The sequence below is a fragment of the Hirundo rustica genome, chromosome 2 (assembly GCF_015227805.2).
Source record: "Hirundo rustica isolate bHirRus1 chromosome 2, bHirRus1.pri.v3, whole genome shotgun sequence".
NCBI classification, from domain to species: Eukaryota; Metazoa; Chordata; class Aves; order Passeriformes; family Hirundinidae; genus Hirundo; species Hirundo rustica.
The window spans coordinates 25102760-25174848 of NC_053451.1; the positions used below are offsets into that span (position 1 = coordinate 25102760).

The 72089-nt window shown below is 44.3% G+C and overlaps 1 long non-coding RNA gene across 1 annotated transcript; it reads right to left on the reverse strand.

The window, feature by feature from the left end:
- Nucleotides 1-13115: 13115 nt before the first annotated feature.
- On the reverse strand, nucleotides 13116-38735 carry LOC120749054 (uncharacterized). The gene is made up of 3 exons (XR_005699508.2): nucleotides 38332-38735; nucleotides 15799-16030; nucleotides 13116-15193 (listed from the first exon to the last, which is right to left on the reverse strand). It is a non-coding gene; the product is annotated as an uncharacterized LOC120749054 (long non-coding RNA).
- Between the last annotated feature and the right edge of the window lie 33354 nt (nucleotides 38736-72089).

Below are 72089 nucleotides of genomic sequence, written 5' to 3' on the forward strand. Positions count from 1 at the left end.
CAACATCTACTACAAGTGACTACTGGCCACCTAAAGCTTACGGACTAGTACAAGCACATTCTACAAGATGGCCTCTGGACTGAAGTTTGCTGTGTTAAAAAAAATATTAAAAAATGCTACCAGTTTCTCTGACCTTCAAGCAACTACCCTATAAACCAGTTTTATTTATAGAAAATTATGCATGGATCATCTCTATCTTTCTATTGAGATGCTAATGCCTGTTTAAACCTATCTTATGTTATTAGATTTTATTCCTTGTTCCTGCACAATATAAAGTACTTTTCTACTGATTTTGCTGCATCTACACTAAGGAAAGTTGTACTGAGGTAACTATTCCAATATGTTCTAGGATAGATTGAAAGATTTCTGGTTGAAGCCTCTGGTAAAGCCATTAATTTTGTGGAGAAGGGAAAAGAATTGAGAAAATGTTACATTTTTTGCTTAGAACAGTACTTTTGTGTGTGCGGGTGTGTTTGTGTTATTCAAATAATAAAAAAATCGGCAGCAACAAACATCCTGCCTAACCTTTTCTCAGCCTTCCCTTTAAACAATGGTATAAATGCTGTCCTTCAGTGGCCCACACAGTCAAATATACAGCTAAACCAGCTTTTCATTCTCTTGGCCAGGATCCCCAGTCAGTGCTGCTGGGTACCACCCTCCATGGGGTGGCATGCCCATCTCGGAGAAGGAGCATCCTTGGCTGCCTGGTACAGGTGGCAGCACTCTCCTGTCAATCTCCAGTCTTTTGAAGTGACCTGCATCTCTCAGATTCCTGTTCCAGAAAATCAAGTGGCAGTAACTTAAACCATTTCCAGGCTTGGCTACAAAAATCTGTTTGCTGTTCACAGCTTGGCCCAGAGCAACAAGTGCGTGATGTTCTTCCCTTAGGTATTTATCCTGCATCTCTGCTTTTAGGTGATGCACAAAGTTCTTCAGCTGAGTCATGATCCTATCCTGGGACCTTACTTCTGACAGAGATGGGATGTAGCTTTGCTGCTCCACACAAAGGGCTTCTAGAAACTCCATCCAGAGTTTCCTTGGAAACAGCGTATGACAAACATAATGCTCCATGGCACTTGACCATTCATCTCCATGGTGGTTATAAAAATCCCATCAGAAAAAGCCTTCAAGCTTTCCTACCCCATTAAAAAAAAAGAATCCAGATACTCAATCCTTCGATTCAACAGTAAAACAAACAATAAAAATTCTCATTAGACTAATTGGACCAATACTGTTGAAAACCATGATGGGCCTAAATCTAAATTCCAGTTCCAAACCCAGGAAGATGAGATCTGAGGAGATAACCATTGTGCCTCTGGGGGTTGTCTACTCGGTAATTGCTATCAATTATGGAAAAGTGGTTTTCAACCTTTTTGGTTTTGTGGCACTTAAAAATTTCTTGCATGCTTCACAATGAAGGTGTGGACCCTAACAGTGTGAGACTAAGCTTCCTGATATAAGCTTTTCTTAACTTCACCTGGTCTCACTTGGATCCACACAGCACAGGTTGGAGAACATAGCAGTACCCTTCTACAAGAGAATTATGGCACAGCTCATCAATAAATGGGGTCTATTTTCCAGCTACAGCCCCTACTGTGATTAAGGCTATTTTTCATTTCCTTAACATCTTGAGTCAGGCATGGAAAAAGTATTTGTTAGGAAGCCATTAGACAAAACAGTGATTCACAGAAAGAAGTGGGTTTTTTCTCCTCATCTTTTGTTTGTCATTAACACTCTTCTCAGTAACTACCACGATGGCGACTCTGGGCCACGTGACAGAAGGTAATGAAAGAGAAGAAGAGAGTGGAAAGTTATTGCACTAGAACAAACTCTGTTATATTGCAGATTATATTACAAGTGAAAGGCAGACGACTGCATTGGCTAAGACTCTGGTGATGCTGTGGGAGCCTTTCTCACTCCTAAGCTGTTCATTAACATGGAGAGATTTTGATTTAATAACTGTGATCAAAATCCCACTGAATACTCTGGCCATTACGTACCCAAACTGAAGATGCTCACCAAGGTTTATGATCTTTGAATAAATTTAAGTATTCATTAAAAGGACAAGCTAGTGTAACAGTTACATAAGGAAAGCATCCAAATGACACTGTTGTCCGAAAAAGCCCTGACCTTTCAGAAAGCAGCTGGTATTGCTGTGCCAACAAAAAGAGCAGCTAAAGATGTTTAAGAGAATCCAAGTGTAATACATTAAGTAGAGACCATGCTTAATGAACAATAAGGCAAATCATTGTAAGAGAGTCTTCATTCTGCCTGGAGGGCTCCTGTAAACACAAGGACAGCATGAAAAGGTATCTGAATGCCGTGGCTTCATCTGTTTAAATAAATAACAGTGTCAGTAAGCATTTCCAGGCACCTGCACCTCACAACCTGCATTTTTCAACTGTTAGAGCAGTTCCTGGCATGCTTTGGTTCCAGCCCAAGTTCCAGTCTCCTAAATAGTTCTAGGGCACATGGTGGGAACCTGCAAGGTGGTCCAGGGACCATTCCCAGTTGGCAGTTTGAATCTGTATCCCTATTTTAGAGATTAGAAAAGCTTAATATTATGGAAATTTTCTATTCCATGCCAGCTGGGATCAGAGAGAGGTCATGGCATACTAACTATATATTGAGTGCTTGGCAAAGTTCCTCGAGCTGGATTTGTAGAAAAATCATGGAAAATAGGGCAGGAAAAGAACTGAAAGGATAATCATTGTGGGCCCATCTTATGTGGCAGAACCTCTTTTTGTTATATAGATTTTATACTGTAGCAGCTGACACGAGTTCTGGCAAAGATACGCTGTAGAACTGAACAAACAAGGTAAAGATGCATGTCAACGGAGAACAGAGTGACAAGCCAGACGTTCCTTGGAATTTATAAGAAAATCCAAGGCCTCCATTGCCGCTCAAGGCCTTTATTCAGTATTTCCAAAGCAAATGCAAATTGATCACACATAGGCTGGCAATAGTGGCATACAGACAAAAGAGAAACTGTGAGGCACTGTCAAAGCAAGAGTGATGTTCAAAGGGCAGAGGGTAGCCCGTTTGTGGAATATGATGGAACTCCTGCCCTTGGACAGTGTATCCATTTGAACTGAGGCAAAGTCAAGGGCAGTGTGAGCCAAATTTTCAGAGGAACTTGGCATCCAGCTATGCTTCAAAATGAGCAGGTAATTCTTTCGAAGATGCTGATCCCTATTCAAGTTTTAACACTAAGAATGAGCTGCACAATACTGACTAGGCAGATCTGAGGGTATGTCCTAAGCTGAAGAAGCCAAGCACTTGAAAAACCTGAAATGCCAAATCTCCAATTTACAAGGTGCACATAACAAGACTTTTCTATATATTGGCACTGAAAAATCGCAAGTACAAATTAAATGAAAGTTAGGAATGACCTGTGATGTCACACACATGAGGCTGATACCATTAGCCTTTTAGCAATGCCTGATGGAAATTAATTGTTGTCTGTTATCCAGACATTTTATGTTGTTTATGAACACTGTTTATGAACCAAAGAGTTATCCAGACATTTTATGTTGTTTATGATATGCTGTTTATGAATCAAAGAGTTTTTTGCAAGAGGAATGCCACTATGGCCTTGCTGCCCAAGACACACTGAAGCTGGAGTCACAAAGTAAGACCTCTATACATGAGATCTTATGCCCATAATGCATCAAACAGTTTGCTGCAGCTGCTCTTTTCTGACTTCTAAAGCAAGATATCTTATGACAACAGAAAACATTTTGGGAACGAGGTCCTTGTCAGCATTCTATCAGCAAAATATTGCAGACTTATTAGCTGGTATAATACTGATGACTGGTTTTCCTGCCTGCCATGGCACACATGGGGCAATTTACCCTAAATAAGAGGAGTAAGAGTACTCAGCCTGTGCCAACAAATGCACAACTAGCAATGGAAAGCTGTAAAAAGTCACTTCTAAATTAGCCATATTTCTTCAGGCAAAAGGTAATTGCTTTAGTGATGTTAAGCCTTTCTTTCAGTGCACAGGCATGCTGAGCATCGATGAGGGCTGCTCATGCATTGGATCCAAGTAGTAGGTCCCAAAAATGTTGCTAGACACTTTTTAAGAGGGATTATGTGACACTCATCTTCAAGTGACCGGGATGAAATCAATGGCTGAAGGCCATCTTAGTTATCCTAACATGGAGCACTAAAGGTCCAGCTCTGGATGTGGATAATTGTGCACATTTCTAATTATAAAGAGATAAAATCTAAGGTTCAGCAATCAATATATGTTATTAAGAATATTAAATCCTAGTAAATAAACTATAGGCTTAAATTAATTCCAGTGTAGCCCTATTGACAAGCATCATTCAAAGAGATATCCTCCAGCAATTGCCTGCCGATTGGAGACTGGGTGATTTCTTGTGCCACTCCACTACTCCACAAAATAATGCAATATCAAATGGGACAAACCCAACTGCTTCTAGTGATACAAATATTTCTGCCAGGATTAAACACCAAATAGCTTCTACCACAAACCTGTTGAAAATCCAGTGTACTTCCTGGTTATGAGGGGTTTTTGTGCCACGGGGACACTGTCCAGCAAATGGCCACAGAAAACACTCCACTGAGAATTAGTATAAACACACAGAGATGCTCTAAACTACGCGGACAAAGAAAAGCATTGCAACATTGTGTTACCTGGAAGATTTCAGTTTCTACAACTCTGGCATAATCTCAAGGAACACCCAGTTCCTTGAAATTGGAGTAACCCAAGTATGCTCAACTATTACTTGCAAGACTTAGCTGAGGAAAGCACCTTCAGCTAAGATTGGTTGAGGTCAGCTAGTTCTTCTGGTGTAGGCAGAAAGACAAAAATTGCTGCATCAACCCAGTCATTTTGGATTGACAACAAAGGACCTCAGCCCAGAGAATAACCACAATTTTCCTTACTGTTTCCTGCACATAAAACAAGCCAGGCATGCTACAAAATCCAGCATGTGCTGGTACAAGGTGAACTTACTCCAAAGTAGTCAGAGGCTATGTGCTATCCTAAGAGGAAGAGGCCATTTCAGGCTCTTTGTGACAGCTTTCTTGTTCCATGCAAGCGCATTTAATTAAACTGGAAACCAAAAGATAGGCCTGACTTTGTAGGCAGGATGGTAGCAAAGACTTGAAAGCAAAAGCATTATGTTCCCCATTGTGCAAGATACAAGGGGAGGAAAAAAAACATTCTTTCACTCTATCAAACATAATAAAAGGCTGAGTTAAGAAGCACAGAAAAAAATGTCTGGTTAATTTAAGGTGAAATCAGAAAAGAAAAAATACAAGGGCCATCCTGGTTCTCAGAGTGTCATCACTCTTTCTGGTTTTAGATGGTACACTAGATACTCAGCAACTCTGAAATTGAGATCCAAAAATTGAATGGGGCCACATTGTTCCTTCTCACCACATTAGAAGTTCCATATTGAATCTCAAATAATCTGCAATTACAGTGCAGTTTCTTCAGAGAACAACAGTGTATTGCATAAAGTCTCATGGGCGCACGTGAGACTAAGTAGCAAATGCATTTAGAGATTACAGGGTTATCCATGAATCTTGTTGCCTTTTTCTGTTTTTCTCTTCAATCAACATGCCAGAAAGATAGTGACATTAATAAAGAGGGCTCTGACCATTTCTTTCACTGGGGTGCTTCATCAGAGGGTCAGTGCAAAGGCAAGACCACACCAGGACTCTGCCATACTTGGTGGCCAGGCTGGTACAGGCAGAGGGAACATGGACCTGGGAATACATGGAACTGACCGGATGTTTTGAAAGCTTCTCTCTGTCTTCATCCACATTTCCCTTCCTCTACACAATCCAGCCAGTAGGCCCAGACAGAAAACAGCAGTGGGTCTTCCTGGACGCAATGATCTTAAAGGTCTTTTCCAGCCTAACTGATTGATTCTGTGATTCTAGTCCTTCTGTGGGTGAAGATATATGCTGAACTGTGTGAAAAATGGAAGAAAATAATTCTCTGCTCAAAGGAGAAGAAGGTTTCTTGGTGAATTAGCAGTTACTGTAATCCTGAAGAGCTTATACTCCACCTTCCCAGTGCTGGATTTCTAAGGAGCCCAGACAAATATGTTTCATATGGAAGGAGTTCCCTCAACTGATAGAAACAACCTCATACACCAGTACTCCATTATTTCCTATATCCAGCTTCAAAACAATACCACAGCCTATTCTTTCAATTTTTTTTTTTTTTCTGATTTGTGGAGTGGTTAAATGATCCTTCAATTACATTTTGGTCAACTTTCTATAACAATACCTTTGTTTTGAGCATAATTTAAAGAAGAGTGGAAGGCATTTAAAAAAAAAAAAAGAATAGGTAAAGAGGTTCTGACAGGAGAATTGATTGATGGTGTGTATGCCTTATCTTTCACAGCTTATGTAATATATATATGAGAAATAGTTAGTTTGATAGTTAAAGAAACTAAATGCCTGTCGAGAATAAAATACATCAGGGACACAGAACAATTCCTCATCTGGTTTGGCTATCATTCACTTTCCAGCCTACTGGCTGTATCCCAGGAGAATTCATAATAGATCAGAGGCAATGATCTTGTCTCCCCAGGCCCCCACTGTTTCCTCCCTCCTTCCCCATTTCCTCCTTATTTCCTGCTGTCACCATCATCTGCATCCCATCCTACCAGCTCCCTGCCCAGGACCATGTAAAAGGAGCATGCAAAAGCTACAAAGCTCTGGGGAAAGTGCGTGGTGTCGCCCCAAGATGGGGATGAAGGAGAAGGCACCAGCCCATGCAGCAAGCGTGGGCACAGAGCCATCCTCACATGCTGTGCTACAGAGAGCAGCAGGGGACATGAGGGAGGCAGAAACTGTCTCTCCAGAGACTGGAGAAAAACAGTCATGGATTCAAAGCAAAAATGAGGCCTGAACAACGCAATAATCTCTGAATGGACATTTTCCACCCAGCCCACGCTGTTCCCCTAAATTTTCCCTCTCAGTATCTCACCTCCCCACCAACGAAAAAAGACAAGCTTCTGCTGAAAGGAAGACAACGGGCCAGGACTATCCCAAACCCTTCTACAGGGTTTATACCATATACTGTAGTACCATAGATATCCCATAACACTCTCTTGTAAAAGCATTTGCTCAAAACAAAGCCAATAATAAAAATATTTGTTACAGGTAGGCCTGTACATACAGTGTCTGATGCATCATTGATTTAGTTCCTTAGAAACTTCCAAGACGTGATTTATGGGAGTGAAGTATTGTATTGAACACAGGAGTTATTGCATTGGGTTACCCCCCCATCCTCTTCAATTTTGTTCCCCTCTGCAAAAGCTCAGCTACTGTTTGAGACACAGTAAAGAAACAGAAGTAAAGTTGGTTCCTTTCAAACTCAAGGGAGGCTCTGTGGTCTCAAATGGGCAGCAAGAACACGACATTTGGCAGGACTATGGGCTTCAACACCAGATATATGCCATCAATACAGCCAAGAAAAATACAGATAAATTTACCACGACACAAAACTATGAAGTAGAAGTCCATAGCTGCACCTCAAGAATTATGTTAGATCTAGTGGGAATATACTTTGAAGGTTTTGTCAGCACTGAGACTGCTCTGTAGAAACACTGCTGTTCTCCCTGAGTTCCTGAGAGACACACAGCTCTAGTTTTTTCAGCAAAGAGCAGGGACACCTGTATGCCAAATAATCAGCAGCAGGAGGGCCTCAATTGGTAAGACACAATGGATCAGTAGGTGGCAAAACACACAGATCAGTTCTAAGAACCCTTACAGGGACAGTTACAAGAAAAGGTTCTGAACCTAGAGCTGGGGAAGAAGCTCAGCTTGGATGAACTGTGTGTCAGGATATTGGTTCTGTGAATTGGCACAGAAGAAATGTGTGAGACTGGAGGAAAACCAAGAGATTAATAAACAGTCAGAAGACAAAAATGGAAATAGCTGGGCAAGAGAACCAGTACAAGGTAAGGAGGGTAACATAAGCAACAGATACAGCTAGATTTTGTCCTGCTTACCAAGGAGTCTAGAGCTTAGATGGTAAATCCAACAGGGGCTACTACAGTGTTACAGCATCTGCTCCATCCGGTTGGTATCAGTTTTTACACTGCCCGACCTACTGAAAAAGCCTCTTCCTTGTCTGCTTCTACTTCTTCCCTCTCCACCCTTTGGGGAACCTCTACTCCATTGGAGGGGAAGGGTGGATACATGCTCCCTTCTCCAGGAAAGTGCTGGAGCAGACAGCAGATGCCACAAGATGTGTCCCTTGGGATCTTGCAGGCTATAGCTGAGTGAGGAGGGATGCAAGGGGCCTAGAGGACCACAGCCAAAGGGGTGCTGCATCCTGGTGGATAAATTCACCCAGAAGCAGGTTTCAGCCCCACAGTGAGATCATGAGGGATGGTGCAAGTACAGAGAAAACCCACCCTAAGCTGCATACCCCACTGACACTAAATATCATAATCATGTCAGGATATATCAGTATGTGGGGGGAGGTGTCAGCACCACAAAAGAGTCAAATGGCAGTGCCATCAGGGCAGAGAACACTCTCCTGGGAATTACCTGGTCCTGTGCCATTGTTTTCATTAGACGGATCACATAGAAGCGGCTCTTTCACCTGACTGCAGCCTCCCAGAGCCTCCTTTCCAATACTCAGTGATGTTTCCAGTCCTTTCCTGAGGCACACAGCCTGGCAGGAAGAGTTGAAGTGAACTACTCCAGTTTTCTTTATTATTCTCTAGGACATGGGGGAATCCATGCCTTCTTACCAAAACCTCAAGGCTGCTGCAGGAGCAGTATACAAGGATTGAAGCCCGAAGATAAAGTTTCCTTATCACACTCCTAAGCACAAACCCAACAGGCATTTAGGTGAGATTTTCAAGCCAGCCTACTTTTTATTTCATGAGTCTCTTTCCAACATCAGTTCATTCTCACTCCCCTTGCCACAAAGCTGTGAGGACCATTTATTGCTGATAGTAACTGCAAGCTCCATGACAAAATCAGTCTCTCCATAGGAATGGAGAGCTTCATAATTATAAATCTAAGCACAGGCAGGAAAGGGAAAAAGCAAGAAAATCCCATGATCTCATAGTTGCAACTGACCTTGGCAAGAGTTACAACCCAAAATGCACTCAAAGCACTACGTGTCTATCAAAGCCTAATAAAACAAGCAGGAAATGGGAGGTCTCCTGACAGTTCAGCATGTGTATCTAACAGGGCCGTACCCTGAAGAGATAATCTCTGTTGCTGGTCACCTGAGTTTCAGGCATCCACAGGTGAAATCCATAACAAAGCCCTCATTGCATCATCTCCAAGGAGAGGTTTTCCATTAGCTCTTTTCAGGAAATGTAGCAAACTGTTTCACTGAAAGGAACCTCTTAAACACATTTACATAAGTAAGCTTCCAGTTACAAAAAGCAGCCTCAGTCAATCCACCGGGGTTTCCCATCACCCCCTAAACTTAACAGCATGTGGTTGAAGAGCAGTGAAGTAAGCATCTCCTTCACTAATTGCTCCTCCAAAGTGACTTTATGCAAGGGGTGGTTGCAAGAGGCTTCTCCTGCTCAGGTTCAGGGAATTTGAGGCTGTCCTATGGGCCAGCTTTCCTAAGGAGGTTCATTACACCAACTCCTACTACATTATTTATCATTTGTTTGCTCAGCTCTTTTAATTGCTTTTTTACAAGCATTACACTGCCTGCAGTCCTCTCGGAGAGGCATATGCCTGTCCTGTAGTGCCGGGCTCCACCCTGCTCTGTGTCTTCCCTCAGGGAGGTGAAGGCAGCTCTTTGGGGCAGAGATGAACAAATTCAGATGCCATGAGAAAATGGTACAATACATGGCAGTGTGTCTATCAGCAGACCTACTCTTTTTTGCACGTTGGCATGTGTTGCTCTTAATTCACCCTCCCCCAGCTTCCTTAGACTCTTTCTGCATTGAAGAAGTCCAAGGATAGATAAGAATTAGTCTAACAGCCAGTGTTTAAGACCCCATGTTCTATGAGCCATCAACATCTAGCACTTGGCTTATCACTAGAATTCAGCTCTTAAAATTGCAATTATGAAGAAGAGTAATTTTAAGTCATTATCGTAGGCTTTCTAAAACGCATTTGTTTCCTTCAACCCCCGTCCTCCTTCTCTCAGTGTCTATGAAATTGAATTTATTGGGAGAGCCTGTCTTTGTAGGCAGGAAGAAATAACACCCATACAATGCGCTGCCTTCTTTCTACTCATCAAATGATTGCTCCAGTGCACTTCTTTTTATTCTTTTCTTTTCAACAGTGAAGCAGGCAGGATTGAGGGTGAAAATCTTTTCCTAGTGTTCCTCTGGGCTGATGGGGCTCCAATGCGCCTCAGCAGCCGGGCTTTTCCTAAACCATGCTGCTGAAAAGTGCATACCACACTGTAATGCAGTCGCTATATATAGTCTGTAAAGAGCTTTTGGAAACCAGGAGGAAAAGAGCTATTTGATGTACAATAAATTATTAATTGTTATTAGTTACTATCTTGACAGGTTTCTGTTGCTCGGCTACCCTCCACCCCCAGTTTGGGGGAAGGGCAGCTTCCCTCCCTTCTCAATTCTCTCCATGACCCCCTTGCTCCAGGCCCACTTTGGGACTGAGTATATCAGCATCTTTCTTCCCCTTACTGACTGAGAATAGACTGGATCTCAGTCTTCCTTCAATTTCCCCAAACACACAGCGTTGGAAATAACAGAGCAGTAGTGCCTCAGAGCACTCAGCACTATAAGCTGCATTCTGCCTTCACATTTAAAGCAGGATTACACACCGCTACCCGCTTGTGTTGGTCCCAGTACCTCATGTCTGAGAGCAGAGTAGTAGTCTGAGCCATTCACCCACAGCATTTCATCCCTTCTTGCATTTATAATATGCCTGGAAAAGCACAGATTCCTTTTCAGGATATGTTTGAGCTTACGTGCCTCTCATGTTGCAAACAGCCCTGCATGAGACTGCTGTGTGCCTGCCAGCTTTATCCTGTATGGAAGGGCTTTGTATGGGGAACACAGGTGTGGCACAGGTGAGAGAAGGCAGGGAGGCAGTGCAGCTCCTGCCAGGGTAGAGCAGAGCACAGCTCAAGGTCACCCATCCTCTCTGCCTGTATAACGGGATTCTGGAAACCTCTCATCTGCTTGTGAGGTTACAGCTCTAAAACATACTTTCCATTGAAATCCTCTGAGATGAGCTTAAACCCAGAACACCTCCCTTGACTCAGCTCTCTCTCTGATAAGCGCATGCCCTGCAAAACACAAAGCAACCTTCAGGGGAGGACGAAGCACCTGGGATGTTAAAGCTGCCACTGTGCGACTGCGGTGTAACCATAACCCAAGCTCTGTGCTGAGCCATTACATTCTTGGCCTCATGAGCATGTGTCCTGAGTCACTCCAGCTCCCAAATGAAAACAGAGAAAAATACTCACTTGCCCTTGTCCTCAAAATTATCAAACTCTTCAAATCCTCCATAGAAAACCAGAAATGATATCTTCTCCACCGGTAGAGGAAGAACATTATTTTTAACATTAAATCTTCAAAATATCACACAAGAGAAGCACAATATAGGGCAAATGTGGTTTGTCTCTCTCACAGAGCTCTCCGGCTCTGTTTTCGCCCTGGCTACCTCGAGGGACAAACCACAGTTGGAAGGATTTTTCCTCAGGGTCCCAAAGCCCAGCAGCGGCCAAGAACCTTTCCCTTAAAGACAGAGAGCGAGTCCCTGTTGATGGCAAAGGAAGGTCTGCACTTGATCCAAGTGTGAAATCAGGGCTTTATTCAGTCTTTCTTCTGTGGTTGTGGTCCTGCCCCAGCCTGGGTCAGAAGCCCCTTCCCACTGCACAAACCAAAAAGCCAGACCACACGTGGCTTCAGCTTATATCCTGGGAAGGGGCTAAAGGCAGGGACAAGCCACCACCCATCAGGGATAAGGCGGGAGTGGAACAGGGTTTGATTGCATTCCAGGAAGGGGGACTGGGGAGATTGGCAGGGACAAGCTTTGGGATAGTACATTTTCCAGGAGAACAGGGAGGGTACAGGACAAACCACTATAAAACCCAATATAAAAATGAAATACAATATGAAACCAAATAACATACAGCAACAGGCAAGGCTCTGTAAGTAAGCAGCTTGGAGCCACAAGTCTTTCAGGCAGCAAAGAGGCATGGCACAGGCTACCCTGAGCATGAACAGCAGCTCCATCTAGCACATGCCCCAGATCACTGTGTCTATTTGCTCATCTCATCGTTTGAGACAGACATGCTACTCAATTTACAGGGAAGCAAGAGGACTCTTGCCTTTACCACACTGTGAAAAATACACCCCATTGTCAGCCATGAGTGCAACTGCACTACTGTGAATATGATTTATCTGCCAGGGCTGATGAAGACGAACGAGCTTTGGTGGGATTTGAAGAGCCAGGATAAAAACCTGCCCGGGTGAGTCAGGGAGGGGAGGACACAACCACTTATACCATCCCTACTCTCACATGCAACTCTACACGTGGCAACTGTGCGCACAGGAGCAATGAAGATTGCAAGGGAGGTGGATGTGCACATGAAGCATATGAAAGTTTCTCCATGTCTGCTGTTGTGTACAAAGCACTTAACAGAGGGTTTAGAAGAGCTTTAGAAAAGCTTTTATAGATGGATGACCTGATTTGGACAGTTAATTCCAGACTTCAAGTCAAGAACAAGTAACTAGAAATACCTTCACCTACCACTGGAATCATGAAGATTAAATGCAAGAGAGGGTGTGTTCCTCTTTTGTAGAGGAAAAGATGCGAGAGAATAACAAAGGCAGAGGACCAGCATTTTTGCACCCCTATTCCAGAAGAACTATGGGGAATATTTTTCATTCCATTCTGGAGAAATAACCCGTCTCCCCAGAGTACATGTCTATAGTTCTTGCTTCTGCGAAGAGCGCGCCAGAGTATAAAGAAGAAATTCAGAAGTAGAAACGAAATAGATTTATTCTTTTTTTAAAGTAGCAAACTTAAAACATTGCAAAAGGTTACAATGATTTAGAACACCCAGTCTGAGCGGCCACGCTTGGCTGTTCCCCGAGTACGTGTGAGGTGACTCAGCACACAGGGCTCTTGCAGTGGCCAGAAAAAATTGTGCTGCTTGCAGCCTCTTGCATTTCTCTGCTGCCTTTATGAGGGGAGCACGAGAAAATTACCTTCTTGCCATCTGGGGACATGGCACAGAGCAGTTCCCACTTCTCTGTCATAGCAAAGGCAAGTGCAATGTGGACAGAGTGGCTGCTGCCCTGTCTCCTGTGAGAGATGACATGTCAGCCACAAAGCTCGTTCTTCTTAGTTAATTTTCTGAAAATCATTTATGAGCAGACTAACACTTTTAAAGTTTGCTGGTGTGAATGGCTTGAGTTGAGAGCCTCAAAGACTGTCTAGTCCCTTGTATGCCAATACCCTGCTTATACGGTTGTATGTATGCAGCTACCTGTAATAGATTGCTATGTTAGCCCCTCTGGGCTTTGCCATTTCAACTATGTTATTATTGTCAAGCTGTGGGTGTGCACAGCCTCCCCCCCTTGGACAGGCTCTGTGGTATCCCTATCAGCAAAATCTAATTGGCTACCAGCATTCTGTTATCTCTATGAAGTAGCTGTCACAAAGGTGACACCAGAGCATCGACACGACTGATTGGATGGCATTGTGAAAAGCAGTTACCTGGCACATAGTCTGCTTTAGCAGGAGATAAACTAAATTGCAGAAGATCATCTTCTTCGTACACACACATCACAGAGATAGGAAGAAGGTACTCACTCAGTCACTCTAATATCAAAATTGCCACAGAGGAAGAGAGCAAAGCCCAGAGTGCCTCTAGACAGCCAGAAGCTAGGCTATACACCTGCACTGAAAAGATCCCCTGTCATCCTTTTGCATCAGCTGCAGAACTTGGAGAAACTGGAATTATTAAGAACAGGGTAGGTTGTTAGTAACGTTATAATAAGGGGATGGAAAACAAAGCGTTGTTATGACAGGAACTGGGTTAAACCAACTAAATCCTTCATTGATTTGTTGGCCCAGAAAATTCCACATTAGGCCAGGAGGAAAAAAAAGTCATAGTTACATACACACCAGAGGAGCAAAGTAGCAAAGGTACAATTGCATTAGATGGATGCCATTATATGTGGTTTACAACAGAAAACGAAGCTTTTCCTAAAAATACAGAATAATTGTGAGAGCCATTTAGATGAGATAGATGTATGACTGTCCAGTCTCATGACATACTCTGTAGAGCAAGGATATTTACTCAAGTATCATTGAGCTTAAGCTAGGCATAATAGTTTCAAAAGGCACAAAGTCAGGGATCACTTAAGCAAAGCAGAACTCACATTGCCTTTCCCCTGTGGATTAATTCTGGCATATAGTTCTCTTTGGTTGCTCCAATCAAATAAATAATCTGAGAATAATTTGATATTGTATTCAAGTTGACAGTTTTGAATGAGCAGGCACATAAAGAAAACTTCAGCTGGAGCTGTGGTTGTCAGTGCATTTAGGAGTGTGATATGCAGTTCTGTTGTTATTGAGAAAAGGTGCAAGGGAACATCAAACAACTTGAATGGAAACAAAGAATAGACTCTTTAGGACAAATGCAATCCTCAGTGACTCTTCTCTAAGCCAAGAGGAGCTGACAATGAGGTACAAGATGGGAAATGCATAAGAGGTACACAAGAAGACTTTCCAGGAACTGTATTTACCGTTCATCATGGTGCTTTCACCATAGCCAGTCAACATCACTTTTTAGGATTTTAAAAAAAACCACTCTCCAACCTCTTGATCCTTAAATTCCAATTATCAGTAGTATTGAAAACTGTTTTCATTGCCAGTGCTACCCTGACTACAAAAATATGACAATGGTAACATGCTTTCATCATAGTTCATGCTGTCTGCAACTGCATTTATGATCTGTGAATCAGAGGACTAGAAAAAATGTAGTCACTTAAATAAAGCCTACTCTCTTGTCAATCCAGGCACCAGCCACTTTGAAGTGGCTGAATGTGGATCTGAATCCTGCTTGAGGAGTAATAAAATATGAAGCAGGTGAAGGAGAAGAACAACTTCTGATCTACCACTAAGAGACAGCAGACCCCACTGGGGGAGAAGCAGAGCTTAAGTTTTTTAAAAATACCACCCAGAGATCCTACAGCTTCCCATCCTGAATCATCCTTTATCACCCCTGCAAAAGAAACAATGAAGATTTTCTGTAACAGAGATCCTGCACCTCTGGGTGAGTCACGATATTCAGGGCAGAACAGTGAATTTCCTTTCACATCTCAGTTTTTTAATTGTGTCTAAATTTCTCAATAAGCATCTTTGTTTTCCTGAAATTCAGCATGACTAGATCACCAGTCAGCAGAAAATGCTTCTGAGGGAAAATTATATGTCACTTGGAAAGCATTGTCTAGCAATGGAAAAAAATAATTTAAAAATTTTTCTAGTTTCTTCAGCACCATCAAAGGTTTCTCTGTTAAGAAGTAAACATTTTGTATCTGTAAAGTCTCTATTTGCTTTATTCATTGTTTTCCCTTCAGAAAGATCTATATGCAGGATTCATTCCTAAAAGGACAGCAAGGCCCTTTTCTACATTAAGAAAACGTGCTCTGTATTGATGTAATTGGATTGATGCCAGCTTCTTTAACATAGGCAGTGCTTCAGCTGGCCTTGAAAAAACACTGAATCTCTCCAACAGGGTAAGTTTGCTGGAGGTCATGTGGAATATGAAATCTCAAGAAGCTCAAACTTTTATGCTAGTTCTTCAATATAGCAGGAATATTAACTCACCTTGTATTTTCTTGTGCATGCCAGATGATATTCCAGGACTACAGACAGAGGTGAAGGATTTGCTGCACCATGCCTGTGTGATGGCTTCTTCCAGATGGAGGGCAGTGGGAAAGGGAGAACTGGGGAATTGATGGTGGTTTCTCCAAGTTCCCCATCAATGTCAGATTCAAACCATTTGATGTCATTTGAAGTGAAGCAGTCTGTTGTCATTTTTCTCCTGTTTATATTGCCCCTGCAAGCAGACAAAATAAAGGAAGTTAAATTAAAGTTCTGGAGGGTTTCTCTTCCCTCCTTTTTTGTGCTGCTGTCATTCTATTTGACTGGTTTTCTTCTTCTTGACTGCTCAGGAACTGTCACCTTGTATAGCATCCAGGAGGTCTCTAGCAATTCAGTGACAAAAAATAATATAATGGGGGAAAAAGTCACAGAAAAGGCTGATGAAAGAAGTGGTGAAGCCAACATTAAAAAAAAGGCAACAAAAAAATCAACAACAAGAGGGAAGCAATGGGTCTGGAATGGTTGCAACAGTTTCTGTGCTCTGGAAATATCAGTAATGAAGAAATAGAGGCAATAAATTGCTTTGAAACCCTCTATGACCCTTTCCCTATTCTCTGTCACTCTGGAGATGAACTGTGCGCATTGGAAGTTTCTTTCTCTATCCCCCCTTCACCACCCTCTTCCTTTTTCCTGTGATTTAACAGATACAGTAACCTTTGTGCTTTCTATTGTACACTCAGGAAATAAAGTTTTACTCAGTTTAGCCACATTGTGAGTGGCAAGGCAGCCATCAACTCAGGCGGACTTAAGAGTGGAGCAGCTTAGAAAATCCAGATCAGGCAGGTTCTACACTCCATCATGAGTGGAAGAACTGCTCCACTGTCCTTTTCCTGCCCCAGCTCCTACCCTCTCACCTGACAATAACCTGCAGCTACATAAAGTGATCCAAACCCAAAAACACAGGTGCTGTATCTCCCCCTATCAGGTTTAGGCAGAATGACTTAACTCCTCAGAGCTTGAAGAAATGGTCCTAGATACATATACATAGCTGTACACAACTTTCCGGAAGCACCTAGAGTCCCAGAGGAGAGATGAGACAGATGAGGTCAATCACATTAGAGCCCCGGCATTACATGTTAAGGCAGTTTTTGCCTTAAACAGGATACTGAAAATCACAGAGGAGAGTTCTCCGTGTTTCGATAAGGCTGATGTGTACAAGGACTTCCACAGTGATCAATAAAAGTGCCCATAATTCTGTGGCTCTATCACTAACAAAAACATTGTGAAATACAGAAGTGTCAGTTATAGGGCATCTCTGAATTAAAGTCCTGAGCCTTCATAGAGGCAAACTGAGGTGAAAACTAGATAAAATGAGGCACGGAGTTCATCGGACAAGAACTTTCAGTTCACTGTGTGGCCAGTGGAAGAGCAGCTCTCCTGTCTCCCCCATAAATCCTTTCAGGTCACCAGCTCATGAGCATATCAGAAGAGCCAGACAGGCAAGTCCCTCCTTCCCGAGGTCTGCCAGCCATGGCCTTTCTGTGTGATAAGAAGGTGTGAATGCCCTTGCAATGATTTGATCTGCCTTTGAGAAGCTGGCATTCCTCTCAGTCTAGATTCCCTTCAGGGAGCCATTCACTGGGCTCCTCGTGTGAGCACAGGGCCTGCATCTGAACCTTATAGCTCCAGCATGGAGAGAGCTGAGCTCCCTGGCCTGAGAGATGCCCACTATATGAGAATTCCTGACTTAGTGGGCATTTTTGTGTTGGGTAGGTAGAGCGCTGGTAAAGAATGGGAGAAGTGCTGTTTCTGGGCACTTTCACCCTGGCCATAAATCTTGTTGCACAGATCAAGTCAAAGAGGTAATAAATCTCTTCAGGCTTGTAAGACACAATGCCAGATCCAGCCCTTGGAAAAAGGAAGCACAATTCCATTGACTGCCAACACGTGTTTGCATGAGACTTCATCTCATTTCTTTTCACTACCCCCAATACCAATGGCTTGTCTGCTTTAACTCTCACTGAAGTAAATGTTGCTCTGAAAAAAGAGAGGGGCAGGCTAGTGATGGCCAGAAAGTGCTATTTCCATACTATTTTCTCATGTTGCCAAAAGTTTTCATTACACAGCACACATAATAGAGCTGGAGGCAGAGCAGGCTCAGGACAAAACCACCATGTCTACCTAGATATCCTTCTTAGTCCTTTCTGCCAACTCCCTTAGGGTCCAGTTCTGGTTGCCTAGATTGACCTAGAGTATCCTTCAGGCATCAGAAGAGCGGCCCCACCAACACACCAAAAAGAATTAATGCAGCACTCCCAGACTTTTAAGCACATCTGGAGTTCTCCTGAAAGAACATGGATGGCCCCTTGTCACAGATTACTTTGAGAACATACACAAGAAAGCTACAGGTGGCCTACAAAATCACACATCTCGCACTGATGTTCTCTCACATGCAAATACTCTCCACCAAAACCACTCTGGGCAGCCCAAAGTATCCAGATATGCTCACTAGGGCACTAATAGAGTGAAGCAGATCAGATGATCTCAGTGAGGTTTATGGCTTTTACACACATTCTAGGGAACTCTTCACTTCCAGAGCCACAAGAGCCAGCCAGGGAAGATAGCTCAGCAGAAATTCCCCAGCAGGCATGCGTGAGACTGAGGAGCTTCTGAGTCAGTCAGACAGTGAGTCATTGCCCTCTGGAGGGAAAAAAAACAAGACCTGTCAAGGTTGTTTTTTGAAAACAAGAGGAAATTATTCAAGTTTAACAAATATGTAGGCATTTGGCTGGATTGGGAAGGTCCTGGTTCTCGTTCCTGTATTTGCCACCTCTGACATCCCAGGTGAGTGCTCTAGCAGCCCTACTAGCAGCTCTAGCTCCTCACTTGACAACTACTGAGACAGCTAATACAAAGTGTAATAGCCCCCCCTCCTCTTAGCAAAGACAAAGAAAATATTTCAACTGGTAAAAAAAACCCAACAAAATACCACCAAAAACCCTGAGAAAAGTCTTGGCTTCTAGGAAGAGAGCCAGAGTAAGGGCCTCTATGTGACTTCTAGCTTCCTTGGTTAAACCCTTGGCCACCATGCTGTTTTAGTTTCAGGTCCAGCTGGTCTCTTTCATCAAAAATTCTCAGCTGAGACCAAAAACTCCTTCCAAAAATGTTATATTAAGGAGAAAAAAAACCCAAAAACAAAGAACATTTTTGTGATTTTACAAACTGAAAGCCTTCAATACAAAACTGTAGGATAATCCCCCACTGAGCTTCTGTGAAAGATGCTCCAAGAAACAGCAGTGGTAAAATATTATAAAATACCAAGTATCCAGGCTACAGGTAAGCAAGAGGTAGATATAACAGAGTCTGACCTTGTTTCTCAATCTCCATATGCCATACTCATTCACTGTGGCAGCATTCAAACAAGCCAACAGTTGTTCCTTTTCTTTTTGCCAAATAATAAATCTTTCAGACAGCCTCACTGGAATTATTCATACATGCAAACGGTCAGCTACTGGAATGTGTTTCTTTGCAGGTTGTTGTCACTCTTCTTCATATTCACTGGGTTTCAGGCATCTCCTCTGCAACGGTTTTATTTTAATAAAACCAGGCAGAAACACCAATTAATGTAAGGGTTTTAGTATTAATTTTCTTTTTGTAGGAGGGAGAGATTAGGAGAAAAAAAAACCAAAACAAAGCAGGCTTAAGCTTAAAAATGAATAAAAATAGTTCTATTAACATACATTAAAAGAATGAGAAAAAAAAGGTTGAGAAAAAGAAAACTTAAACTAAAACAGAATGATGCCTTAAAACACACTTCTTTCCTCTTACAAACTATTAACTTTCTTATTGAGCAACATAGAAAGACACAACTTAAGATTTTTAGTCAGTTTCACTATTTAGACATAACCACTCATTACTTTAGGAGAAGAGTCTAAGATCTTTTTATGAAGACGTTTGCTATAAGATAAAACAATCCAGTGCTCTCAATGTCACACATCTGCTGCTGCCTGGAGTTTTTTCAGAGTGTGATGTTCTATCAGCAAAGCTTCTCAGTGTATCTGGGGTACTATTTACGAATACTTCTTCTAGTCTAAAATCATCTTTGTCTCAAAGGGTGAAACCTCCTTTAACCCAGGAGCGGGGGTTTCAAAGTCGCGGAATAAATCTCAATTACATCAGTCCTCAATTTTGATTAGAATATCATTCTACCCAACAATACTAAGATGCTGCAAAGAACAGTCCATTTCTCCATAATTTACCTTAGAAAAGTCCGGTTAAAAAATGTCCACTTCTTCAATCCTATTCCAATATTATTAGTTCTTTCACTTCTAATCTAACTGACTTCATGTAGTGTCTGTTTCTATGTACTTTCTGGTTTTCTTTCTTCTTTCTCCCAAGGAAGAGTTGTGCTTTAAAAGTTCCATGTTGCTAGAAACGGGTTAAATCCGTTCGGGCTTGCAAAAACCACTCGAGGCTGCAGGAGCTGAAGAAAACGCAAAGCTGTGTTGATGGAGGAAGCTGGTAGATGTCCTTTCTCCCACTCCTCGGTCGCATCCAGGGTGGCTCAGCTCAGAGTTGTTATGGAGCTGCAGGTTTTCTTTCTCTGCTGCCAGCGGTGATTAAGCTGGGCCATGTTTTGGCCCCTTCTGCCATGGTCTGAGCACATGGCTTCACTGAAAAAAGTGCAGCCGCCTCTCTCCTCTGCCAGCAGCAGGAGCAAGGGGCTGAGCCGGCCCAGGGCCTCCCTGTGCGGGCAGCGGCCCTCAGAGGCCCGGCTGAGCCCGGCCCGGCCGCACAGAGGGGCAGCAGGGCCCAACACGGGCCCAGCCGCCACCCACGATGTTACCTCATGGCTGATTCCAAAGCCAGAGAGAGACTGATCCCCAGCAATTCGTTTTAAATGTCCCTTCCAAAGTCCCATCGACATTTCCCATTGGTCAACTCAGCTGCCAATATCTCAGCGAGCTTTTTGATAGGTCCCTGTTCTCCTCCCCAAACCACTCCGCGGTTAAGGCAGGGAAAAATATCTCACTTTTTTCTATAACTAGAAAACAAAATTGTGCCAACCCATGATATCCTCTTAGCATCCTCTGATGAAACAGGAAGATGAAATCGTCTTTTTAACTTTGCATGGGACCAAAATGTTTGTTATACTAAAGGGAGAAAAGCTAACTGTCCTCTGGAATTATAGAGAAGTAACAGCTTTTTTTTCTTTTAAAGGCTAGTGGTTTGGAAATCAATTAGGATACAGACATCTGAGTGCCAAAAAGAAATTGCTGGGTCAGTTGGAGAGCTGATAAGACCAAGAGCACTTGGATGCGATTGGGCAATCGTGATCCAGGTAACAGGGCAAGAATCAAGTATTTTCATCTGCTAACACATTTGGACTGAATTTTTACAAAAAACTTCATAACAACTTTCACCATTAAAACAAGAAAGAAAGATTAAGGAGTTGAGAAATCACAAGCCCAGAAAAGGTTTGAGGACAAAAAGCCTTCTTGATCTTGAAAATCATTTGACTAAGAAAATGCTTCCTTTGGCCTGGTGTCTCTCATTGCAGGCCCCAGAATATCGAAGGGGGGGCAGTGAAATTATAACTGGCAAAGGCTATTATTTAAGCTTGACCATTAAAACAGAGGACATGGATTAAGGCCAGCTGAGTTTACAGGTAAATTTGCAGCAAATTATGTTACTGTAAGCATAGTCACTGATGACATCCAACCATGTTCAGCTGTAGAAGCAGAGACCCATCTATGCTTCTAAAGGCACCTGAAAACAAAAGTGAAAAGCATTCCAAAACATATACCCTTCCTTTTTTTTTTCTTCCTTTAACTAATTCTAACAGATATTTGTCAAACTCAGATTTATTTTTTTTTCCCCAAAGAAGAAATTCAATAACTTTCTCAGGCAATCTGTTTTACTGCATAACTATTTTTACTGCTAGAAAGTTATTCCTAATATGGAGCAAGAGGATCTGGGTTACAATTTAAGCCCATCATTTCTCATTCTTTCCTTGGTGGATGTGGACAGCAGTCTTATCTCCACAGATACTGAAGGTCTAACAGCAAATTCAGCTTTCCTTACTGTCAGGCATAGACCTTAATTACAAGATGATTTCAACTCTTACAGCTCATATTTGTATATACACCATGCATATTTATGGCACATGCCAAAGACGACTGCTTTGAATGGATGGTTGTGAGGATTTTGTTGAGGTAAAGAAAACAAATTGTCATTGCTGGCATTACAGCACATGAAACATTTTTCACACACTCTCATAAGTATTCCATACACACGCACACGTATATATGAAGTTTTCCCATTAAAAGCACTGTTGTTTCCACTGACAGTTCTGAGGGCAACCTAATGCTACCACCAGTGTGCTCAGTCCATATCTGCATGCAACACCCCAGTGCACGCACAGAGGATACGAATGCTCGTGGATTTGTGGTACAGACTTGCAGATGGTATAAATCAGCGCCACTCATACTCAGCCTAATTCCTATTCAAGCTGGCCATAAGGCATGAACAGACAAATAGGTAGATCTCCACGTCTACCCAGCCATATGGGCTGCATTGCATACCTTCCTGGCCTGCTGGATGCTGCAGTTCAGCTGCCAGCCTGGCCACCCAAAGCACAAACTTGAGCGCCGTCAAGTTCCCATCCGTAGGAAACCGTCTCAGGCCCTGGAAGAAAGTCTGTGAGCAGCACAGTGCGGTGCAGCAGGGCCCCTGTTGAACCAATTAGGGTTAACACATTTCTGGTTAATGAGAGGTGCCGGTCATGATTGTAAATTAATATTTTCCAGTGGCTACCCATGCACTCAAGTGTCAGTATTGATCAAACTTACCTCTGCCCAGTTAATGCTGATGGATTCAACAGCAACATACGCCTGCTCATCTGTTACCCAATTAAGACAAGCTCTCGACTCATCCTAATAGCTGTATTTATTGTCATCAGGAATATTGATGCATCTCTGTGCTAACTGCAAGCCAACGTAGACACATGAGCACACGCAAAGGACACAGCGCCGCTCCAGGAATTGTCCCGGCCTCAAACCACAGGGAGAAAGCGCTTTGTTAACTTTCGTGTCCTGTTTTCAAGGGAGCTGTGTTTTCTATGGAGAAGGGAGAAAAAATGGCTCCTTCCCTTCTCTAGCCTTACTAGACTGGATACATGCACACCCTGCCCCACACCAGAGAATAAGCAGCACAGCAAGCTCCACAAATAAACTGCTCAGGCTTTTAAAGACTAAAGCAAATGGAAGCCCCTGTTGCACTGGGAGTCCAGCATGTGAGAAATGCCAGGTATGTAAGGGAAATGCCTATGGGAGGAACAAAATAAGGATTAATGAGCATCTTTTTACATGGTTTTCTACATTTCTAGCCTGACTGTCTGAATCGGAAGCTGCTGGGTAGCTAATGGGCCTTGGGTAAGGGACACAACAGCAGCTGTCTACACAAAGCATACAAAAAAAACAGCCATGAAAATTTAACATTTTCCTTGCAGTGCAAGGGGTTCATTCCTTAAAGGCCAATATACAGCCAACTTGAGATGCACTAGCCCATTGCTGGAAACGGACTCCTGCCTGTAGCAAATGGGCTATTACACAGAGCAAGAGATCAGGACCCATTTACTCATAAAAAGGTCATTCTAAACTAAAACAGAAGTGAGAGCTCAGAGGAGGCCAGTTCATCTCTGCAGCCAAAGTGCAGCCCTGACAATCCCAGCCAAAGTAAGCACCCCCTGTGGCCAGGCTTGCATGCTGTGTTGTATATAAGCTGAATTTTGAGAAAAGGGACTGTGGATTGGCTCAAAAAGTTAGAAAATTGTTAATAAGGTTCTTTTAGCGTGCAATACATTACTGATGTCTTTTCCTTGCCATGTGAGCCAAAGGAGACAGCACCATCTCACTTATGCAGAGGCTGGGTTTGGTCCCAGGAAACTGGTTGGAATCTCCAAGTCATCAGTAAAAATCTATCGGGTGATTTTCCTAAGTGGCAGCCTCAATTTGCCTTCCAATTTGACAGATGCCCCCAAGGCAATTTATGGCCCTGGAAGCACCTTATTAAGCCACAGTTAACGGCAGCTCATGCCGTGTGACAAAAGTTTGAATGGGATCTTGCAAATGGACACTTTTAACCCACCAGAGGTGGAACTTGCAAACCTGCTGCCACAGAATAATGGCAGAGCTCACGCTGCTGCTGCTTCTGTCCAATCTGTCCTCTAGATAAGTGAAGGACACCTCTCTCCAGGGCTCTCCACTTAGTACTTTTCATCGTTCACTAAATTAAAAAGTGAGCAATTGACAGCACAACTTATTAAATTACTCTTCTCCCTTCCTCCTACCACCATGGCCATGTTTTAACAGCCACAGACACTTCGCTGGTGTCTTTTTAATTTGATTTAACTAAAAAAATAACACACAAAGCCATTTGGCCTTGTGCCACTCAATGTACTGCTATAGAGTAGGCATGAGTTATAGGGCAATATTTCACACCCTGTTGTGTCTTATTACTTAACTAATAACAATATTTACCCAGGGTTTTCCCCAAGCAATTCAGACAGGTTTAAAAGAAATCTTGATTAAAGAATGACAGCCAAAGTATTGGATGTTAAGTATAAATAAGAGTGATGTGAAGAGAGTGGAAGAGTTTACTGTTGCATCCTGGTAGTTCGCAGTAAATCAGTATAATATGAAAGTTCCTCTTTACCGGGCTTCTCCAGTTGTCAACTCCCCTGCTGCAGCCCATGCAGAGACCTCTGACTTGCACAAGTGCAGCTCTTGTAGACGGCAGCAGCAACGTGCAGTAGTAGCCTCTGCTTGCCAGAGGCGGAACCACTTATGCTAATCGCTTAGACTAAGGGAATAATCAGCCACCTCTCACCTCTTCTGGGGCTAGCCACCAAGAAATTAAATTACTGTGTACTAGAGTATCGCAGATTTCATCTTACATGAGTTCTCTGGAACTCTCGGTAGTTCGCAGCTACAAAAAGACTTTCAGCTGATATAAAAAGGCAACCTGTAAGAGTATCACATGTGGAGCTCACTGCTGAGGCAGACAAAGGCAAGGACCAAGTAAATTACAAAGGTATTAGATACGTTGCCAGTAAAAGAACTCCCTTTCAGGTTAGAGAGGATATGACATTTTTACTGGTTCGCATAACTCTTTCACCAGTCAAGCAGCAACTGTCTTTTTGGTAGATTATTCCTTGTTCTTTGCACCTTGCAATTTCTGCTGAAATAGTCGGCATTGCCCTCTGATCAAGGCAGGCTGCAGAGCTGTCAAAGTCCTTGTCTCACTTCCTTTGGTAATTCTCCAGCTGACTAAGAGACTTAAGAAACTCATCTATTCACCTAAGGAAGGCTCTGCAGATTCCTCCCAACCTTACTGCATTGTGAAAACTCATCTAATACTGTAAATACAAGGACTCCTGTCAAAAGCAAAGAAGAAAAAATACATTCAAATTTATGTCCAAGTTGCTGTTTTCCTGACTGCCTCATAGATTACCTGCCCACTGAAAAGAGGGGGGGGAACCAGTGCCATTTTCTACAGATCCTTATTTTCCCATGGAGATTTTCCCTCCACAGGTTTACCAAGCTCTGAAGTGATTCCTGTGTAAGAGTTGCTAAAAATCACTGTGCTGGTAAAGATGTATGCAAGCCAGGGCTAAGCACTGTAAATAATGTCATTTCTGTTGAATTACTTAAGCTGATGAATGGGCAAAATCCTGCAGTTGTTACTCAAGCAAAAACATCATTCCAAGACGCCGAAAATTTTGAATGAACAGGCTTTGGTCCAAGAGTAGTAATTTTGGAGCAGGCACCTTAAGGAACATGAGTCTCTTCTGACATGACCTTTGTGACAGAGGATGCTCTTATGGTCCAGTCCCACATCATACCAGCAACAATCTGTCAAAGGCTGCATTTCTGAGAGGACTGCAGCTGAGGAGAAGTGAAAGGACAAAACATTTACCTCTTTCATCAGGCTCTGAGAGGTTGTCTATTTATCCTTCAGTATTTCAGCATTCACCAGCCTTGCTTCCACATTGGAAAGAGGGGATATGAAATACACGTTCTTTTCCGAGAGCTTTACACTGCAGAAGACAGTGTATGGACAAGCAGCTGAGCAGTATTTGCATTTGCAGGATCTGTATCTCTGCTCAAATGAGATCCAGCTAGGGAAGGTTACAGTGGTATACAAGGACAGGGAGAGACTGAGATCCTGCTTTGTCCCCTCTCCAAGAGGGAAGGGAGCCGTATGAGCCAAGTAGAATTGTGTGGAGGTGGTACCTCTGAGTAACCAAGGAAGCAGGGAATGAAACACCGTTATCTTACAAAGAATATCCTGTCCAAGCTAAGGGAACACTTTCTATTTTCCCTTTACACTGACATCACCTTCACTCCCAGTCAAGTTTTACCCTGTCTTACCACACACTTCCTCTTCTCCGCCACTCACCTCCCTCTAAGTACACCCAGCTGCATTCAGCTTTCCTGCTTTCAGGTCTGCACCCCATCAGGTCCTACCCCATCTCTCCCAAGGCCTCTTTTCCCCTACACAAGCACCTACCTATAGTTCTCTCACACACCAGTCTCTACTTACAGCCCTGACAGTTCACACCAGGGAATGGTGTGAACTCATTAATTCTGCCAGCTGTTTTATCACCCTGACTCTCAGCACACCAAACCAGAAAGGCCTTTGTTCTCCAGGACACCCCTCCCATCTGACTGACTGGGTGGCTTATCACCCAGAAGCAGCAGCTTTTGCCCTGGCAGCTTATTTCTATATGCCAGTCCTTCTGTGCTAGCAAAAAAAGGAGTCTTCCCTCTCTTCCTCTGGACCCCTACTGTTTTTCTTTCATTCCTTTCCTAAGGGAGAGTAGAGAATCATACCATCCCTTTTGGCTCAGCTGCTTCTGATGTGCATATTCTGGCCCCCTGCAATAGATAGAGCTTTAATGGACAGGAGAAATGGCCTTGGGATAAGAGATCATATCCTTATGGGTTAAATTACAGGCCAGGGGCTAAAAACACTGCCAAAAAGGGTAAATGTGGCAGACAGTATTAGATTCTGTTAAGAAAATAGGGATTATACTTTAAAAAACAAAAATGCAATATGATAAAAGTCCCTCAAACCACTATGCATACACTTAATAGGTCCCAAGCTTTGATGGACCTAATTTAAATGGGTCCAGGATTTATCCAGTAGAGTCAAGACAGAGGCACCAGACTCAGCTCAAGCAGATGATGCTCTTAATAGTTATGGGACAGGCCTCAACAAACAGAAGGTCAGGCAGGAAAAAAATGATGCCTTAAACTACAGGTCCCATAAACCCCTGTAGTGCCTCAAGCTGTTACTATGAAAATTGTATTTTAACCTTTTATTCCAATGCAGAATAGGCAGAAATATATCTAAGAGAGGGAAAGGCAATTTCCATTTGCACTTAACCTGAGGATTTGAAGGAAGGAAGGAAGGAAGTCTACTTGAAGGAAGACTCCAAGGACCATGTGTCCCATTCATCTCTCATTTTTTTAACAAGAGCATAGGAGTTAATATTGGACACTAAGTCTTGATGGAACTTTCAATTCTGTTGACAGACGTGTCCAGGCTTCTCCATTTCTCTCTGCTGCTGAATATCTTTTTCCAAACTTACTCTTTTCCAGTTCATATCAATTTCATCATTTGGTATGAGTAAGGAAGGAAACTAAGCACCCTCTGGAGAAGAAAAAAAAAAAAAAGTAAAAAGAAAAAATAGAAGGAGGAAGAACTCTAGGTAAAATCTCTATAAGAAAGGCAAATTCTTAATAGCAGGGGATCATTTTAGAAAACACTGCGTTCCTCTGAAGGGCCAGTGCATAAGCTGCACCGGGAAAATGTTCCCACTGAGGTAGTGGAGACTCCTGAAACACACAGGACCCAGAGGGAGAAAAATGAGAGACTAGCAACTAGTTCTCTGTAGAGGAATATAACTCCCTTAATAACTCTTTTACATCCTCCTACTTTCCGCCACCCATTCACATAGCCTTCTGCTTCTTCATGGAAAATGCATTTCAGCATCATTTCTCTAACACTTAAATTCAATATCCTTCGTGGTACCCTAACTCACTTCCAACTCCACTTGCCTGACGTTGCTCACCTTGGCAGGAAGAACATTTTACTCATGATTATTTTGACACAACAAACCCCACTTTCTTACCATATTTCCTCCCTACCCTCTGTGGCAGGCGTTCTGCAGACCTGCAGCAGCCTAGGACTGCATCCCCCAGGTATCACGACACCCTTGTGTTGTGCTGCTGCCCAGTCCCCTGTGGAAGAGGAGTCTTCAACACCCAGGCCCTATCTCTATCACCTTTTTTGTTTTAAGAAGTGATTTTTGAGCATCCTGCAAGTATGGTCTTCCAGGGCCAGTGAGGATGAGTTCCACCCTAGCACAAAGATTTTCTAGTGAGAAAAATACTGATGGCAGATCCTGAAAGTGGTGGTGTGCTGGAAACAGCACTCTAGGGATGAGCACTGGTGTGCACAGTCCCCCCAAACCCTGAGACCAAAACAGGTGCCAAGTTTTGCAAGGAAATATGAAACTTCCCATTTTCAGAGCTACCCACATTATTCCTGAGATACCAGAGGCAGTATAAAAGAGAAATTTATGTATCAAGAACTGAAGGAAAGATTATGATTTTGCCTGATTTCCTAGCCCTGACTGTTGAAATTCACCTAAAAATTTCAGCATCAAAATGCCTGTGTTTGAGCTAGAATCTCTTTTAAATAGCAGGCCAGTCTTGATTTGAAAAATTGATCTAGCATTTCTCCAGTTATCATTTCTCTGGGTATTTCATCCCAATGGAAAGTTATCTTCATCATGAAAAATGCCTTACTCCCTCTCCCCCTCTTTTCTGTAATTCAGGATGCAACTACTGGGTCTTGACAGAATTTTCTTTGCCAAAATTGCTGCAATCTTCTTCCTAAGTAGGTAAACAGGGCCTATGGTGATGCTTCTCAGTCTTCTCTAAATAGATTGAGTTTCCTAGGTAATCTGAGGCATATTTCCAAATTTTGCATCATTCCAGTGGGCTCTTCTCTGCATCCTTTCCCATTTATCAACAAGCCCTTGATACATTTTGCAACACACTTAAGTTAATGTTGGAAGAAAAATCACTTTTTTTTTTTACTTTCGAGGCCTTTGTGTGCTTGATTTCTCACCCATAACATTATGCATAACTACATACCATATGCAGTACAAAAAAAAAAGAACAAATCACAAAAAAAACCCCACCAACCCACAGAGGAGGCTCTTAAAGGTCAAAAACTAAACTAGCAAATTTATACCAGATAAACCAATCAAAGCCTATTAATTTATTTTTTCCCCGTTTCCACTTCTGCATGCAGATGCTACAGAAGCTCAAAGAACCTTACCCAGTGACTTTTTAAGTTCAGACAGAAATAGCATGGTCCTGTTATAATTTCTTTGGAAAACCATGTGGCAAGACTTAGGGGAAATTTTTCCTAACACCTAAATTTTTCATGTGGCTAATTTAATCCTATTTCTTTTACAGTCTTAAACCATGCCATGTAAATCTTCTTTCTTCTACATCCTTAAGCAACATAAATTACATCCTGTTATTCCTACATCCCTAAGCCAGTCTAACTAACATCCCTTTGTTGCTCCTACACCCTAAAGCAAGCCTGCATGTCTCTCTAATATGTCCAATCCTTCAAAAGCTTGTACAGAATCCTAACACCCTAGGTGGGCTAGTCACATACATGTTTACTTCCAATTTCCATCTATCCACCATCAATGAGAATTCACAGCTGATTCTCTGCATTGCTTTCATCTTGAGGACTCATGTCACATCAAGATATTCCAGATCTGTCTGAACTGAGGTGCCATTACTGCCACTCATAATATTTCCCAGCTTGCCACTTCAGGAGCTGCTGCCCCTACTTATGAAGCTCACAATCTCAAGTGATATCGGTTTCTATTATACATATATATAAATTGATTTTATTGCAGGACTCCATTCCTGCAAATGGAATCACTGTTGAATTTCACCCAAACGAGACATGAACTACTCTTTAGAGTAACTGTGGCAAGCAGGATGGAAAACAGAAATACCCAAAGTTCTCAATGAGGAGTGGTGAGAGTTGGCTGCAGGAGAAGCAAACACACAGCAGAACAAATAGTTTTTTCAGCAACAGACCACAAGTAGCTCACCAGCTGTGTTTTTGAGTTGAGAGTTTGGCTTTTAATCTAGGTCACTAACAGTGAACCTCAGACTGCCAGTGGTACATCAAGCAGCATCTTATACAAGGAAACAACACCAATCTGCCCAGTACTGTAGATGGCATTTTAGACAGGTCAAAGCTTTGGACACATGCAAGACCCTTGCCTAGTCTAGAGAGAGCTGAGATTGGCAAATCCTTTCTCTGCTAGAGAGCAGAAGAGGCCGTAAATAACTGTGTTATTTTGGTGTCCTCCATATTACAGACAGAATTGTACCTATTTTCAGACAACGGGAAAACCAGAAAGCATGTCCCAGATGTTTGGGCTCTTTTAACCCACCAAAGACAGGTTTTAACCCACTCTCTCTGGAGGTGAGAAGGGTCTGTTTGAAAGATGCCAAACCAGTCACTCAGTTTGAGCTGCCATCAATGGTGTCTTAATTACAGAATAACAGGATATTTGGGATTGAAAGAGATCTCCTGAGATTGCTTGGTACAATAAGAGGCTTTCAAGAACATAAGTCATCTTTCGGGCATCAGTTGTGACTGATCTCCTGCCAAGTGAAGGAATAGCAGAGCCTGTATTCGATTTAAAAACCACCCTGCTGTACACAGATCCTCTTTGGGAAATCTCAGCAGATATTTAGGTCCTGCTTCCCCTAAATAAGGATCTTCGTGTTCTAAGGCTATAAAAACGCCTGATGGCCGACATAACAAAAGCACTTTAATAGCAGTTGTCCTGAAAATGCAGCTGACACTTTGAGGAGGATTAAAGAAAGCATTTTGGATTTGACCAACATGATACCAAAGGGGAAGATATAGAGGCCTTGCTTTGGCAACACTACTACAAAAAATTAGGTTCTGGATAAAGTCCAAGTGTTTCCCCTAACTTTTTGGCCCAGTCACATCACTAAATAATTAATTACTCTACCAGGTCTGTTTGGAACCCAAAGTGAATTACTTGTTTTTTGGCTCAAACTTGCATCAAACGATCTTCAGCTCAAGAAAACTGGCATTTCACAATATGACAAGGTCTACCCTTTGAGACAAACATTTTGTTGCATTGACTGATCTTTTTCTAGGTATAGAAGACACACCTTTCCCTGGAACTCAGATCACGTTCGCACAGTTGAGTAAAAGTATCATAAATCAACTCCTTTTCCATGGTAGAAAGCAATGGAGAATTATTTCCTCTTGGAGCCTTCTTAAGCAGCTACTTAATCACATTTTTGGAACTCACAACCTTCCTTTTGGGGTTAGTACAGTCCTCTGACTTACCAGGGTTGTTCACCAGTCCATACTGAAGGCTCTTTACCTTTGAGAGCAAGTTGCTCCTGCAAGCCAAGCGAAGCCAATACAGACTCGCAATCACTTGAGCATGGCATTAGACATTGCTGAGTATTTGTGCATCAGATCAGCTCCACAGATTTATTCTTTATAGTTCTGTCAGTTCACAAAGGAATCAAGACCGAGGAAAGGTATTTGTTGGTATTATTATTATTATAGAGACAGGACCCAGGAAAGCAGTTTTAACTCCTGAGTTAGGTGAAAAACAGTGAATTAAGAATGGAGATTTCAGATTAGAAATCACTTTAGATTTTAATAAACAGGATTAGCATCCCACTATGGTAGACTGGAAACTGCTGTGAATACTTCTACCCCAGAGTTTAGCTGGTGGATAAGATCAGTTTCCTTTCTATGGTCTTAAAAGAGCAACAAAATTTATATTAGTTGGATTCCAACACTTCAGCATGTTGATCTCTTAGCCCATCTGACCGCCTGTGAAGTGAGAGAAATGTGGGAAAAGCTTTTAGTTCTTGAACAGCCCAAATGCTGATCCTCATCATATTGTTCTGTCCTTGTGGACTTCATCACCTGTGATTTGATTATACAAAGAGACATTTGGACTACTGCATTAAAAAAAGGAGCCAAAAAACCAAACCTTTCTAGTGCTTGTGTGAAATAATCCTGTATGCTCCCGTGCTCAGATAATAATCTGAATGATATTTACTTGCTGCTTTTTGAATGCAACGTCTGAGTCCTGTCTGGCTGCTGAGCAGACTTCTCCCAGACAAGTTTGAAACGCATTTGGCAGCTCTTTGCCCATATGGGCTCCCTCAGACATGCCTCATGAAAATCACACAACTAGACAGTTGCTCAGAAATCGACACGTGTTCCCCTCAGACATGAAAGGTACTGGTAGCCTGTGACATCAGATACTTTAACATAGTCAGATGCCACAAGCATGAGTCTCGTACAAAACAGCATTTAGTTAGCTCACAACCCTCTCCCAGTAATGAGATGGCACTTCATCACACAGCAACAAACTAAGCAGATTATTTCCTAATGGAAAACCGTTGTCTCTGTACTGAGTAAAAAGACAGCAGTGAACATAGTAGGGACATAGTAGCCCAAGGAATTGTATTTTCATCATGTTAAGCAAACTTCCCTGTCCAGCCATCCAGGAGCCACTGAGCAGTCACAGCACCCGAGCTGGGACCGACACCCCTCCTCAGGTACACCCCCCACACTCAGTCAGACCAGGTATTCCATAGCAGAGTATCACACATCTCGATCCTTAAAATAGTTTCATCTCTGTGCATACCTAAATAACAAAATACCTGCTGGGGCTAGTGCATCCGAGGAGGTAACCTGAGCAAAGGAAACCCTGGGCTGTTATACCCTCACAGTCTAAAGGTGGGAAAGTCTGAATCCTTAGCTCCTGCCTGAGTGTCCTGTCCCCTGGCTGGCACAGGGGCTGGTCCCTGTGCCCTTTGCCATGCAAAGGATCGACAGTTCACGGCCTCTCACCAACCCCAAGCTTGACCTTTGGCTCCCACTGCAGCTGCATCCCGAGATACCTACCCTGAATGTATTCTTCAACAATAATTTTCTCTCTTTCTTATGCCCCTCTCTCACTCGTCTCCCTCCTCCTATTCTCCTCCTGGTGAGGATGCATTTCCACAGCATGCAGCCTCTTCCCTCTAATAAAATTTGTCTTCTGTCAGCGAGATTAAATGCTTGAAGGGGATGGTATCTGTGAAAAACACTCTCCCCTTCACTACACTACATACTCCTCAGGAACTGGTACTCTCCAGGACCAACAGACCTTCTGAGTGAGGCCGTGTGACAGCTTTCTGAAGTGTCTGCAGCAGAAGTCTGGGAGGGCTAGAGCCACAACATCTTCTAGTCAGCCAAACATGACTATCTCTGACTCCCCTCTCACCATATCTGTAATTGTCCCAAGACAGAGTCCTAGGGAAAAAAAAAAAAAAAAAAAAAAAAAAAAAACCAAAAAAAAAAACACCACCAAAAAAACCACCTGAAGTTAAAACAGTTGTGGTATGAAGTAAGAAAGTAAGAGAAGGAAAGGGAGCTATACAAAAATGGGAGTAAAGGATTGAGAGGAAAGGCAAGAGATTTATTCAGCATTTCCTTGTCTGTCTCCTCCACAAACTGAATCACAGAAGCATGAAAGTAGATGTATTGAATCTCAAAGGAAATAAAAGAAGTGGAAAATTAACTACTGATGAAAAAAATAGCTGTGTCCAGGGATTCCTGCATATCAACTCTGAGCTCCTTCTTATCAGCTTAGAATAGAAAAGGCCAGGGGACTGGGGAGGAAAGGTCAAACACTGACAGAAAACACAGGCAAGGGAAAAATGAGAGCTAACATGGAAATCAAAGTAGAAGAGTGGGATGGAAAAGAGTTGATCCTGTTTCAGACTATTTGCATGCACTGCCCTGGGTGTCATTCCCCCGTTTCAGCATCATGAATGAATGAAGTCGGTTTAAAGCTGAGGCTTAGAACAGCCACACTGCTTTGTGACTTTCTTACCGCCACCTCTATTTGGCAACAGGTAGAAGCAGTGGGCTGGGATAACCTCATAGAGCAGCTGTCACAATAAGCACTGGCACAGAGCTGTGAGCTGCTGCCTGCCACGTCCCAGCTGACCTCAATAGCCCTTCCTGATGGTTACTAATGGCTTGGACAATGTGCACGAACCTGGCCTGTGTAATCCTGTCTGGATTCTGGGCCTTGTGTTTTCCTGGATCTTATGCCCCTGTTTCACATTCGTTTTGAATGAATTTTGACCTTATTCTCACCTGGGCCTCCCTGTGCATTCTGACTAGAGTGGCCACCTCGGATTTCCAGATGATGAAGGATAAAGGGCTGCCTCCATACATTATGATCATAAACAGATCCACTGTCACAGTATCCTTGGAACTCGCTAAAAAATAGATTGGAATAAGTATATATAGGTATTACTGCTGACAGGTAGCCATTTACATAGAACCTTGAAGAGTGGCTTCCAGTGCAATCAAAACTGGTTGCCCAAACATTTCAAAGGAACGGCGCCCCACAAAAATGCTGCTACTACACACCCTGACAACCCACATCAGTGACAAACAACGTGCAAAGCTGTCTCCTTTTCGGAAATATCCACTGAACCTCAAAGCTTGGCTGCCAAATAGCAAAAGCAACCTCCAAATTACCTTCATGTGGACAGCAACCCAGCTATTCAGATTGCTCCCTCAAATCAGCATAAGCATAATGTCAGCAACAGTCTTTCAAAGACTGAACTTTTGCTCACAGTCAGGGCCAAAAAGGACATGCAGAAAGGTAGGACACGCCTGGGGACTCACTGCTGACATGATTCAGCAGAGTAAATTACAACCTTTTACAGAAATAGCTAATAGCTTTAAAGACGAGAACAAGATAAAAATATGTGGGGGGTAAGAAGGACAGATGGGTTAACAAACATAATAGGATATGCATAATTCTCAGCTACTCAGGAACAGTAATCACAAATCACCACCTGCCCAGTTACTATCAGATGGCAGGTTTGCCTCTTCACAACAAATCTGTTTCCTGTGTATGCATCACAATCTCGGTGCGTTCATTCACTTACCATAGTAACTTTTCCTACAGAGACAATTCAGCTTTGTGAGAAGGAACAGGAATTTACACCTTCCTATAGAAGACATTACTTACTATATTTGACTTCGCCACATGCGAGTAAAGCAGATGAAATGAGGGGGCTTTCAGCATAGCAGGGCACCTGCCTTTTATTCGCAAAAATTTACTTTATGCAAGGCTCAAGTTTGAAACTACAGAGCATGGCAGAACGTGTTTTGAACTGTGTTTCACTCAGGTGGAGACTACTTACAGTACCAGGAGAAAATAAACGTGGAGCCCTACAAATTCATTGGAACTGCCATGAATACCATAAAACTTATCAAGAGACATTGCACAGAACATTTTTGAGAAGAACAAAAATTCCACTTGTGAAGATTCAGGTGAATTTGGGTCAATTTTGACACACACACTTTTGGATAAAAGAAGAGTGAGATGTGGGGACAGATGAGTGAAAGAAATCTCAGAATAAGTCAGATTTCTTTTTTTAAACTGTTGAAATGATGGTGCCATTTTTTAAAACTGTCCAGGCTTAAAAGAAGAATTTTACAAGAAACGAATTAACATCCTTCCTACAATTAAAAGAAACTTTTTCATTTTGGATTGAATGAGGCACCACGGGGCAATGGAACCCACCATTCTCTTTTTCCTTCATCTTACTTTATTTTTTTGTCCAGTCACTGAATTGAAAACTCCATTATTCACACAACTCAATTTAAAATAAAGAAAAGAGCAAGCCAGCTGTAGACTCCTTATATTCTGAATTAAAATGTCAGGATATGGCAGACATGTTAGAATATTCTGTTGTCAGAGAATCACACAGTATATAATCCCCTAATTATAACCAAACCTTTTGCAGCAGTTTCATGCACTCATAATATCACTGGATTTCAGGTATCCTCATTCTGAGCTAAACTTCCCACAGAGCATTAAGGGCACATGCAGTGAGCAGTAGGTCTACGAGATGATGGTTATCTAATTCCTCTGATGAAAAAAAAGGAAAACATCTGTCAATGAGAGGGAAACGCACAACCTTGGGAGTTTTTGTCGTGGGACAGTGACATTGCTGGCTTGTCTCTAAAGAAAACCTTGAGAAGCAATTCTCAGGGACAAAACCCCCAGTAATAGTAGGGGACTGTTTATTTGTTAAGTAATGATAAGACTATGGAGAAAATGGAAGGTGGGCTCAGTAGAGCTGACCTAACTTTCTTCTCCTTTCCCAGGCATCCTGCATTCACAACAGCTGAGCCATGAGCAGAATAGTGGGCACCAACCCAGGGCCTGCATCCTACATGAGATGGGCAAAGGATGGCCCATCCAGCACAGGGGTGTAGGGTTAGCCCAGCTCTTCAATGGCTTACTGGGAGCTATCTTCCCTCACTCTCATCAGGGCTTCTTTTGGCATAGATTCAGCCTGCCCAAGCAGCCAGCTGATCAGCACTGATTTCTAAACCTGTGCTGGCCAGAGGGAAAAGGGAGACATTCCTCAGGCTTGCTGGCTCACCAGGAAGCCTTACCAATTTCTCCTTATCCTTGCCCATGAGCCTGAGCCCACTAAAATGAAGAACGTGGAAGTTATTTTCTGCTGCTGTTTTGAATGTGAAGTAGAGCAGAGCCAGGATTTCACTCTCAGGGCACTACAGGGTCACAGGCGGTGCATAGACAGCACAATTGCTTATCTCTCCCCAAGGTATTGCACACAAGAAAGAAAAGAGACGCACAGCACTGGCCAGGGTTCATTGCTCTTGGCAAACTGCAACAGCATCCCAGGGGTGAGCAGCTTCCCAAGCCAGCCCAGCCAGAAACATCAGCTCAGAGGTTCACCACGCCGCTTTGGCACATGAGCAAGACAGTCTGGAGCTCAGCAGATTTGGATTAACAACGTTTAACTGCAGGGATAAAAACCTTTCGGTACAGGCTCCATCACAGGCACGTTGTCATTTTTTTATAGCCCTGAATGCCACTGTGCTCTGGAAAGTGTTCTGCTGCAGAGTAAGAGTTTGGGGCACTCTCCTGGATGCTGCAGTTATGTTTTACCAGTTGTGTTCTACATCCTCATAGCTGCTACAGAGAGCAAGGGCACAACAAGACCTGCTAGCCCCTGCAGTGCCTTCTAGCCTGTGGCTCCAGTGTTGCCTGATCGTCAGCTTACAGTAGGGTAAAAAGGAAAAATGAGACTTGCAAACATTCTCATTTAATTCCTCCTGCTCCCCATCAATAGGCAGGAGAGGAAAATCCGCACTATAGAGAAGTCAAAAACAAGATGTGAAGCCTGATGACTTCAATGGCTCTGTAGCACACTGTATCATCCCTTGATACAGGGGTAAGCATGCAATTTGGTACTATCAGGCCCCTTTCTTGGATGGCTTCCTTGAACTCTGAGCTTGATTTTTAGGTAAGGGAGGCTTACAAAATCCCCAAGGACTGTGATTCCCACCTCTGATGGCCAAACCAACCTGCCCCAGAATATCTCATCAGAGTAGGTGGTGAGAATAAAAACAACCAGGACATTTATGTCTGCGTTCCCCTTGAACTGCCCACAAAAGTCACTGACTCAATGAAACACTGACCCTCTAAAAGACAATCACAGATCACTGAAAAAGTGAATTTACTCACTGTTTCCCCATGGATTTTGCCTTAGCTCTGCCCTCAGGTGAAGCCTCTCTCAAGAAACCCTACAGAGCTGCTCCTGTCACCATTGTGCTCCTTGGGCAAGAGCTCAGCTGACTCCTGTGTGCTCTCAGAAAGCAAACCTTCCCTTTACCTTTTCCTGCAGCCAAGCACTACATCTCACCCCCACCCCCATCACTGCCAGTGGGCTTGACGGGAGGGCTACATCTTCCTGCCCTCAGATAGCTGCTCTTGGGAGAGAAGGAAGCTCACCCAGATGGATTTCAGCAGTTCCATGAGTATTTTATGGTCTTTTACTGATTTACAGCCAGTTCAGCATTCTTGTAAATGGCTATAAATTGGATTGAAGTCATAAATCATAACCAGAGAAAGAGAGACACAGTCTCTGAGTCCCAGCTCAGGCTAAACCAGCCTCTATGAATATATGGAAGAAACCTGCTCCCTCAATCAATACACACAGCTCAGACTACAGCATGGTCCACAGGGTCCAAGCCTATTCCTCTTCCACGGGGCTCTCAGAGCAGTTACACACAGCATGTGTGTGAGGCACTGAGAATTCCTCCCTCCCAATGCCTGCCAAAGCCAGCTGTAACACAGGGGCTGTTGCCACCACCTCAGGCTCTGCACACTTCCTGACCTTTGCTGCACTCAAATGTGTGTGTTAGTGCACACATACACATCCTCTGTGAGCTGGGAGGCAGGCCAGCACCATTCACACCAGACTCAAAATTCCATCACACAGATCAGCAAGGGGAGATTCTCACCTCAATACCTTTCCCAGGTGATTGCATTCTTCCTCCACTGAGACTGGCAGAAAGTTGCAGGCTGTTATTCTTCTGAAACACCTGATTTAGTCCACATGGACCACTGAAAGCTGAAATGCCTTACTTCCACTCCACAAGCCTGGTATCTAAAACCTGGGGATTTGTATCTCTCCCTTCTGTTTCCCAAGGTCATTTTTAGAATCTAGACTGTAAGCATTTCTGAAAGCATCTGACACAGCTGTCTAGCTGCAAGCAAGACCCTTCTTATTTCTGTAGACAACTGCAACCCAGGAGCTGGTTCTTTCCACCTGCTTAACATAACAGCCACCATGCTACCCCTGAAGGCAGGAGGCACCAGCTCACTGTCCTACTCAGCCTTGTAGTCCACCACAGCCCTTCCAGAAGACACCAATATCCAGAAAACCCACATGACTGCCGTTACAGGCTTTTTAAAGCCCTGAGGGCTGCCAGGTGAATTTGTTTGGCCATCGCTTTCTAGGCAGAGCACCTGATGAAGATAAGCCTAAATGTCTCCCCTTGCAAGCTTAAAGGGCTCCTGCTGCTGCTGCTAGCACAGTAGGAAGATGCTCTACCACACCCACTATCAAAGAGTTTTGCTTGCCTAAAGGAACTTGAAAAGATAATACAAAGGTCTGTCCAGTGCTACCTGCATAGGCATCACAGCCTCAGCATTATGACCCTGCAAAGAATTGTGTCATTCCCTAGCTGGTGATCTAGGATACACACCCTATTCATACAGGCAGTGACCCCTTCTCATCTCTGCTTGGGTCAGACTTGCTTATGTTTGTTTATTATTTAGACAGATAGTTTGGTTTCGTCTTATACATGCAGCTGTTGAAATTAAATTATGTGCCTCATTTTCTGTGTATTCTGGTTTGTTTGTTAGTTTGTTTGAGGAGGTTTTTTGTTTGTTTGTTTGTTTGTTTAATGCAAGCTGCTGCCTAATTACCAACATGAAGGGAGAATGACCTCACTGTATAGTTCCCTAAAAAACTGAACTCCTGATGATGACATAATTTTCTAATGACGTTAATGGCCTCAAAGAGAAGGTGAACTGCTTGCTTATTCATCTTTTCATTAATTAATCATTTTTCTGCTACTTTGTGCTGCCCCTTGTATCTACTTCTTTTCCCTCCTTGTCTTATTTTGTCTTTTCCTTCCTTGTTTGTGCATCATTGTCTCTGTGATAACACCTCAAAGCCCTAGACTGGGACCAGCTTCCTTCCGTGCTCAGCACAACACAAAACACAAAAATATTCGTGTTTGCACATGGGCAAGGGTGATTGTTTCTGGAGTCCTCTCGAGTTTTATTCCAGGAGCTTTCAGTGTATAATCCAGGCATTACTTTTAAGGGGTCTGTCAAAAGGTTCTAAAAGTAAGCCCCAAACTGATAGGTCAGAGTCTCTTTAGAGGACTTGCATCTCTTTGGGAGCAAAATTTAAAATAATTTTTTAAATTGTTTGAGATTTGAGAAGCAAACATCATAAGCCCTTGCTTTGGAGAGAAAAAAACATAATTGTTTTGGTGTAGTAAATAATACCATGATTAATAGCAAAAGTAATCATAATAATTGACCCGTAGTTGCTTGCCAAGACCTTAAAAAAAGAATCATTGTAACTTGACCATTTGTATCAGCATTCTGATTCTTGGAAAAACATTATTTTAAGCTGCATCTAGTTGGTAATGTTCAAATCAAGATAAATATTGCCAGCACATAGACGGTTGAGAACATTTCAGGAAATTATGAAAGGAACTAAATTTTATTCTTACCTTTATTGATTACTATGATTTTCCATTAGACACATACCTTCACGTAACAATTTTTTTTTTTTGGGGGGGGCGGGGTGGGGTGCATAATTTTTATACTTTTGATTCATTTTCATTCTACACTGAAGGTCTAGTCACCTAATCACATACCTGCTGCACTGTGTTCGGGGCAGAGAGAAAACAAACAAGCTAACCCATAAATGATGGCACCAGCACAGTACAAGGTCAGTGTTCCACGGGCCCTGTCATACAGCAAGGGTCTGTGACTTGGACACGCATCCCATGGACACGCAGAAGCATCTTTGAATGAGTTCAGAGCTTCTGCATCAAGGAGCATGGGAAACAACATGTATTCTGTGGTTCAGGACCTGGGTACAATCAAAACAGCTTGCTTGTCTGCCTGGAACAGCAGTGTTCAACTTATCCTAATTCCTCCCACCACAGCCCAGATTTAGCTTTTCAGATGTCTCCACATGGCTCTCGGCCTTTTCTTAATAGGACAATAACAAAATTGAGTTTGGCTAATGGCTAGAGACTCTTCTGGCACCGACACAGCCTGGCACAGGGCCATCAGCTTGTGCTGCCATCACCGCTGGTTCTGCTTCCAGGACAGGGGGGGCAGGAGGAGCATCACCAGCACACAAATACCCAAACACACACAGCCAGACACTGCCCACACCGTGATGTAATTTGCAGGAATAAGGCAATGGATCTCAGAGGTGCAATCCAGCTTCAGTGGCTCTGAAAGCTAAGGCACTTTGCCGTGGGTTGTTTGCCCAAACGATGCCAGCAGATAAATATTGCATTACAGATCAAGAAAATTGTATTTTTGTTATGTGCTTTTTTCGGTGACGTTCTAGTCCAGGAACTTCTAAGGGGCTGCTATTTGAATACCACTAGTACTACTATTAGAAATATTAATAACAACAATGTTAGCAACAGTTAATAGCCAAAGGAATAGCGAAAGCAGAGGCAGAGGTGTTTCGGGTTCTTTTAGAATTCATTTGCTGAGCAAGAGAGGATAGGATTAGCAAAATCCACAAGGTGACACCAAATCATTAGGGTCAACCAAAGTAAAGGGACTCAAAAAATTCAGATGTGATAGTAGTTTCTCCATAAATCTCCCAGCTAGGATGTCACCCTCAGGCTGAATAGACTCTTGCAATGAAATAGTTGCCCTTCACTGGGTACTGCTGATTCTTTCCTGTCAAAGAAGATTTATTCATGGGAAATAATTAAAAAACAATTCAGAACTTTCTTCCTGTTTGAATGGATTATATTACATTAATTAGTGGAGGGTGGGTTTTAGATTTTTTTTTTTCTTTATCCCCAAGGACAAGAGACATTTGTGCTTACCGCAAGGTCTTCCTTCGCCCCAGACCTGTTCTTGCTACTTTAAATGATATACACTGTCCACCATGCTGTAACAGCGCTAAGTGTGGCATAATTTTTGGAAACAAAATGTCTACCTCCCTCGTATTCTCTCACACATATGGCATCTCAAAGCGCAACGACAGACTATAAATTCACACCAAGGTTATGGAGACTTTCATCAGAGAGGAAGGAAAAGTTGGCTATTTTTTGATGGCCATTCTCTGTGAACTGTGAAGAAAACAACCACTGCCATCATCAGATTCAGTCATAAAAAGAGTGATATTAGAAAAGTGTTTTCTAGTATGAAAGCTTGCTCCCAGCAAAGCACAGTCTCACGCTTTTGTGTTTGCAGTGTATGGCAGCCTTCCTTTGGCAAAGGTTTCTTGAAGTCAGCAGATACTCTGGCTCTGTTTTCTTGAGATCTCCGAGGAATAATGTCTTGTGTCCTTTGGATCCAGCCACAGTGTTATGTGTCAAATCCAACGTTGGTCTTGGTTCCCTGTTCTCGCTGCTCACTGACACCTGTAGAGCTACCTGGAAGGAGACACTGCTGCCTGGAAGGAGACATCAGATTCCTCTGACCCCAATGCCTCCCCTGAGTGCCTCAAAGCCCAAGTTTCTGGCTTCTGGCCTTCAACTCCTCTGTCCCCCTCTGTTGTGACACCTGTGAAGAAGAAAGGACAGCTGTAGTTATTTCAGGACATTCAAAACATCAATTTAAATGGTGCACAGCAAAAACTTAGGACCAGAAACTGCAAATGTGTAAAAGTGCTGTTGCCCTGCCACTTGCATGATCTTTATAGTGATCTGGTAAGAGAGAGAAAGGTTTCAGAGCAGCACCAGTGCCTTTAAACATCCTCTCCAGTGCAAAACTCAGGCAGCAATGCAGAGCACAATGCAACACCAGTTGGGATTTCCCTGGGTGGGCAGAGAGTCTGCAGAGCAGCATCTGTTTAGCATTGCAGGACTGCTGGACCTGAGGGAGGGTCTGGTGGGGACCCTGAGTAAGAATCTGTGCTCCCTGTACTGGGGAAGGGGTAGGCAGTGAGGGTCACTGCCCTGCCCAGCACTTCCCAAGGAGTCAGGCTCTGGTTTTCCGATGAAAACCTTCTTTACATGGCGAGCGTCAGGAGAGAACGGAGCTGAGGGGATTCATGTCTGCCAGCCCTGTGCTCTGCAGTCCTTTTTTTAATTGGGGTAAATAGAATCAGAATGACAAGTGCAGAGTGATGGCTTCGATGTGCTATTTGTCTAGTGAGGAATTTGTGAAATATGTGTTTTTCTGTAGAGAGTGCATGGCTGTAAAGAAGGGCCAGAGTCAGCACAACCTCAGAGCGATGGAGAATAAAGCATTCTAGTTTTGTGGCCATTGATCTGATGACACTGTGGGTAATGGATGGACAAGGTTAGTCTCAGAATGTCTGATTTTTCTGAAATCGTTGCTGGAGTCAGACTTAAGGTTGCTTCACCGTGCAATTCTGTATTTACCATTATTAGAGATCCTCACATCTTCACACTCGCTTTGAATTTCCTATGCTTTTAGTGACTGATGGGTTTGGATGTTTTTTAGAGAAGCATATAATTTTGCAAAGATATTTTTATGTGATCATTTTTTTGTTTACCTGAATTCTATTAATCTTTCCCTGCAGTCTGAGATCCATAATTTTATGTGGAATTTCATTTTGCAGGTAATTTTTTGCAGGATAAATCTTAGGGGTTGTGGTTTTGTGGGTTTTTGTTGTGTGGGGGGGTGTTTTTTTGTTGTTTTTTGTTTTGTTTTGTTTTGTTTTTTGTTTGTTTGTTTGGGTTTTTTTTCCTTTGAAAGAAGACTGAAATTCAAGTAAGAAGACAACCGTGATTAATTAATCAAACCAAAGTAGACAGATTGCAGTCCTGTTTGGGGCTATACTACAAGAACAGCTATTCTTGGGGAAATGCCTCCACAGACAGGGAATTGTATTTTGTTATGAGGTGCTGCACACTGTCCTCCATTAAAGAAACCTTTGAAGAAAGATATGTGGCAGAAGAAAGCAGGAACGTGGCAACCAAACTGATGCTCACAAAAAGAAATTAAACCCTTCAAAGCACTCATGTATTTCCATGAGGGGCACTGAGGGGCATCAGCCCTGACAGTTAAGTCCACACGTAGTTTTGAAGTCCCTCTGGATGCCCTACTGCTATGTAATTCCCAGATAACCATATCGTTAAAACACTCCCAGTTGCATCCTGCCAGAAGATGGTGTCCTATCCTATCAGACACAGGTCTCAGCACAGTGATCCAGGCGTTCATGACTGATTATTGCAGCTAATATCTAGTGAAGAACACAGGCATCCTGGAAAAGCTCCAGCTGAGAAAACACAGTCTCTGGTCTCCCTAGCAACACCGCTTACTGAGAGAGCATCACCCGACTGCTCCCTCATTTGTACTGGCCACCAGTGAAGACAGAGTCACCTTCAAGGTCTCTGCCCCAATACTCCATGCCTGCCACGGGTTTTGTCTGAGTTGCCGAAGAAATTCACCTTTCTGCATAACCCCACGGTTACTTTGCAGTACAGGAACAAGCAGATGGTTGACTTCGAGGATAGAGTCTGTGCTGGAGAAAGGGTTTCCCAGGGCTTTGGATCATTGTATTGCTCCCAGGAACAGTGAGAACCCTTGTGGTAGTTCCTGCCCTCTCCACTGAGAACTCAGTTCCCCAACATAATCTTCCATCAATAAGCTCATGCTCAGAAGTCAAAACAAACAAATCACCCTATGGAGTACTCCATCTCTTTCTTATACAGGGAAGAGGGTGAAAAGACATAAAACTTGTTACTTTGGTTTCTGTTTTCCAATGCTTGGGTCAGGTGCGTCTCTAGAAGTGCCCAAACTAACAAGAAAGCTGTTTTGGTCAGAAGTGATATGTGGTATCTGCCCCATTAACTCACCCAGGCAGATTCCTATAAGCTGTGTGAAAGAGTCCCACGCAAGCAAGGATACCTTTGCACAGCACTGCCTGGGGTTGTGAAACCCCCAAATCAGCTCTTTGCTAAGCTGCCTTAAATCTGTTAGCAGGTGCTGAGGAACGACCCACAAATCTTCTTTCAATTTTTTAATTCATTCCTTTCTGCTGAGTTCACTCCCCTTTTTTTGCTGTGTTTCCATGAACAATCTCACAAATCAGTTTACTGGCAGGGATGTTTGTAGACATGGCAATTTTAAGTCAGTGTTGCATACTATTTGCAGAAAATACATTTTCAATATGTCATTACAGGTCTCTTCGCTGGCTCCATTAAAAAAGCCTTTCCACTAGAAGAATGGAACTCAAAACACAGGCTCATGTTTGCACCCCATGTCCCTTAGTAGCTGAAAGGAAAAAACTGATGGTAAGCAAAACTCTTCCATTCTTAAGCATAGTTCTGGTTATAGGAGCGGATGTGCTGTTTCAGACTGCAGGTCCACGTACCAAAGAATACTGTCTGCTGCAGCAACCATGAGAAGAAACTCAAGGAAATGTGAGAACGGAGCAACTACCCTCCCAAAGACAAGTATGCCAGAGTATAAACCCATTAGGGACTTTGCTGTTGCTATCAATATGACAGGGATGTGTTCAAATATTTGGGTAAGGGGGATACTATCCGTGATTGGACAAACAGGTTGATCGATTAGTTGATCTTTTAAGTCAAGCAATATACCCATGCTTTTAACACGCAGTGATTTTCATGGAGAATATCAAATATTTTTGTGTGGCTCTCAAGAATAAACTATTTTGAACCCACCTCAAAATACTTTTGATGGATAACTCTGAACAAACATAAAAATGATCACAAATTATCAGACCTTCTGACTTGCACATGAGCAAACTCGGACCTCGGTAGAAGATAACATCTGATGGAGCCAGGCAGGTTAAAATGGAAGCTACGCTTTTTATGAAAGAGGAAAGGTGATTAGCCAGAGCAAGAAACTCCCATATGAAGGAGAGGATAAGTCACATTTGAATGTCTTGAGATCAACAACTGACCTCATGCAAAGAGTTTCTTCTTCGCTAAATACCTACTACGCTTTAGTCAACGACAAATTATTGGGTTCAATCCAGGGATAACTGGGTGAAAATTAATGGCTTGTGATACTTGGAAGGTCAAAACAGATGATCCAGTAGTCCCTTTAGTCTTCATTTCTGAGTCCATGACTGCACAATGGACACATGGTTCATTATAAAGAGTGGTGCACAGCCTCGGCTGATATAAATAGACATTTGCACCGATTTACACTTGATAAGCATCTGGTCAGGCTTGCTCAGCTGCACACTCTGGCACGAGAGGTTGTCAAGACTAAAACTGAAAAATGGCTGTAGCACATCAGAGCCCGTGGACCAGATGGTGAGGGGGGCTTGCAGGAACCTCACCCGTGCACACGGCCCTGCCAGGGAAAGTCTTGGTCTTACCCACAAGCTGTTCCACTTGCCAGCTGAGGAGAGCAGAATCCTGGACAGGTATGGAGTAAGATCTGCTGTCTAAGGGGAGTTTCCCTGGGTTTTGTGGGGCTGTGGAACAAGAGCTGCTTTGCCCACAGTTTCTCCTCATGAGGAGGACACCATTCCCCAACCCAGTGCCATTCCTGGGCATCCCACCTTATGTTACATTTGCTAGTATTTTTTTGTCCTGGGGTTTATAAAATTGTGAGCAATTGGGTTTCTTTCATGCTGCCATCAGGTTAGAGTAGTGACAGAGAACATTTCCTTTCCTATTGTCTGAAAGCTAATCTCAAAGGGAAAATTCAGGTTGCTCTCAATTCCTGCCTGTTTTCACTTGTCTCCCCATGTATCATGCTACTAGTGTTTTCCTGTTTCTGAAATACTTTTTAAGTATGTGTAGGTTATCATGCTCACAGTAGTTGCTGTTTAACCAATCTCTCCAGACTTTATCCTTTTAATCTTGCTTTCTAAATCAATCCCTCCACTCCCTTGATCATTTCAGTTGCTCTCCTTTGAACAGCTCCTGTTTGTCAATAACTCTTCCTAATGACTCATGTGGAACAGGAAATATGGGAAACTTCAAGGCATAGCAAAACACCAGCAGCACGGGTTCTGAGTCCTGAAAACTGGGGATTTGCATCATAATGGAAGAGCTGCCTACAGGGAATTTGTGAGCACTGCCCAGAGTGCCTGTTCCCTAGAAAGCTTCACAGAGAGACTATGGGACAGGAAAGCCTGGCAGAGTGGTGGTGATGGATGCTCTTAAGGCCTGGAGGTCATTCTTCAGCATCACTAGATGGGCAAGAGCTCTCCAGAGGTACAACAAACTCCTCTGGTTTGGGAGTGGTCTCAGGGTCTGCAGGAAGAAACTCTGCAGCTGTATTCCTAAAAAAATGTACGCAGATATTAGGACAGGGAACAGCCAGATGATGTGAGATCGCTCACTACAGCCCTGAAGTACTTCCATATAATGCACACACACCCTCCCCACAGGTGGGAAGTAATGCTGAGAAGTGACACCATGGACAAAGGGAATTTTCTAAGTGAGGAATTTTCTAAAATACAGAAATGCAGCCCAAATTGTAGTGATATAAGAGAATGTAAAGTGCAGCAAGGGAGATATAAAATGGAGATTAAGGGGAGTATAATGAGCTTTGCTGAACAAATCATACCATGGCAAACCCATGCTCAGACTCTGTGGGCATTTGACTTCCCCCTGGGAGCAAAATGGTGCAGTTCTCCCAAATAAGAAGACAAGAGTTGATTACAAAGGAGAGCTCAGGGCAAGGAGCAGCTCCTCCCACAGCACAGGAGTCATCCTGCAGAGGCAGCCTTCCTAACAACTTGCAGGATGTAAGTATGGTGAGTCACCAGCTGCCATTCAGAGGACGTACAAAGTTTCTCCTCAGCCATTCAGGTAAATCAGCCTCCTCGAACTGACAGTGCTGCAGCTCCATAAGTGTGGGGACATGAAGGAACCTCTCTCAAAGCTCCTTGATCTCCACTCTGATTCCAGCTTTTGCTTAGGGTATTGGTTTTGGCCTACAAAAGCACTTAAAATTACGCGGTAGGGATAGTGGGTCTGTGGCTGGAGAGGCATGTGTAACCCAAGAGGAGGACAAATGCTGCCTACTTTCCAAAAGAGTAAATTTTTTTTTTTCTTTTTTTTTTAAGATTGCATCACATTTCAGTGTTGTGGAAGAAGCTTTTTAGAGACTAACTTGCATGGAAACAAAATGAGCAAGGATAAGAGCTGTGAGTCAGTGCCCTCCACGGGAGATGCCAGATCGGTAGCAGACTCCAGGATGGACAGAGGGGTCCTGGTTTGGTGAGACACATGCAAATTCAGCATGTTCAGCTACCTTTGCAAGTCCTTTTCTTTCTGAGCCTGCTGTAGGGACTGCTGTAACTTCCAGGCTTGAGCTCAGTCCCTAAACACTGTGTGGATCTGTGCCTGTCCTGCATTGCGTGAGGCAGCCTTTGAGCCTAACGCTGCAGAGCAGTATGCTAAACTGCTGCTGGGCGTGTGTGCAGCAGCTGCGAGGGTCAGCGCAGAGACCCTCGTGTCTGTGACACCGCAGGGACATTTTGCAGGCCTGATTTTCCTCTCTTGACAGACCCAGCTTGGCCACGCGCTGTTCTGCCTGGGAGCCGGGTGAAAGGCTTGCACTGTGGAACTGAAAGCGCCCCATTGCAGCAGCAGAGATGTCTTTGTGGGAGGGAAAAGAAGTCCCCGCCTCACCATACAAGAAGGCACTTTGGGGGTGTCAAGCTCTTCTCTCACACTGCTGGAAATCCCTCTATAGGCATGTGCCCTATAGCACTAGCAGATGTCTGCCCATCAGTTCTTTCAAACAAGGTTTGGAAGATTTAAAGTTGCTGCCTTGCAAAGACAGGCAAGTGCATAAAGGCCATCAGTATTATCTTTAGGACTGCCTGGCTAGCCAGAAGGATGAACCATCCGTGGCTAAAGTGGGAAGAGTACCATGGAAAACAGTGTCTTTTTCTCCTCTGGGGTTTTTCACCTGGGGAAGTGAGGAGAAGGGTGAGTACAGGGATTAACTGTTAGGTGTTTCTCCCAGGCTGAAAAGGGTCAGAGGCATGAAAGATTTCACAGCAGATAAAATTGTGAACTTCCGAGTGGATGGTAAGCTTCTTTGAATGCCCAAGGAAGGGGAGTTCAAAGTTGCTGAGCTCTTAAGCAAAGCAGGCAGTGGCTTATTCAAATAGCATTTTGTACAAATGCCTGTGGGACTGAGGGGCTGGAATGGAGGGTGATTGTTGAAACTGTGTTTTACAAAGAAGCTAAAGATGATCCAATTATAAACCAGAGCGCCTTACCTCAGAACAAGGAGAAAACACTGAAAAAAAATCGTTAAAGATAGAGTTAGAAAGCTTCTAGATGAGTCTAATGTGATAGAGATAAACCTGTCTGCCAGTTTCTCTAAGTGTGACTCGTACTCCTCCAGCCTATTAGGATTCTGGGGAAGAGTTAATGAAATACTGGGCTGAGGAGAAGGGGTGGTGGGGGGATATAATTTATTTAAACTTTTCAAAAGCCTTTTGATAAAGTCTTTCACAAAAGGCTATTAAAGAAATTTGTTGCCTGTAGGGTGGGAGGCAAAGTCCTGACATGGATTAAAACCGAGATAAGAGGTGAGAAACAAAAGAGAGGAATAAGCGCCCAATTCTCTCCATGAAAGGAGGTTAATAGCAAGATGCTCCAGGGATCAGCATCGGGACCAGGGACGTTCAATATGTTTATTAACGATCTAAGAGAAAGCAGAGAACAACAGAAATACGAAATTTTGCTGATGGAACAGTTTACTTCTTGCAGTAAGTAATTGGCTGTTTTTGACTCTCTTCTTGTGTTCGTGGCTTGTCTGTGAATAGATCACCGGTTTTACTAATAGGCCTATAAATATAATTGGAAGTACGGCTCAGTCTTGTGAACAGTACTGAGACTGATTGCAGGAGGATGCCTACAGGTGCATCAGCCTGGGACAGATGAAGAGTCACAAAGCAAGAGGGTTTATGCATCCAGCCCTCCATCGGCTCTGTAAGTGCTGCTCACTGTAACTCTGCTGCTTCTGATGTCACTGTCTGCTAGTGCTCAAGAAGAGCTGTGGTATAAATCGTGTCAGGATCCACACCGTCATCACTATCTCATACTTGCACTTCTGGATGGAACGAATCTGCTATGGGTTCATGTGAGCTCGTGGGCCCTTTGCCAGCACTGTGAACTCATGCATGCACCTTTATGTTATTACTTCTGCATTCTGAGTCCTGATTTGGCAAATTCTTCCCCGTGCAGCCAAACTTTCTGCTGCAAGTTTTAGGAATTAGATGCACACTTCACCACATCCCTGTACTGCTGCCAGAGGTGCTTTCTGGTGCTCTCTCAGGGTGCTCTGCCCTGCACCCTGCCCCATCCAGATCCGCTTTCTGCACTGCCTCCACACGCTGGCCTAGCTCTGGCTCCTATTCACTATTCATCACTCTGACTGAAACACTCAGCTCCTAGCAAGGTAGTTATTGTAGGCAAGTTAAAAGTCCTCCTTCACAGTCACTGCTGCCACATAAGTTTGTTCAACTCACTGTATTAAAGTCATTAGTGCCAGGCAGCCCTGGAGAAATGCTTTATGTCATCATTTGGCTCTACAAGCAACCATTTTTTTACAAAGTTGAGGTTGCTACTTCATAGTACCTCAGCACTTGCTGGAAGCTGCCTGTATTTACATCTTTTGTGAGACAATAAACAAGAGGCAACTTAGAGACATGATTAGAAAAATTCCATTTTCCAAGTACTTTTTAAAATCGAGATTTTTATCGAATTGGTCTCTGACAATCACACACAACCAGTCCATCCAGAATTGCCAATAGAAATCTATTTATTTATTTATTTATTTATTTATTTATTTATTTTCCCCTAGTGGTCATCAAATTTCAGTTTATGTTAGTGTCTTATAAAGAGAATATCAACTCTCTTAGCTGACCAGACCATGCAGTTCCCAGCTCTGTGTCAATATGACAGATGACAAACAGCCAGATCAGCACACCGGCTGTGAGTGTGACAGAGGAGGAAGAGGAGTGCTGGCCAGTCTGTACTACTCCTCGGCACACAAGGTGTTACTGCCGGGGAAGGTACTCCCAGGTGATGTCAGATTCGGCAGATCCTCCCTTGCAGTCGGTGAGAAACTGCTGATTGCTCAGAGATGTGCACCCTTTCTCCCACCCCCGGCCAGGTGCTGAGGAATGAACCAAGGAACAGGGGTACTCCAGGGTGCAGGCACCTTCAAGGACCAGTAGCAGCAGGGTTGATGCAGTTGTCCTCATGCTAATGAAGCCTGGTGCTTGAAGGCAGAGATCCTCCTGCGATCTGCTGGCATTGTCACTTGACACTTCTCACCAGCTGGTGAGTAGGAAAAAAGAATGTTCTGGTGTCAGTGTAAGATAAGTGGCTGCAGTGTGTAGTCGAGTTGCTGGAGTTTTCATAATGCTGTCTTCAGTCTTTTATATATATATGCAGCCGTGTACGAGCAGAATGGCCTCCATTTCAAAGCTACTCCGTTCTGTCAGAAACAAGCTGGAGCAGCCAGGCGGCCGCTTGACTGATGTCACGGAGGGAAGGTGCTAAGAAGGCAAACGCAATGTGAACTCAAGCTCAGCATGCCGCAAACAAATTGAGCTGCTGCGCTGAAGTTGTGAAGAAAAGAGATTTTCCTATTATTTATACAGCGGTCCTAGACATCAGGGAAACAGGCAAGCTGGAAATGGAAATTCCCATTGATGAGAACAAATTTCCTGTTATTGTCACTGCTGAAACCTGCAGGGATTAGTCACATTACTTGGAATTTTAAACAGTGTAAGTTAACAAACATTTGAGGAAAACTGGAGTGAGTGAAGTCATAGGGGTGATGCTCTGCATTAAAGACACCACTGCATTTTTTTTACTCAGCTCTCCAGAGCAGAGACTGATCCTTGTGTTTACTAGTAAAACTTTTCAGAGGGTGACTACTGGGGTTTTCAGACACCACTAAATTAATGATTTAATAATGATTCAGCACATCTCTGTAGCATATGTAAATTAAAAATACAGTTATTATGGAAGGATTCCAGTTTCAAAATTTGCAAGAGGTTTTATGCAGTCAACAGGAAATAACACCAATGCTTCTGAAGTATAGAGATGATTATTTTCTGCTGTGAAAACATTACGTTCAGGTTGAGGTTACTGTTTTTCTAATTAGGAAGGGTGAAGAAGAAAGAAATGCTGGTCTAAGCTGTTTGTTGACTCTGAAAGGTAGGCTTCAAGTCAATGAGGGGTGCAGACTGGACAGACAGATGTGGAAAACAGTATCAAAAAAAAATCAGACTTGAATGTATTCAAGAGCACATTACTCTAAAGATATGCACTGATAGGGTGCAGCCTGGGAACCATAAATAAAGAGAGAGAAACACTGAGGACAATTACAAATAACTTAGAAGAATGATAAGCTCCTGGACTGCAAATTGGCATGAGGAGCTATTCAATGATCCATGTTTAACAGGGCGATTAGTGTATGACTGGTTAATAACTGCGGAGAAATGTCACTGGGAAAAGCTTATGCAGCACCTGCATAAGCCTTTGGATAAATACCAGCAGCATGAACAGGTACAAAGATGCTATGAAAAAACACTACTTTTGCATTTGTGAGTGTCCCTGCACCCGGACACACATAAACACCCACAAGAGGGCTCACACATGCCTGTCCAACAGATCACCTGGATGAGAGAGTTAATGAAAGGTTTTACTCACTGGATGCTCCTTCAAACCTGTTGCAGCAGGAGCTGTCAGTCCCTGGAAGCAGCCACAGGGACCAGTGATCATCATTTGATTACACTGAATATGAGCACAGGGAGTAGTATCCTGTCAAGAAATAATATATATATTTATACACTTGGCCCTTTGAAAAGGCAAACTTCTCAAGTGTCAAAAATAAAATGTGTTAGGAGAGAGCATATAACGTGTATGTGTATTTTTGTATAAACACCCATTTGTGCAAGTGTGAGAATTGGGAGCTCCTCCAGCAAAGTTTATCAGAGGCCTCAGAGGCCACCATGGCACAGTCACTCCAGAAGATGACCAAAGAGAAAAACTCAATAAGACTGAGCAGTGAGGGAGACAGTGTGGAATTCAGAATGTTTATGTAATGTGTTCGGAGGGGGGGAAAAAAAAAAAAAAAAAAAAAAAAAAAAAAAAAAAAAAAAAAAAAGGAAACAACCAGCATTAATTAGAAGATTGAAGTTTAAAAAATAGCATATAGACAAGCAGGGTTAATATGAGGGAATCTGATGGCAAGCATAGTAGTGGGGGGAGATCCAACACCAGATCTGAACTCTGTGACAAAGCCTTGCCACAGAAGAGCCCTGCAGGAGTGGGAGTGGGGGTCCAGCAGAAAGCAACCATTTCCCCACCTGTCAGCCAGGGAATACTAGCAGGATGGAGGGAGTGTGGAGCACCTGGAGGTGGGAAGAACCCTGCTTTCTGTCAGGGGTGTGTGGTGAGGGTGGTGAGGAGGGGAAAGGGGTGGTCAGGGGGTCCTCTCTGTTCTGTTGAGGGAATGGGGAAAGTTTCTTCTCCCTCCCGTTGCCGAGCCAGCGTGTCTGGGTGCCAGCACCAGCCTGATGCTGGGTGTCACACTAACAGGTCCTTCTGGCTGTGACATTTCTAAAGTGTCTTTTCAGATGCCGGCATCACAGCTGACTCATGCCCAGGCAGCGAGTGGGGCCAGAGACGCTGTCAGGATCACTCCCACATTCAATTACTCACGGCAGCCTGTGCACACACCTTGTCACTTGACCTCATTCCCTGTCCCTTCCCAGAGGCAGAGGTGCTTCCAGCAGCAGAGGGCTGCTGTCTATTAGAGGTGCAGAGTCATCTGTCCTGTCTTCTCCCCTCCCTACGGAACACCAGCTGAGGAAGCCAGATTCCACAGGGAGGTTAAAGAGGGGATGAAACCACTGGCTCCTCATCCATCAGCGCCCGCAGCCTTCATAGGAAGAGCACAAGGGATTATGGTTGATGCCAGGCCAGGAAACCATGAGAAGCAGCAGAGAAAAAGAGAGGGGGGAAAAAAAATGGGTGCTGAACTGGGACTCATAATACTAGCCTGGGGCTTTGCACTTGGCAGATCCTCACCATAGAAGACAACTTTGTGGCACTATTACCAGTCAGCACTTCTCCCTCCCTCACTTTCCCTTTCATCTAGGTTGCTGCAGTTGCATTTAATGACACAACAGATGTATTCATTTGCATCTTCATACAGATCCCTAAGCTCTACAAATGGGTGGGTGGGCATGACCCCATTTCCCCAAATTATTCAGCACCTTTCAGTTATGCATCTCTCTCTTTTCTAATGTCTTTTTGAAGTACATAGAAGCAGCAGTGGAGAATTACTTTGCCGATTTCTCTCAAGCAGCTGGGACCAGATCGCTCCTCTGCCCGCGTGAATCTCCTTTACAAGTCAACAGGAGCCACGGAGATGTCTGTGCACAGGCACACTGCCTCCTCCACCATGTACGCACACTTCCTGGGGAGGGGAAAAGCCACAGATTCACCTGGCATATCCCCATGCTACACAGAAGATTCCTACGGGGGAGAAACCAGTGACACCCTGTCTGTTTATCAAGGGCGATGACAGTTCTGTTGCTGCCATCAAGAGACGTGTGGTCGCATTTTCGGTTCTGTGGGTGAGTTACAATACCTTCTCCACACCGTCTGAAGGCGGTGTTCCCGCGGAGCTGCTCCAGGCACACTCCATGCTGGTGACTCAGGGTGATGCTACGGCCAGCGTGGAAGGTGTGTCAGCACAGAGAGGTGCTGGGGTGTGCTCCTGAGAGCTTCCTCTGCCCAGTGCCCGGGTCCCTGGCCCTCAGCCAGTGGCAAGAGGGTTTAAATGGGTAGGGTATAGGTTCACACACAAGGCCAGTTCCCATGGGGAAATAGCCCATGTTGCATTTCCCATGAGTCTGGATCTCTGCCTGATAGCACGGACTGAGGACAGAAGGACAGAAGACAAGGAGAGGGGTAGAAAGGAGGGAAGAGTAAGGGCTGTTTCTTACTGGGCCGTTGTATATACATAGGCAACGTAATGGGGGCCATCCCAAATGTTGCATTGTGATGTCACATGCATAGGAGAGAAAAGCTCCTGCCCTGACTCTCCTTCTACCTTCCCTTCCCTTTGACCAGGTGGCTCTGGGGCTGTGTGGTGGTGAGAAGCTGCTGGTGTGACACCCTGGGACAGCCAAGAGGGAGGATGCTGGTTGCTGTAGGCAGAGATCATCACCAGTTTAATTTATGGGTTGCATTTTGTGTATAAAGCCATAGCTACAAATATAATGTAATCCTGTGAGTACGCTGAGCACCGCTGTCAATCAAAGGTGCTTTGCATTGGTACATTTTCATATAAATATGTATGTCCTCTCGCTAACAGTATTATTATTTATTATTTGTGTTACTGTCACGCCTCAAGTCTTCAGCAGGGACCAGGTTCCTGTTGTGCTCGGTGTCTCACACACATGATGAGAGGCAGACTGTGTTCTGTACAGCTTCCAGACTAAACACACCATAACAGGCACAGTCTGGGGTCCATAAGTAGAAGAAAAGCATTTTGAAGTGCTGGATCCAGTTCACCAGTGGCAGAGCTGTGAGCAGACCTGAGCTTGTGCTGACTTCCTATCCAACAATCTTTCCACTTCAGTTCCGAAATCTTGGCAGCTTTGGCTTCTTTTGGAGAAGAAAACGGATGAGACATTTTACAAGGTGGAAATTCCCTTTGAACCCTCTTTCTGAATACCCCCATGTGCAGGAAGGCCAGGATGCACATGGAGGAAGAAAAGGTGCCTTGGGGAGGGAGGGATCATGTCCATCAGAGATCTGACAGTGAGTCCCTCTCACTGGCATCCCTCTGCAGAGACCAGCAGTGACCCCTCTGATGCCAGAGACATGGCACCCCACAGTCCAGTCCATGGACACTGTCGGGAGTGTTCCCTAAGCCTCACACAGTCTAATGGGAGATTTTTTCTCCTCCCAAAGCCCTGGCTGCACCTAAGCACAGGGGGTTCTTCTCTCACCTTTGTAAAAGGAGAGTCTCTTGGGCTTTGGCAGCAGTGGAGGGGACACATGCTCCACGGTGCACAAGGGTTCAGGGTCTGTCCTGTCCTGGTCCCAGTTTGTCCCCTCTCACTCTGTAATAGGTGGGACCCCAAGGCCATGTCCAGCCCTGCTGCCCCAACTACAAAAGCTACTTTTCGAAAGTTACTCCACTGTGTAGTGATAAGGGAGGGCAGCGCTGCTGGGCAGGCAACTCTGGAGGGGGCACACGGGGACACGAGAGAGAATTGAGAAGCGGAGAAGGAGGAGGAGATGTGAGGACGCACAAAAGGAGACACGGGAAGGGATACAGCAGCAGATGCAGGAACAGGACAGGGCTTGGAACAACTTTTGAAGAGAAGGGCTCCTTTCTGGGTTGGCCCCTTTGGGAGGGCACTGTGCCTGTGGGGGACCCATACTGGAACAGGGACACTCCTGAATGGACAACAGCCCGTGGCTGACCCAGGATGGAGAAGAGTATTAGTAAGAGGAAAGAGCAAGGGAAGACAAGAGGAAAAACCAGGAGCAGCAGCAAGAAAAGGGAGAGAGATGTTGGGCTGAAGCTCAGCCTGGGGAACAGGAAAGAAAGAAGCTTCCCTTGGTGTTTAATTATCTAAGTCTTCTTTGTTTTCTATCAGTCAGATCAGTAAGTAAAAGTTTATGTTAATTGGAAATAAATCAAATTCAGTAAAATTCCCTGAACTGAGACTGTTTTGCCTGCAACAGACACATATGAAAAAATTGGAGGTTTTTAGCTGAAAAGGCTGTAAGGAAAAGCTTCAGAAGGCAATTCAGGATTAGTGACAAAGCCCTCAAAGCAGAAGTAGAGTGATAAAGGCCCCCAGTATTTATCTCGGTATGAATCAGTATGTGGCCACTGCATGTGCTACAACAAACACCAGCAGATGACAATGGAATGGCACAATGTTGTGGCACAGGAGTCCAAGATGTCTACTCCACACTCTCCTGTTCTCATCTCCTCTGCAGAACCACGTCACTATCCCACCAGGGCAGCCAATGACCAGGCATGCTGGCAGAAGAAACACTGACAGGTGCAAATGCTGTAGGTCCCGTCCACTGCACACTGGTTCCCCTGTGCAGATGTGGACCAACCTGCACACATCACCACATCTGCAACAATTCTGTACCACAGTCACAGCCAACGCTGCCACAGAGATCCACTAGATTTCTGCTCCAAATATAGGGCAAGCATCTGTGCAGATCAATACAGCTGAGACATGCAATACAATTCAGGAAAGCTGGGGCACGTCTTCTGTCTCTCAGATGGCAAAATTCCACTTTATTTTGGCTGAGGTTAGGTCCTTTCTTCTGCATATGCTGATAGGATCTATGTTTGTTCTGTCCTAATTGCCTTTCACTCTAACTCAAGACTAAAAATGGCTTGCTGAGGTGTACCTCAAAAAACCCCCACAGAATTAAATTCCAGCATCAGCACCCAGGAAGAGAGAGAATCTCAAGGTTCCCCATTGAAACGGCTAGTGAAATTTAATAACACCAATGGCAGTCAGATTTATGTAACTTTTATGAAATCAATAGTACTGGACTCTGCAAAATGACTTGAAGAGCAGGACCCCATACAAATGTAATTAAGCACAGATGGCAGCGTGCTTTCTGTGCTCGTGAACAGCACTGCAAAGCTCTCTTCCCTTTAAGTGAACAACAGTTGCCTTGAACTTGCTGTAGCTGATGTGAAAATGCCTTTGTCACTAATCAAGGCTGCTTTTAATCTAGCGGTCACTCATCCTTATTAAATCAGGCTGATGTTCGAGGTCCAATGCTCTACAGAAAACAGGCAGGAGAGGAGATGGAGCTTTGTGAGATGAAATTTCACGTTGATGGGGGTTAGGTTTGTTCCTTTTTGCCTTAAAGAATTTTTCCCCCATAAGTTGCTAAGAGATAAAGTTCTGGCGCTGATATGGTGCTTGACCCACACAGAAGACGTGGCCGGGAGGGGGAAGATCACACAAAGTTTGGGGGAGGGAAAAGGAGAGAGATGGGGGAGCTGAGGGTTCTTCCTGCTCTCAGCATCAGAGAGGACGGTCAGGCTGCTGCTTGCTGCATGGGGAGGAGGCCGCTGTCAACAGAAAGTCCAGCCCTGGGAATTCTACCATCATCTGCTCGTGTGCCCAGGAATTCAGAGCCCCTTCACCTGCCCTGCTGGAGCTGGGCCAGCCCTGTCCGGCCGTCACGGCTTCTCCAGCACAGCTCACTTTGCCAGGACACCCCTCTGCCTGCCGGGGACATCCTGCCACTCCAGCCAGCAGCCTGGGACTTTCCACCATTCCAGCTTGGTGCTCTCGGGGTCCCAAGAGATCAGACTGCCCTGAGCTTTGTGAAACAAAGCCCTTCAAGGTTCCTGGTTCTGTTTGCTATTAATGCTGTAGTTGTTGTTTGTTTGCCTTGTTATACATACTTGTAAAAAAAATTGTTATTCCTTTCCCCATAGCTCTGCCTGAAAAGCCTCTTTAATCTTCTAAATTATAATAACTTGGAGGGAGGAGATTGGAATTCCCCATTCTTAGAGAGGCCCCGCCTCTCCCTAGCAGATACCTGTCTTTCAAACCAAGACACACGTACAACATCCAAACCTCATTCAACTGACTTCTGTCTCATGTTTTCCCCAAAGCGATGTCAAAAGATCTATTTGCAGTGCAGGGCCACTAGCTCCGCTCCACCCCAAAGCATTGGGGCCATCTAAGGGCTTAAGTGAAGTGGGTTTACAGGACAGGGCAGTGAGTGCTGTGCTGAGCACTCTTCCCTTTGAAGAGCAGCGCCCAGCCCTATCCCCCTGCAGCTTCACGCGGTGGCCTTTTCCTTCTTGTGTCCCATGTTGCCAGCACTCCCATCCCCTCCGCCTGGCATCCCAGCTGACAGGGTCACACATGCAGCAAGGGACAGGAAAACAGTCTGGGATTAAGACCTATGTGAAGTGAGCAGAAGGTGGCAAGATTCCAGGTAGTACACAAAACATAAATGTAGGTGGTTGAGAAACAGATGGGGGGGAAAATGGCGATCACAGGTTTTTTCAGTTTTCCTTAACTGTGTGTTTTATTTTCCTGTTGGATAAAAGGCACATGGAGATAGAGAGGTGGATGTCACAAAACTGTCATCAGGCTGTTTTCCACACTTATTTTGTGAAATTTGAAATGACACTGAATGTTGAAGATTAAAAAAAAAAAAAAAAAAAAAAAAAATTCTTCACAGAGTTATCTGTACACCTCTGTCATAATCCTAAAAGTACAGATATTTTTAACAGCCTGAGGATAAAAAAAACCCACGTTCGGAAAGTTCAGAAAAGCTCAAGTGCTGTTGCAACACAAAAATACTTTTAATCATTAAAGTCGTGCCTCTTTAACCTTCTTGGCGGCCTCTGACACGTTCCCCAGCTTTGGCTAACATCTCTCTCTCCCTGCACGGCAGTCTGTCTGGGCACACGGACCCTGGGATGTCGCCTCACGGGCAGCGTGTGCGCGGCTAAAGCTGGAACTTGTCACTCCCTTGCAGAACCAGCCTCGAAAGGTTCTATTCAAGCACAGTTATCTAAAGCAGTGGCTTTCAACTTTCTCAGCTCTGCTAATGGCTTATGGGCTACGTCAAAGGGAAACACAAAAGGTAAAGAGAAGTCACTCTAATACCTCTGAAAGTAAGCTGGTGATAAAGGGATCTGTACCACCACTAGGCCATTTGTAGAGGTACACAAATAGGATTGAAAGGCATGGTGAGGTGCTTCCGTGTGCGCTGAGGCAGATGTATTATTCTACCTTTCTCCAGCTGCTGGCTACTTCAGTATAACCAAAGGGACGAACACCTTACCAATTTAGTCAGGAGTGGTGGAAAATTTTAAAGATGAAGACTATAACTTTATTTTCTTTTTTAGTTTTGGTCTTTATTCCACCTTGTTGTATTTGTGCCATCTCTTTTCTTTGGAGTCCTCTCATCTATTCATTGAGTCTGTTTTCACGACTGAACCTACTGTTTCCTACCAGTAGTAAATCTACTGGAATGGTTTCTTGGTGTGAAAGCATCATTTTTTTTCTTTTACTGTCTTCATGAGAACTAGTAAATCTAAATTGCAGAATATTATTACATCAAACACCAGCAAATCAAACTAAATTTGTATAGGTGAGCTTCTGTCAATCTCCTCACAGTATAGCCCACAAAACCCCCAAATGTTCTTACTTTCAAGGTGTTTAGTTTTTGTTTGGTTGGGGCTTTTTCTGTTTGTTGCCATATTTTCTTTTCCAGCCATTAGAGCACTCATAGGTTTTAGGGCCTTTTCTGTTTAAAAGCCTGATCTTTTTATCATGGTAGTTGTAGTGACATTATAAACAAACATATAATTATATTACAATTTCCTCAGTCATCCTACAAGACTGTACTATTCCATTAGAGGATGGAATAGAGCATTAGTTGGATGCCCAGTCTCCCGCAAGTGTGCCTGAATCTCCCACTTCAGTGTAGTGTGTGTGACTGATCCATTTCACACTCTGAATGCCTTGTCTGTTTGGATGATGAGCTTATGGGGGAAGGGAACATCTGCTCTCCACATTTGCATGGAGCTCCATAGACTGGATCTCTCCTTAGCTGGTCACTGCCAGTGGCTATAGTCTTCATGATTACTGATAGAAAATAACTTGTTTTAAGCTTCAGAGATTTCTTCAACCACTGGGAATTTTTTCTCTTAAATTATTAAAGGCATCTTTTTTTTTTCCCATGAGGATTATTTTATTTTACAAACATATACATAATGTATGGTCACCAGAGTTAAAATTAAGTGCATAGATTGAGAGGGATGAGAATTAAAAATATTTTTTTAAAAAAGACATTCAACATAAGTTATTCTTTTTTACAGTTCCTCCTCTTACTAGTCAAAAGTTTCTCTGAGAGTTTTACTGTATGGGGGGATATATCTGCAAATTTGAGACTACTGCCCTAAATTATTGGGAATTAGGAGCCTTCACAATACTAAAGTTAGGGCCTAATATGCCTTTTACATGGAACTGCAATCAAAACAAAAATGCACTCACCTTCTTCCTTTTCATTCCCCTCTAAGAGCTCAGCAGAGCCATGAATACTTCTCTTTAAAGCTTTTTTCCAGCAAGGTTGTACCAGAAACGAGGTCCCAGAAGATGAAGGATTTTTTTTCCCCCCCCCTTTGATCTCCCAAGCAACATTCTAGGTTAATAGTGCTGCCTTCACTCTTTCCTCATCATATACCTGTTTAAAAGGAACAAACATCTTCCAGTGTGCCAGCCTGACAGAGTTGAGATGGGGGAAGATCAATATCTTACGGCCTTGGTAAGTGATTGCCTTTATGGCTTCAGTTGCTTTTAGGATTTGCTCCCTCTCATGTATATCAGACAGAAGCAATAACAGTGTTGCCTTAGCTGGCTGCTTTTGTGTTTAAAGCCATGATTTCTCGTGCTCATGCGCTGCCATGTTTTCTTGCTGGGATCCCTCGCCGGGTTTTACCGCCCCATCCCAGTTATCCCAGTTCACACGGCTGTGAAATAGCCCGAGAAGTACCGTGACACGCATTTGACTCGTGCATAGGCACTCATCCTCACCGACACTGCCATGATCGCCACACGCTCCCTGCAGTACTACTGTCAAAGCTGGAGCACGCCGAGTAGCTTCCGTGCTGTCCCCCTCCAGAGGGGCTGGCTGCCACCAGGATGCATCTCCCATCTTCAGGAGCCTCTGCCGACCCTCCTGCAGCACCTCAGCTTGGTACTCCTGAGGGGTCGGCCGTGCTCTGCCAGCAGGGAGAAGGCAGGGGAGGGCTGGCAGTAACAGCTGGAGCTTAATCACCGGAGCAGCTTCAAAGGACCGTGTCACACCCGGTGGCATTCCTACAGAGGGTTCCTCCTGCAGCTTCGCTCCTGGTCTGCTGCTGCCTGTTAATAATGTTTTCTGGCCCCTCCGCTCCCACCACTCTAAAGGCAAGCTCCCTTTGGTCACTGCTCTGCATCGTGCTTAAGTATGTGCTCAGCTCTTAACACATGATTTCATCCCACAGAAGCCAAAGGGCACTGAGCACTGGCTGAAGCACCCTCTGGAAAGTGAACGGGGACCTACGGCCCTGGCAAGGCCAAGAAAAAAGCAAGTGCAACAGAAGACTTTCTCTGTCAGTAAACAAAACAAAGCAAGCTGATTTTTAAGCCTTTTAGCATGTCTGGGTGTCTTTTCTGCCACTGATGAAGGATAAACAATGCAATTATTAATTATTGATGATCGCTAATAAGAATGATGATTATCATCACCATCATCCAGCCTTGCCATTCCTGCCACCTCTCTAATCAGTGTGATCTCACTGTTATTATACATAATTGCAATCTTCCAAGTCAGGGTAGGCAAAGAAGCAACCTTGCAGTGTAAATACTAAATACTTGGTATAAGGAGAGTGAGAGTTCCCCAGCTTGGAGCACAGCTAAGCGAAGCCACGGGCTTCCATTCTTTTTAATTTACCATCTGTTCTGTATGACACAGCCTGTGTCTCTTTAGGGTTTAGTACCCATTTATTATCCAAAAGCCACCTCTGCCTGCTATTAAAATCACGTTGGAGTGATTTAGAGAGGGAATCCGTCCATTTGCCCAAGTGGAAAGATGTGTCATCAGCATAAACCTGAATGCAGCTGCCTTTCTGGACTCCAGGGCTGGGAAATGCCTCACCAGCACAGGCACATTCTGTCGGCTCCAGCCCCTTCCCTCCCCCTGGCAGAGTCCATTACCATGGGCTTGGCATCACACACCCCCTTCTCTCCTCCTCCCTGGTGTTACACGCACGTGTACCACATGCACACACACACACACTTTTCCATGCTGTCTTTTTCCTCTCTGTCTGTTTCACAAAAGGGACATGAGTGCGTGCCATCCCACTGATACTTCACCTTCTTTTTCATTTTAACTCCAGCCTCCCCAGTCGTTACCCTCTGTCTGTCACGGGCCAAGCCAGCACGCTCATTATTCTTCCCTCTCCCATTCCCTTTAATCATTCACTCTAATACATACCTGACCATGCGAGCATGCTCCTTACCCCTTTATTTTCACATGCACCCTTTTCCCATGTCCTCACACTCAGCTTTACCTCCTCTCCTCATTTCCAGTTCTTACGGTTCTCACCATTATTTAATAAAGCACAGCACAGATGAAGATAATTGCTATCACTTCCACAGTCCCTTGGGACATCTCAGAAATCTCCCACCGGTACCCAGGCAAGCGCCTCACCCTAATAGTGAATGACTGTTAAACTAAGCAAGAGATTTCCAACACACTCTGCAAATTGAACCCAACAATGCCCCCTCTACCTCTATAGCTGCCTTCCATGGCTTTAGCCACTTCCAATTAACTGAGCAGCTCAGAGCTGTCCTCAGGGATCCGGGACAAACGGGATCCAGGCTGAACACAAGTTCAGAACCGCAAAACAATTAGAAGCAAGGTGTCTTGGCTTCAGAATCCTGGAGCAGAGTTTCTGGGGGACAGGGACCCTGTGGGAGTCTGTAGCCAGGAGCTCAGTCCCTCCTGAGCCATCAGGTGGGATACAAGTGACAAAACTCCCTGCGCAGCAGAGAGCGGGCAAGGCGGTGCTGGAGCTACTGCACACATCCAGCAGTTTGTGCAGATACCAAAGGGAGGGGTTTTGTGCACTAAAAGTGTAGGGCTGGTTTGCTGAGACAACAGCCATTTTGCTCTCAGGCTCACTACAGCAGAGGTTTGTGTGCTATGCATTCCCATGGAGGGTGGAAGATTAATAGAGCCATTGTCCCAACTTAAAACATTTTAATGAAAACTCTGGCATCACTGATGTGTGTCCTTGCTTGCTGTTATTTTTTCTTACCTAATTTACCTGATAGACGACAGCAGGAGGGGAGAGGAAAGGAGAAAGAAGACAAGGGAATAATGGGTATGTTCTCACCAGAAATTCTGAATTGATGCAAAATTAATTCCTCCCCTCTATTTTGAATCAATACTTCAAAATCAAAATCTCAATTTCTGTTTTAGCCTCTCGTGCCTTTCTTTTTACCCACACCAAACACACTAAAATGTAAATCTGGACTTTTAAACCTTTTTTTCTTTTTTTAAAAAACAAACAATAGCCTGAAAATGGAATTACATGTTATGTCTTTTTGGTATTTCATTTAGAAATGGTGATTTCAAATGCTAGTTACAATCTAGTACTTTTCTGGAGGGAGTGAGCACATGATTTCCAGAGATTTGATGAGCCATTTATCCCCATGATGGGGCAAAAAAAAAGGAGGTATCCCAGACACAGTATGCTTGCATTGGCTTCTCTCAGAGAACAGTAGAACTGCAAAAGCTGAGAAAGCAGGAAACAGCATCATGAGAGGAGTAAAGGCTCAGTCTGATTTTGGTGTTGTAATTTCTGGAGCTACTGGAAGAAGAGTGCAGTGGGAAAAGCGTATCCCCCTTACCAGTCCTACCTTGCCCCATTGTCCCATGCCAGTTCTGTCAGGTTTATCCAGAAAAAGCACGCCTCGGCCTGAAAGAAAAGCAGGATGCTAGGCTGTGCTCTTCTATTTGTCCCCAAAGAGCCCCAGGGCTGCAGGGAAAAGAGGCTGGAAAAGTCTGACTGACTCCTTTAGAGGAGGACCAGCGGATGCGCTGTCACTCTGGGCAGTGAAATGCCCCTGCCTTCGCCGTGCTCTGGCAAGTCTGACAGCATCTCTCACCATCATCAGCTGGGGCACAGCGGCCTGTCCAGCCCCATATCTCCACCTCAGCAGGAGCTGGCAGATCAGCGCTGCACAGGAGAGTGGCGAGGGGATGGTGTGAGAAGTCTGAGCAGGAGGAGACGGGTGGGCTGCAGGGCAGCAGGGGCCACTGGCAAGACGATGAGGGAAGCCCCAGGCTGGGAGGGCCAGAAGTTAATGCAAGTGAGTAATGTGGTGCATTAGTAGAGATGTGTGCATAGGGGAAGCCATGAAGGGCTAAGTTTAGCTCTAGTCAACACCATCAGTCTTTCACTTTCACGAGCACTAAAATTGACTGAAACTCAAAATATGTATTTTAAAAAATGGGAAAGGAAAAGAAAATGTCCGGTTCCTGTAAGATGATCAATAACAGCCAGTCCTAGAGATGACTTTTTCAGCCACAGAGAAACAACTGTTATTGTTGAATTGCTTGGGAACTTTGCCAGTGGACAAAGATAAACCAATAATGTCAAAGAGAGGAGGGGTGAGATTGCTGAAACCGTAGCTACAGTAAGAGGGTTGATGGAAACCCTTTCAAGGGGCATGTGGCAGCCCTCACAGAAGGCAATCAGCTCCAACCAGGCACCAGGAAAAGCAAGGGCTGGCAGACCACACACCTGTGCCACCTCCACGCCACAGCTGCTGCGGCTGCCGCAGAAGATGGCACTGGACATGGCATCGACCTGCTTCAGGGGCTGTAACCATGGCATGTGAGCAAACAGGGGATGTGGCCTCTTGCAGGACTCTCCACACAACACTTTCCTGCCCTGCACTCCTACTTGACTTCTCCTGCTCCCTTAGAGCTGTGAAGCCCAGAAGTGCAGGCACTACTGGGCAGGAGCAAGGGGCAGCCGTGAAACAGCCCTGAGGCCTCAGGGGCAAGTTCACTCTCTGGTACCAGAACTGCCTCAGACACGCATCATTTAACACTGCAAAGAAGCCTTTACTAATGCCTTATTCCTGCAGCTGTGTCCCTTGTCCCCTGTGGCTCTGCAGCCATCCCTTGCAAGCCTAGGACTCACCCAGAGCATACAGATGTGGTGGACCTCCCCACCACACGGCATCGCACCAGGAGCACCCCTCCCTGACCGCCCTTAAAAGGGCTCTTCCAGGGCAGTGGAAGCACTTGGTAGGTTGCTGACTGTAACAGTTTTGACTGTGAAGGTCTCCAGAGAAAACCAGAGCAGTCACAGTGTCATAGTTCCCTGAGTTTTTGCCATTTCATCCTGGACAAATAGTAAATCTCATTCCCTAAAATAAAATCCTTTGTATGTTGTGAAGCGGTGCTCCGAGGGCTGTTTTTCACAAGACCCTGTTATTCCTATGACACCAGCCACATGACACCAAGGCACAAATTTGGGCCACAGTGTCCGCTGACAATAGATGGAAAGGCCCTGAGCAGACCCCAATTTGTGCCTGTGAGAGATAGGCTGCTCTGTCTAATCTTGACCTTTTAAAAGTTTTCAAATACTCACTTCCATTACTACAGAAAAATCACTGCGCGTTCTGGGTTTTGTGTGTTTTGTCCAAAATTTCCCAGAATTTAAACCCAAAACCAGCTATCTCTCTGGGTGATACTACAAGGTAGGGGGCAGCCGAGTCAGGGGCTGCCAGAGAAACTTGCTGATGGGTGCAGAACTGCCAAAGCAAAAACCAAACCCAAAATGCAGGGGTCCTGAATTTCAGGGCTGTCTTCTGACTGCAAAATGATGTTTCCTAGCAGTTCATGCTCCTGGCAGCAGTGGGGTAATCGCCTCTCCCTCACTGTCATGTGTCATATGCTTTTGGTACATCATGGGGACATAGAATCATAGAAGGGTTTGGGTTGGAGGGAACCTTAAAGGTCATCTAGTTACATCCCAGTGCCACGGGCAGGGACACCTTCCACTGGCCAAGCTGCTCAAAGCTCCAGCCAACCTGGCCTTGAACACTTCCAGGGATGGGGCATCCACAACTGCTCTGGGCAACCTGTGCCAGTGCCTCACCACACTCAGGGTAAAGAATTGCTTCCTAATGTCTAATCTAAATTTTAAATTGCCTTACAGTGTAAAGCCATTCCCCCATCCCATCACAGGGGCGCTGGCTGCTTGACAAAGGAAGTTAGTGTTTCATCCTGTGTTGCAGAATGGGAAACTGAGGCACAGAGGGAAATGAAGTGACTTACCTGAGGTCATTCTGGACACCAGCGGGAGATTTGAATCTAAAACCATGAACTCACAAGAGCTCAAGTTCTTTCAAGACTCAGGGTCACCAAACATTCCATTCTGCATACAGACACCTGTTGCTTGGTTTTTGAATGGGGAGGGAGAGACGTCCTCTGCAGTATTTTGGATCCTGCAGTCCACACTGATTTGGACCTTCCAGAGGTTGCAGCTTCATCACTGTCAAGAAGAACTCTGATCCCACAGGGATGGAGAGAACCTGCAATGGGCATTGGAGCGCATCGATTCTGCAGGAATCCCACCAAAGCTTTGCACCTCCGACCTACCTGATGTGCTTTTTAAGCCAAGAAGTCATTTACGTGGCGTGCTCTGTCCTCAACCTCTCTGCTAACAGAGGTGCTCATTTGATGCCAACCCTTGTGTCTAAAAGGACGTCTCTCCCTGGTTTGGTGCGCACGGGGCACAGAGAAGCCACCACAATCCCCTGCTGGCTGCTCAGTCCCAGCAGCTGCCGCACAGGTGAGACCCCACCTCTGCGGGAGAGCCCGGGTCCCGCGCTCCCCTCCCTCTCCGTGTTTGTGTTGCTCTTTAAATGGCTTTGTTTTGCTTAAGCATCCCTTTTCAAGTACTGTTTAGCTTCCAGTTGGAATGAGCTCCAGGAAGCATGGCCGGGCCCCTGCCTGGAACAACGGCCTGTAATTTACGGTGAGTTATGTTTCAATTACCTCGGTGTTATAGCGTCTTGGTGAGGGCAGGCATTATGTCATGTCAGGGATACGGGAGAGGCAGAAAATACAGACGCTCCCATTACAGCCAGTGATGGAACAGTTTTAATAATACTGCAGGAAAAAAAAAAAAAAAAAAAAAAGAGAAGGGGAGCGCAAATGACTTTCCAGCCATACCATTACTGCACATTAGTAACCCAGCGCAGCCAGGGAGAGAGAGGGGGAGAGTGAAGTGGGAAAAGGAGAGGCACAGCTAAGCGACAGGAAAGAAGAAAAGGGAGAGGAGATGGAGGGGGCAGAGAAGGGAAAAAAATAGGGTGAGGCAGGAGAAGATAGGGAAGGAGATGGAGAGAGGGACAGAGAAGGGCACCAGAGGAGCGAGGAAAGAGGCTGAGTGAGAGATGCAAGGGGAGGGTCGCCAGGAAAAGAAGGATGTGGTCCCCATAGAGTTAGAGAGGGAGGCTCACTGCCTCAGCCCCACAGCAATCCTGCCCCCCAGCCAGCTCCCATGCACTCCACACCTCCACTGGCCCTGGTCCACTGGTTGTGGGGAATGGCAAGGCAGGCAAGAAGCCGCAGGAACAGGGAAGAGAAGCAATCCCTATTAGGCTTTGGTGAACAATATTGCTTTGCTGCTAGAACAAAGCGCTCGACTTTCCAATAATAACAATCTACTTTTTTTCTTTTAAGCAAATTTCCTTGGTTGTTGTGGCTTTTCTTAATTTTGCTTCAGCAGGGTAAGCCTCTAACTTCCAGCCTGCTGCCTCGATCGACGCTCTGCCTCGCTCTCAGTCACTCCTGCCCACGTGTGCCAGCACGCTCTCTCCTTCTTTATTTTCTTGACACAAATGGCAGTCATTGCTCAGAGAATGTGCTGGGTGAGCCTGCTTTGTAATTCAAACCTTTTATTCAGGTTACTATTACGTACTAAAGAGGAAAATATATATTGGCTAAACAGCCTTCTTACTGACGGTCCCCAGGATGGAAGGGAAGGGCTTGGGTGCAGGACCTCATGTGAACCCGCTGTCTCCCTGCCTTGCTCATCTCCTGCCTGGGAATTCAGCTCCTTTTCATTGCCACCTGCCTTCCCACTGCAGGGAGTAAATCCTGCGGTTGGAGATGAATTTCTGCCTTTCTGTCAGTGTTCATGCTTGACAATTGGCTCAAAGACCAAGAACTTTGGGCATATCAAATAGCCAACAGGAAGATCAGGGTTGAAAATTGGGAGTGTAATTTGAAGGAAGCATGAATAAGTGAGATTTTGCCTCTGCCTGGGTAATTTATACCAGTGTAACTACTAGAGATCAGCACCCACCTGTGTAGGCTTATTCCACCAATGCAATGCCAGAAAGCCTCAGCAAACCCAAGGCAGGGATTCCCTACCATGACAAATGGCTTCATGCTGCTGTACCAGTGAAAAATGAAAGCTGCCTGCCTGTCACTCAGATTTCGGTTCTCCAGAATGCTGTTAGTAGAGATAGGGGATAACACTGCAGAGTTTCAAGTTGTGCACCTGCATCCTTTCAGTACCACGTCTGTACAATACCAGTGACCACGGTTGTGTAAATGTGAGCTGAACCAGGCAGTGGCACATGGATGCACGTTTCTCGTGGTTGCAATAAGGGGCACTTCCTGCCTCATGGCAGTAATGAAACAACAGGACACCAAACGATCTGGTTTAATTTTAAAAGAACGTGCATAGGCAATCCCTGCTCCAGTGCAAAGCCTGCAGGAACATTTTCCCCATCAACACGTCCTGATTATCAGTGTGAGTTTGTGCTGTATCAGCAGCTTACCACTTGAGACTGGCATATTTGTCAATCAGGTACAAAGATCCCAAATGCTGGTTCGCCCCACTGTGTTGCAGGCTTCCCAGCCCTCCTGTGCCGTGTGTGGTGTGTCTGACTGCTGGCCAGAGTGGTTCTTCTCTGCGGTGCTCACACCTCACCTGCTGCATCAAAGCGAGGGGCAGGTCTGCCTCCCTCCTGAAGGCATCTGGATAACTCTGCGGTTGGGCACATGCAGTGCGGGCAGGGGGATCTCAAAGGTCAGGGGACTGCTGCCAGAAATTTCAGGTGGAGGCCACCTAAAAACATTCTCCATCCATTGGATTACCCCAATTTTACAGAATGAGACAGACAACAGAGGAAATTATTAAGGAGACCCGAGTTCCACATCAAGGAGTTAACCTTTTCTGCTTGCCTGCAGACAGAGTGGATTTTCTGGTCAAAATTCTCTTTTTGCCAGGACTCTTCAGGGAAGATTTCTATTTTGTTCCTGGGCCTCCTTTAAGAGGAGACCATAATCTGCCTTATATTGTCTGATGTGTAGTCTGGACTTTTTGTCCAGTTAGAGTCTCTGCCTCAGGGATTGTTTCAGAGGAACTTACACGGCAATTGCATCTAGTCTTCATTATAAACAGGACATATTTCTCTTTCCAAGTAGACGTTATCTTGTTAATTTTTTGTTTGTTTGTTTGTTTTTTATATATTTGGTGCCATGGGATACTTCTGCACAGGCAGTTAGTATTCAGTTGCACGTAGAAAGGGAAACTTCACCCAAGCAGCTCTACCACAGCCCCTCATTTGTCTTGTGGCAGAGTTTAACAGTGGGAATCTCTTTCTTCCCTCCATTTCTGAGCTCACAAATGTTAAACACAGGCGATGCAGATCTGATGGTCTTGTGGTCCCAGCTTCTCTTCCTTGTTTCCAGCTGCTAAATCACATTTAAAGATGTTAACAATACGCAAACACCCTCAGCATATGACTTTCTTCTGCAAGTGATCACCGGAGCTGTCACAAGGGTATTATTACATTGCCAATGAGAAGAAACACATTCCCTGCGGTTCTGAATGGAAGGGAGGCAACTGTAAGGCAGCTGCTCATGTAGGAGGTGGCCCACGCTTTAGAGAACGTGGAGTGCCCTCACACAGGAAAACTGTATTTTAGGGAGCACAGACTAAGCAATTTACCTGTACTGTGTCTATTGTTTTCCCTCCACTGTGGTTAGTTAATAAAGTCATACCTCAGCACCCTGTTCTCACCAACAGATCTTTATTAGACACAGTACAGGGACTAGTGAATTCACCAGCATAAATTTCCACCTGATTTTTTTTTTTTTTAACCTAAACCGAGGAGCACCTGTGGGACGTGTCGATGTGCCCTGGGGAGCACCGTGGGTGAACATGTGGGTAGCAGCATGTTTGCAAACAGCTAACTCTCTGGGAGATCAACCAATGGAAAAGTGGGTCCTGAGGCACCAGGGGAACTACAGTGGAGATTTTTTGGACAGCAAGAGATATAGCTTTATTCTTCTTCATGAAAGGGAGAACTGGCCACAGATGTTATTGGGGGGGGGGGGGGGGGGGGCTCTGGCACAGCCTTAGCAGAAGAACTTGGAATTCCCCTTTTCTCCTGCTGTCAATATTCCCTCACAACTACAGTTCATCATCCACTTCACTGCCTGTGGACAGTAACTGGGTCAGAATATCTCCTAAGAGGAGACTGTGCGGTTTTTCTCCCCATCCCAGTCACCATGTTAACTGAGTCACAGAGAACAAGTGAAAAACGTGGTACCAGGTAAAGTGACCAGACTTGTGTCTGACTTCGGGGAAAATGTGGGAAATGAAGAGTGGCACCAAATGAACCGCTTCGAGAAGTTTTGAACAGTGGATTCTAAAAGTCCTCCTGCAGCACAGCCCTGCCTGATCACTTTGGTTTGTGTAATAGGATGTATTAGGATCTAGTTACAAGCCCAAGACCACTAGGGAGTGGAAGTGTGAAGCTTAATACAGTATCACAGAAATGGAAAGTGTCTTTAATGGTACAGAAGGGACTTGTGCTTGAAAGCATTTAACAGGGCCCTGGTAAGCAAACTGTAGTAATTGAGCTAGCAAAGGCGTTTAGCTTGAACACTTTGTATATGTATAACAAAATCAAATAAGCGCCAGGAAGAATCACTCTTCAAAGGGATGATTTGAAATGCTTCTACTCCCTCCCCAGACAAAGAGCACTGACTCATTTCAGTGTGCACATCTCCTTGTGCCATGTAGCTACGGTGACTCCTGGTTTGCGAAGGATTTAAACCACAATGCGTTACAGTCAAGCTTCCACACCTACAGTTATTTCAAATCCACCAGGGAATACAACCCAGATCTTCAAACAGAGAACTCAGCTGATCACGGCATCCTCTGGGACTAATGCTCCCTCTCCTCTTCTCATCTCCAACTCTCTGCTTTCCCTGAGGATCACTGTTCATCTGGAAAGGAAACTCGGGTGCTCAGAGGCATAGGAGGGAAGATAAATAATGAGCATGAGCAAACTGCCAAGGAAAGCGTCACCATAGTCAGCTGTATGTCGGAGAAAAAGAGAGGAAAAGAGAAATAAATCCTAAGGACAATACAAGCTTCAGGGATCTGGCCTCTATACCCAGTAGAATTATGGTGTCGAATACAAGAGGTTGTCAGAGGTCTTAATAACAGCTGGGTCAAAAAACACCCACTGAGATTTGTTTTGTTTTCCTTTAACTGAGCCCTGCAATTTTCACTAACTAAAACTTAAGAAGGAAATTAAGCAAAAAAAACACAAAAAAACCAGTTTTATGCCTTGGGAGCTGCTGCAGGGCCATGTGGGGTTTGGGCTTTACTCCATTCTCCTCTGGGAGAGAGTTTTGTTTAGAAGTGAGTCCTAATATGAAGATCTGAAGGACTGCACTTGTTCTAGGTTGGCAAGGTTGAAGAAAAATATTTCAAGTGTGGTGTTTACAGTGGGAAGTAGAAATCCAGTTTAAAAATTTAAACAGAGAAGAGGTTTTTTGGTGTTTGTTTTGTTTTGGGGTGGTTTTTTTTGTTTTTTTTCCCTTTATTGGCACAAAATCTTGCTTGAGGTCAGCTT